At 43.8% G+C, this 72,089-nt stretch overlaps 1 long non-coding RNA gene across 1 annotated transcript; it reads right to left on the minus strand.

Moving 5' to 3' along the window:
- Positions 1 to 13,344: 13,344 nt before the first annotated feature.
- LOC309360472 lies at positions 13,345 to 30,067 on the minus strand. The gene is made up of 3 exons (XR_014164182.1): positions 29,831 to 30,067; positions 27,444 to 27,511; positions 13,345 to 14,757 (listed from the first exon to the last, which is right to left on the minus strand). It is a non-coding gene; the product is annotated as an uncharacterized lncRNA (long non-coding RNA).
- Positions 30,068 to 72,089: the final 42,022 nt, after the last annotated feature.

A 72,089-nucleotide genomic window follows, 5' to 3' on the forward strand; every position in this document is an offset into this window, starting at 1 on the left:
GTACAGTGAGGGATAGACCAAGAGAACAAAGGGGTATTTTAAGAAAGGAGGTTAAAAATAATGGCTTCATCTCTTCTTTGAGGGTAACTTCATCTTTCACCCACATGGTTACAAAGACATTTGGTGCAGGTATCACACCGTGTAGCTAAAAAGAATGATGTAAAAAATAGCAAAGAGTTCCACGAGGTCATCAGACAAGTGTAGGGAATGGAGGATTCTAGCATGAGGAGACAATGGAGAGTTACAGAAGGGGGTGGGAAGTGACAAGACACAGAATAAAATCGACTCCAGTTCCGTCAACTGAAGAGGAGTTTTTCAAGAACTTCTCCCTCGACGACAGACTTCAGAATGATCAACCTGCTCTATGGCGAAGCTTTGTCCTGGACTGACCAAAAAAGATTCAAGACTCACTTTTGCCTGAATCTTTGCTGAAAGAGTAATTTTGGTTTCAGTAAGCCACCTTTCATCAGTAATTATACCCCTGTTGATGCATGCTAGGATTGTGGACATGTGCATGGCTTTGTACTCAATAAAACTGAGTTGTAGCTTTCCCTCTTTTTCGGTCTGGATTACTGTTCCTGATTACAAGGCCTGTAGAACCCTGTAAATGAGGATTCATCAGTTTGGTACCTGCAGGTACATATGTGCCCACAGAGGCCTTCTTTGGCATCCCAGGGTCCCCTCGCCATGCTGAAATTCAGCCTGATGAAAGCATTGTACTGCAGCCAATAATATAGGCAGAATAATATAGACTGCAGCTTTCATGCTTAAAAATGGAAAGCGTAATGCTGGTGGTCAACAAAAGAGGTTCAAAGACTCTCTCAAGGCAAATCTAAAAAAATGTAGTATAAACATTGAGAACTGGGAAACACTGGCCTGCAAGCGCTATGATTGGAGAACAGCCTTTACCAAAGGTGTCATGGGTTTTGAAGACACTCAAACTCAGGACAAAAGGGAGAAACGTGCTAAGAGGAAAACACACTTGGCAAACCCTCACCATGATCTACGTGCATACAGCTTGCACACATAGAGACTCATTCAGACATTATGCTGCGAACATACAATGCAGCGGGAATAATTTCACTCCCCTGTATATGCATCTCTGAAAAGTTCTGTTGTGGCATCCATATGTCAACATCTTCAAAAAAGGTCACCAATTTAGGAAAAGCAATAATTCTTTGTGAGTATAAATCTCCCCTGTCCTGTCAAAGATAATTTCCTTGGGCTGTTTTAGACAGCAGAAAAGCACCTTCCATTTCAAGTGCACACACATTAATATATGTACATTTAAAAAGTAGCTTGACTATTTATACAAGTAAATCCATCTCACGCGATGCTTTGAGCAATTTAGATTGAAAGATTTGTCTGAAAAAGGTCTTGTGTATTTGAATGCTAATTAGTAACTAGTCAGAGAGGAAAAATTGCTTCTCTGGCTGTCAGAAGAGTTCTCTAAAGTCAGCATTTTTAAGGACATAGCCTCTGCTTCTTCTATGCCTTCAGCACGTGTTTGGCCCAGTTAGTGAAGCCTTTCTCCTCCAGGCGAAACTGTTTGCTGCATGTTTCACTTAAGTGATGCTGATATCACACCCTGTTCCTTCTCAATTTGGGCCTTAATTGGAAAGGTAATAATAATAACCTACGCTCCAAGGGGGAGGGGGGGCAACGTGAGAGATCTATCTATAAATAATTCCTCTGGGAAGTTTTATGTGTAACTTTCCACTCCTTAAAGGCAAGCACTACGGTTCAAACACATGAGAAAGATGAGCTTCAAACACCCGCAATATGTAACGTATTCAAAACATCTAGCGCATATGGCTTGCGAAGCGATAACAAGTGCTATGACCCCAGATATCCATGGCAATTATTTGAAGGGTGCATCACCACATCAACCCCATTCATTCATTCTGTTTCCTTTACCTGTAGTCTCAGGATATCTTCAAAAAGTGGTTGCACACGCAAGTCTATGGCTCCATTTGTAGAAATCATGGCACACAATTTCATGGCACAGTCAAAAGGCTGATGCAGCCAGAAGGAACTAGGCATTTTTGGCTGTGTTGCTGCCCTGGAAAACAGCCTGCACTCCTCATTTCTCTCTAGGAACACACCACAAAGCAACGAACAGCCATTATATCCTGAATTTCCCAGGCTTCCACTTCACATCATTGCTTGTAGCTTACAAGTGTAGAAAAACTTAGACAAAGAAGATAAAGTTCCTACCAGAGAAGAATGGCAGATGAAGTTAATGAACTATGCTGAAATGGCTAAAATGATCGGAAGAGTCAGAAATCAGGAAGACACAAATTTTAACAAGAAATGGGGAAAATTTATAAGTTACCTTAAAAGACCATTCTAAACAGTTAAAATTGTTAGTAGGGTAGATTAAGAGTGAATTTTGGACACAATGGAGATGTAAAAGATTTGGATCATCATAAAAGATGCGGGAGGAAATGATTAATAATAGGACCCACAAAGGAGAGGATGTAAATCCAGGAGATTCCTTGGAATCTTGTTTTTTACGATTTATGTTTGATATAACTCTGTAAAAATCTAAACTGAAAAACCAAATAGATAAATTTAAAAAAGAAAAAGAGAAACTTAGACACTATTATGACACACATAACTTGTTTTATACTACATATTATTTTTTAAAATTTTTATTTTCTTACCTTTATTTCCCATCATAAAACCCAGGGGAGTGTAGAGTTTCAGCAAGGTAGATGCAAGGTCATTTTTGCTCAGTTATCATTCAAATAACTGGATCAATTGTATCCGTTTTATTGCTAAACATTGAATGAGTATGCAGAATGCAGCAAATCAGCAGGATCGCTCCTAACATGCAACCTTCCGTTCCGGGGTAGGGAGAATCCCAAAGCTGTGCAAATGGGCAAGTCAACTTTAGATTATTAGCCTTAGCCTCAACAAACACTTCATAGCCAATCTATTATCTCCACTGAGTCTCCCTCTACTCACCCCCCACTTGTTTTAGCAGTATTTAAAGTTAATGAGCTTTTTCAATTTAAGCATCAGATAGTTAGCCTTTGGATAACATTTAGAGGAGCCTGGGTGTATCTAATTATGTTGGGTGAATTCTTAAGAGGCTCGGCGTCTATTTCATTCAAGAGGCACATTTTAAGTCGCAGGCACGTACTGGACGCCATTCCAGAATGAATGCAAATCACCCTTGTGAAAACAACATTGCTGGTAGGTCTGAGAGTTCAAGGAATGACTGCACTAACAAACACCTTTGAGAGTATGTCTAACTCCAGCTATTCAAGCTGGCAGGAAAGCTGATGTTGCCATTAAGTCTAAACAGAGGGAAGGAAAAGCTGACAGGACAAACTTAAAGGACACCACCTAAGCAGGGCAAAACATGCCTGAATAGAATATTGAAAAAAGTCTCACTTGCTTTAGTTATAAAGCAAGGCACAGATACTGAAACCAATTAGAGGATTAAAACGGAAAGACGTGCGAGTGTTTTTTTTTTATAAGAGTGCTGGATGAAGAATCAAAAGATCGGCTTTCAATCTCTTGGCTTTGCCACAAACTACTTGAGTGAGTCAAACTAGTGTCACTGTTTTCTCTGTGTGTCTCATATCCCCTTTGCAAAAGATGATATTTCGCTTTTCCACAGTGATGGTGTTAGCAGAGTTGCATTAATTCTTGGGCTATAAAGCAGGTTGACAAATAAACCCATAGTTCAAATCCAAATATTTTGGACCAGATAAAAAGGAAAACTTGGGATGTGTGTCATATAGGAACCAGTATAACGAGAAGGCTTTCAGATGATCCTTCAAGTAATTGCGATCACATTATTAAGTACCAACTTCCATAGAGAAGGCACTAAAACATTTCTATCAATCAGAATCATAGCCCTTGACTGCTATACCTTTGATGAAGTGCTCCCTTTCCCTTCCAAAGCAGTCATTTCTGCTTGGAAAGTCATTACAAAATACGCTGCAACACTTCCTCTTATGAGTTAGCCTCTTCTCATATCCCGAATTTTCAGAAAACTAGCCACTGGAGCAGCCTTTCTCAACCTGTGGGTCCCCAGATGTTGTTGTACTACAACTCCCATCACCCCTAGCTAGGAAAGCCAGAGCTCAGGGATGATGGGAGTTGTAGTCCAACAACATCTGGGGACCCACAGGTTGAGAACCACTGTGACTGGAGCTATTGTGTGTTTGCTGGTGTGCTGCAGTGGCAGTGAATGTGGTCTTTTCCAGATGTTGTGGACCACAACTCCCATCATTCCTGACTACTAGCAATGCTGGCTCCACATCTGGAGGTCACCACATTGGCTAGTCCTGCAGTAGAAACTTCACATTACATCAAGAAAGAAGGTGTGGTAAAAATAGTTTTGGTTTGCTTTGTGTTGTTGTTTACAACATGGTCAGTTCTTAACTCTCCCAAGCTCCCATTGGGGAAAGCTTATACAAATAAATAAGAAATAAATAGTTTATCAAGGTGCTGGATAGACAAGTTGACTGCAGAGAAAACAAAACATTTGAGAGATGTATAGAAGACTCTGAGACCTTTGTGAATATTCGTAAAAGGTATATCCTATTATGGGACCAGCTTGGAGGGTTAAATGGAAAATGTCTGTGATCTTTTACAATGACTAGCATTCGGCATTTGGGAAGTTTTTGCTCCTGATTTCCGAGTTCAGAGGTTGGAAGATGCTCAGCACATTCTCAGTCATAGAACAATTTTGCAAACCATATCATAGTACAACATCATAACACAACAGCACAATCTTCACAACAATTAACAGTGCATTTAATCACGCCACCACAAATTTACAGTTTTCACAGGAAGCATATGATACCCAGAACAAAATGTTCCCGTTTCCATTCAAGAACATGACTTTCCTTGGAAAAGGAGGCAAATTATTATGCTGTAGACCAAACAACAAGCGTGTTTTTCTTAGGAAGTAATACACTATTTTCTCAGGAACATAAAATAATTCCTGAGTCAGAGTGGGAGTTTTCCTCCTGTAAAATGTGCCTTGGATTTGAAATGAAGCGTTTTGTAAAAAAAAAAAATATTTAAAAAAATCTTATGGAAGCCACAAAAATGTTGAGCAAATGTTTTCCACGCATCTCCAACCAGCATGTAGACCGAATTCCCCTTTTCACTTTAACGTTGCCCTACCAACCCCCATTTATATAACCCACACGTCTGCATGTTTTCATGCAGCGAGTAGCTGGAAATTTTATTTCCCCATCATTCCCCTAGTTTGCACAAGGCATGTTTTAGATAGCAACGAATGGAAGGGATTGTTCCTGTGACTGAACATTAGCATAAAGTAATTCAGTTATGCACTGTATTTGTACTGAGTTTATTAATATACATCATTGCAATGGGATGCAGTGAGGCAGATCAACAGTTTAAGGCTGGTAAGATGTATCCAGGCCACCAAGTCTGTCTTCCCAGGCCAAAGGCTATTACAGCAACCAAGTCCTATAGCTGTACAACGAGATAATGGGGAAAGGTTTTTTCCCGGGGGGAGCATCTTGGCGAGATGAATTTGGCCCATGGACCTTTCATTGTCAACACTTGATGCAGAAGGAGCACAAGATATTTAAAGGGGATAAGGGAAGTTTCAGCTAATAAAAACATTACAGATACTATTTGAGCAGCAACAGACTTCCATTCATAAATGAAGACTGACTTTCTTTTCTTTCTTTTTTTAAAAAAGTAGGATTTGATTGCTTTTAGTGAGTTTCTTGGCTTCTGCAGAGCAGGAAGCAGAAATAAACAAGCTAAACTGTAAAGAGCCATTGGGAGGCGTGGGGCTTTTTTTGTTTTGTTTTTGACTTTTAAAAAAAACTTGGAAAGAACTTACCTTTGTCATTGTTTTTTGGGCTTCCATCCCAATGACTTCAGCTTGAAAGAATTAAAATTAGTTCCTTATACATGCTCTGCAGGTGAGGGTGGTTTTTGTGTGTGTGTATGTGTGTATATGTGTTTTTTTAAAGAAAGATTTAATTTGCTGTTTGATTCGCCCCGGGATTTTCAGGTGTTGCACGAGGGAGTAAAGAACAGAAAGTACCTTCGTTCTTGGTTGTCAGCCATTGGATGGTGGCCATCGCATTATTAAACCAGCCAAGCATGCTGGGTCTCAACCACAGAATTTAATTTTCCCTACTGCAGGGACTAATCAACTACCACAGGGCTCTAAGTCCTGAGGAGACTGTTTTTATCTGTGTGCTTAAAAAGAATAAGGAAAAAAACATGTTCAAAGACTAGAGTGAAGTTCATTTCATAGTTTTGTCTATCCTCAGGGTTACAGTGACAGAAATTTAATTCGATGAAAAACAGATAAGGTTGGAATTTATGCTTATGCTATGATATAAATTAAAGGAAGATGAAGGTTCCAGGTAGTTAACAGCCCTTCTGAAAGCAGTGTGGGGTTGACCCCATATTCTCCTCAGTCAAGCAACAAAGGTGAGGTATGCCTAATGCAATTACCCGGCTCACCTAGGCTGCTGTTACTATCTATAAACCTGGGCAAGGTTTTCTCTAAACAATAGTACATTTCTATAAAACCGCCCTCTCTGATAAAAGCCAAATTTAGCTACAGTACTAAGCTCTGGGTTACTGAACCCTTCTTCTTCTTAGGTGATCACTCGTAGTCCAGTAAGATTGCCTTCCATAAACATGGTTTTAACAATGAGTCCGTAAGTGACTGTGGAGGCCAATTCTGGATCCACACATCCTTCCACAGTGGGGACATAGATTTCCAGGCGGGAGTTGATCACAATAAGGGTTTGCAAAGCATGCCTTCCTCTTAGCACGTTTCGCCCTTGTGTCCTGAGTTTGAATGTCTTCAAAGTCCATGACACCTTTGATAAAGGCTGTTCTCCAATTGGAGTGCTCGCAGGCCAATGTTTCCCAATTATTGGTACTTATAATACATTTTTTAAGATTTGCCTTGTGACAGTCTTAAAACCTCTTTTGTTGACCCACCAGTGTTACACTTTTCATTTTTAAGTTGGGACTAGAGTAGTTGCTTTGGAAGATGATAACCAGGCATCCGCACAACATGACCAGTCCAACGAAGTTGATGTTGAAGAATCATTGCTTCGACACTGGTGATCTTTGCTTCTTCCAGTACACTGGTATCAGTTTGCCTGTCTTCCCAAGTGATGTGTAAAAATTTCAGGAGACACCATTGATGGCATCTTTCAAGGAGTTGGAGATGGCGTATATATAAGTGTTCCATGTTTCACAAGCATCCAGTAAAGTTGATAGTACAATAGCTTTGTAAACAAGCATTTTGGAACCCAACTCTCCACAAAGTGTGCATTGTTCACACACTGTCATGTTTTTAAACAGTGAAGTGACTATTCGGAAATGGGAGAAACCAAAGGGGTTCGTTCATTTGAGGGCAACCATGGGGGTGGAATGAAGGCACGGACCACAGCCCCCTTGTGCTAAAATTATGGTTTTAATAAGGTTTTTAACTTGGGTGGGTGTTGGGTTTTTTTTGGGGGGGGTTGTTTCACCTTGTTCTTAAGTGTTATACGTTAATTTGTATTTTGTGTTAGCATTTTTGGTTTTATAAGGCTGATTAATTTTCTACAGCCTTTTAAATGGGCTGGTAGGAGCAAAAGGGCTAGTTGTTTTGTTGTTTCTGTTTTTAACTATTTACTTGTGGTCTTGCCTTGTATTTTTTTTTATCCTGTGAACCGCCCTGAGATCTTGTGATGAAGGGTGGTAAATAACTCTAATAAATAAAATAATAAAAAAGCAAATTATAGCTTAGGTTTAAGTGAAGAATATAAGCTATCTAATGATCCAGGCTCCAAACTGGTCATTGCCAAATATTCTCCTTCAAGAAACCTTCTGTTTTTTTGCGTTCTCCATCTTAGAGGCTCAAGTACAAAACCAAACCAAGCATATTTATTTGCAGAAAGGAATGGATTTGGGAGAGAGGGGAGGGAGAGGGAGGAAGGGGGCAAAACAGAAAGGATACCATCGCTCAACACTACTGCAGTATTAATCTACATTGTTTTTAATCATAGGAGCTGTTTCTTGGAGTTCTCCCAAGAAAGACTGAGCAGGGAGGGAGGCAGCCACAATGAAATAATGATACCTTAAAATGTACCAGTTCTGGTGATAAAGGCTGCACTACGGACATGTTAAATTTATCAAAAAAAAAGGTGGTTGCAGCCGTGGTTCACATAACTTTTTTTAAAAAAGAAAATCCTTTCAAAATGAATGTTGCACAGGCTTTATAGGAAACATCAGCTTGAAAAGAAAATTTGGAAATGGAAGAAAGCATCTAGCAAAGAAAACAATTATAAATATTCCTAATTGCCTGGAAATAATTTGTCATACAGAACTGCACCAAGACAGATTTATTCTGAAGAAAGACTTCAGAACCCCTGACGATGAAATGGCTGTTAAGAAACAGACCGATATGTATTTCCCTTGAAAGTTGAACTAAAGGATATGATTTTCCTTTTTATCTTTGCCCCCTTCCTTCCCCCCTCCCTCCCTGCTTCTTCCATTTTCTATTCTTCTGCTGGGGGAGGAGGATGTGGAACAGGGAGGGAAATATAAAATATTCTGGAAGATTCAGTCATTGCTCCTCGGTATATTTTATGATTTCGGGAACCCATTCCAAGCTGTGCTGCAATTACATTTAAAACTGGAGAATAATGGCCCATTGACATGTATATGGTTTTAGAAATACGAGGCCTCATTTTCTCAGCTGGAATTTCCCTGCAATCTGCATTTGCATTGCATTAGGGGTGCTCTCCCCCCCTTTTTAACAAGAGCATTGCATGCGTTCAGACGTTTTTGACACTCTCTGGGTCAGAGGGAACATTTGAAAGCAATAGGCCCTTACGTCTCCTGAGAATCTCTTGCAGGCAGGCACAAAGCATTAATGGAAAATGAGGAAAACACTGAGAGGGTTTCTTTGCATTATCAAGCCATGCTTTATGACATACCTGCCTGCTCCCGACATTAATCTACAGGAGATAGATTGTCACGGTCATGCTCCCCTGCTCTATTCCTGCTGCATATACATTACCACAATTGAAATCTGCGCTCCTCTTTCCACAATGTCATGTGCAGTTTGACGTGACTGCACTAGGAATGGCAGGGGCACATGAACGAGCACTTTTTTTTCCACGACGCATACAATCTCCCTTGCGTTTACCAAGCAGCTGCGGGCTTCTTCTCTGTGGCTTTACAAGGGAGACATTATTCTTGGCTGCTTAGCTGAAGCCCTAAACTAGCTTGTCAAGGTTCAAAATTGCACGGCGTTGGCCAGGTATGTAAGCAACTCAGCACCTTTCCTGTTCCCAGCAGTGGCTTAAGACATAATGGGAAAGGAATGCAGAAGTATTTCACCTGTTGGGATGGCTAAATAAAGAGCTCTTTGTCATCTTCCAAGAATAGGTCAGTTGTAAATGGCAGTGGGCTGCAAGAATGTGAACGCTTGAGATGAATAGTAGGGCCTATAAAACTGCTGCAGGCCAGGGTCACAAATCAAGGGTGCAGTCTTAATATAATATAATAATAATTTATTATTTATACCCCACCCATCTGGCTGGGTTTCCCCAGCCACTCTGGGCAGCTCCCAACCAAATGTTAAAAACACAATACAGCATTAAACATTAAAAACTTCCCTAAACAGGGCTGCCTTCAGATGTCTTCTAAAAGTCAGATAGTTGTTTATTTCCTTGACATCTGATGGGAGAGTGTTCCACAGGGTGGGGGCCACTACCGAGAAGGCCCTCTGCCTATTTCCTGGTAAACTCACTTCTTGCTGGTAAACTCATTTCTTAGAACATTTGTTGTTGTTGTTGTTTAGTCATTTAGTTGTGTCCGACTCTCCGTGACTCCATGGACCAGAGCACGCCAGGCACTCCTGCCTTCCACTGCCTCCCGCAGTTTGGTCAGACTCATGTTTGTAACTTCGAGAACACTGTCCAACCATCTCGTCCTCTGTCGTCCCCTTCTTCTTGTGCCCTCAATCTTTCCCAACATCAGGGTCTTTTCCAGGGAGTCTTCTCTTCTCATGAGGTGACCAAAGTATTGGAGTCTCAGCTTCACGATCTGTCCTTCCAGTGAGCACTCAGGCTGATTTCCTTAAGAATGGATGTGTTTGATCTTCTTGCAGTCCATGGGACTCTCAAGAGTCTCCTCCAGCACCATAATTCAAAAGCATCAATTCTTTGGCTATCAGCCTTCTTGATGGTCCAGCTCTCACTTCCATACATCACTACTGGAAAAACCATGGCTTTAACTATGCGGACCTTTGTTGGCAAGGTGATGTCTCTGCTTTTTAAGATGCCGTCAAGATTTGACATTGCCTTTCTCCCAAAGGAACAGGCGTCTTTTAATTTCGTGACTGCTGTCACCATCTGCAGTGATCATGGAGCCCAAGAAAGTAAAATCTCTCACTGCCTCCATTTCTTCCGGTTAGAACATTAGGCACACAAAATGAAGGATCACATAGAATGGATAATTGTACCTAAAGTATTTGCACTATGAGGCGTTTCTTCTGAGCAGAACAACACAGACCAACAATCCAGTTTCCACAGGTCTATATTCTCAGTGTCCCTTCAGACAGTATATCTATGTAGAAAAATTATATGCAGATCATAATGTGAGAGAGGTACCAATTTTCCTTCAATGGGTATCTGTCTACACATTCCATTATAATACAATGGTACCTCGGGTTACAGATGCTTCAGGTTACAGACTCTGCTAACCCAGAAATAGTACCTTGGCTTAAGAACTTTGCTTCAGGATGAGAACAGAAATTGTGTTCTGCCGGCGTGGCGGCAGCGGGAGGCCCCATTAGCTAAAGTGGTACCTCAGGTTAAGAACAGTTTCAGGTTAAGAACGGACCTCCAGAATGAATTAAGTTCTTAACCCGAGGTACCACTGTACACCCGGTTCTCTTGCATGTAACCTTCTTAATCATTCTCATGGAAATGATATTGTCTAGTGTCACAGTATTGTCAGAGTAACATCAGCACAGCATTACTCCTAAATATATAGTGTTAAAGGTGTAAGGCATTGACGTAAATTGCCACCATAGAAGCAAGGAATCGACAGGGTACAAAAAGGTGAATATTTTCAGGGTCTTCTGAATTCTAGAAGGGTCTGCCACTGGCCCCATTCCTGGGGTCCCTGAAAGTGTGCCTGGGTCTGTAAGCTGACCCCCATTTAAATTACACAGAATGTCCTTGGCTTTGCACTACTCCAGGGAATTGCGGTAAATTTAAATGGCAGGTGGGTCCTAGCCATGATAGGTAAATAGCATGTCAGTCTATCTTACATACCTGGAGCCAGCTCTGCTTTCAAGAAGCACAGTTTTACTTAGTGGGCAGTAAAACATTTACACCCAATTCTTAGCATTCCACAGTTACACTGCAAAAAAAGAGGAATCTTTAACTTGCTCTGATGAGTCAGCACTCAGAGGAGTAATATAATAAAAGCCTAAATATAGTTGACAAGGAAGATAATCTTTGCACCGTTCAGGTGCTCGTCATCTGGGTATCAAGTCATTAAGTGGTCTCTTTTGTACATCGCATGAATATTCAGTGAATTAATATCCATTTTTGAAGATCCTCAGCATATTCTCCTCCTTAAAGTTGTATGTCTTAACCATGATATAATCTGTATTTTTACCGAAACAGTGACTGCAGTAATTTTCTGAATTGTTAGTCTTAAACAAGACCTGTCAGAAACCTGTTATGTTTACAATGAATTTGTCAGGATTGCTCTAGCCAGAATTACTTTAGTGTGCAAAATGCCTGCCTTGTAAAAAAATATATATATTTTTTAAATACAGCATTTTCAAGTCAAATGTGTAACGGGGGAAATACAAATGTACCTGTCAAGTTAACATAACCAGAGCATAGTACTTTCCACCTTTCAAATTATTTGTTCCTCTTCTGTTTTCCTTTTCACATTCACGTGGATATGCACATAGAAATGGATGGCAAGTACAAGTTATCCCTATGGATATGCCTGTGGTTTCTTTCCAAGGCTGCCATAAGTCCAGGTTTTCCAGGACATATCTGGGATTTGTCCATCGGAAATAACGTCCAGGCAGAATTTCCAAAAATCATGAAGATGTCCATATGGCAACTCATATCAGAAGTGTTGAACCTAATGCGGAGAAGCCAATGGGTGGCAGAATTCCCATGGAGAAGAGAGGAGGAAGGGCAATGGAAAGTGAGAGCACAAACCTGTAGCCCACTCCAAATCAATTAACCATGATTAAGAAATGGGCAGCAGAATTTAATTCAATCTATTTTGTGCATGTGGCACTTCACAAAATATTGGATTGCCTTGTTGGCTGGAAGTAGATTGCTTTTGGTGTTGATGCAAGTTTCATTTGAAAAAAGCAATATAAATTCAAGACCAATTTACAGATGTAGTATTAGCAACAATACTCCTCATTTCATTCAACAATGAATCGCACCAATAAGGGGGGGAAAGATCACTGTGAAATGTCATCTTAAAGTGCTCTTTATGGCAACAAATACACAATAGTTTTCACCCATAATCCAGAATTAGCCTTTATCTTCTCTTCCAATTACTAATGCCACTCCTGATTAAGTTTCCCCATTTTAATTGGGTACATTTCTAGCCTATGTTAGGGAGATTTAATTACATGACCTCTATTAATATATACATTTATCCCAGTAGGATTCTTATTGTGTGTGGTCTATGTATAATTAGTATTATTGATTGTCTCATAGAGGCAGTTTTCCAAGGAAGGTTAAATTCATCAGTGCAACTCAATGGTGTCATGCAGAACTGGGAAATATACGGCAGGGCAGCGACCTTGAAGAAATGCCTGAAAGCTTAATTCTAATCACTGGTATTAAAATGGAAACACAAATCTGCTACGATGTACAAACCTTTCTTGTATCTGCAAAAATAATTCACCGACATAAATTTATCTTATCATTGGTTGAAATTACAGTGGTACCTCGGGTTACATACACTTCAGGTTACATACGTTTCAGGTTGCAGACTCTGCTAACCCAAAAATAGTGCTTCAGGTTAAGAACGTTGCTTCAGGATGAGAACAGAAATCGTGCTCTGGCAGCGCGGTGGAAGCAGGAGGCCCCATTAGCTAAAGTGGCGCTTCAGGTTAAGAATGGACCTCTGGAACGAATTAAGTACTTAACCTGAGGTACCACTGTAATATATTTTTATTATGTATATGTATTTGTGCACTAACCAGAGATTTAACCCCCAGCCCCGTGCAATATTCCCAATGCCTCTTGTTCCTGAGGATAATTCTCAGGAAGACTGAAGATTTGGAGGCTACAGGAAAAGAACCTGTATCCTTGAGTCACTCTCAACATTACAAAATGCGGGGAAACAGTTGCAAGGGCTTTGTGCTTCCTGTTCCCATCCCATGCTTCCATTTCATCCTCAAAATAGAACTTTGGTGTCTATGCTTAAACTGGGCCAATTCATCCCCTGTGAATGTGGGGGCTTTCAGTGACATTTGAAGAGTGGCAAATTCTAAGAATCATCAGGGAGAGAGTATTTGTACCCTTAAATATAAAGCCGATCAGGGTCTTTTCTATTTAAAACAAATGGGCATAAACAGACTCTGCCTCTCACCCCAGTCAATTTGTAACCTATGGGGCCACACTGAAGGACAGGAAAAAAAACAGCACACTCAGTTCTTCCTTTATTCCTTTTCTGAGCAGGGGATATGTGAACCACAAGCAGAAGAAAACCCGAGGGATTTGGTTCCTTCTCAGCAACACCAAAAAGCAGGCCATTACAGTGGAACCTCGGTTCTTGAACCCAATCTGCTCCAGAAGATCATTCAACTTTCGAAACATTCAAAAACCAAGGCACAAAGGGCTGTCAGCAAGTTCAATGGAGAAAAGTGAAAAATGTGCCTCAGAAGCTGTTTGATTTCCGAGGTGCGTTCAAAAACGGAAGCAATTACTTCCAGGTTTTAGGTGTTCGAAAACTGAAACGTTTGGCTTCCGAGATGCCCGGAAACCGAGGTTCCACTGTATTAGGGTATGCTGCCTCATTAGATACAAGTTAAGCTCAGGCCTACTGAGTTTAAATAAAATTTAGGCCTTTGCCCACAGTCAGCTGCAAGGAAGTAGAAACATAGTGAATGGGAACAAGCTCCAAAAGGAATACATAACAAAGCCAACTCTTATTCTGTTGCTTTCAAAGCAGTATTTCCCATTCTGAAACTCCCAGTTGGGGATAGCAATAAACCAGGCATTTTCAATCATCTTCAGGTTAGATATTTGCCCACAAGTTGTGAGCCTCAGAGGGACTTTCTTGTTGTTGTTTGGGTCTTATTAAAATAAAATGTGAATGAAATTGGTTTGGCCAGCCTTTTTGTGGCTAGAGAAGAGCCAAAAACAATTTTGTACTGGACAGCTCTTGGAATCCTTTTTTAAAAAACTCCCTTTCAGTGCAAAGACAGCGTGGAGATCCATTTCTCTCTTGCTATGAGAAATATTGACAGTGTCCAAGAAAATTGAATTAAGTCACCAGTGTTGAAATCCCTTGCTTGTTTTTAACAATATTTTTTTTTATCTTATCACCACATGTAAATACAACTCCAAAATAAAACTTAAGCCCGGCTGGATTTCAGCCCTTCCTGCCCATCAGCTTTTCAGCTAGGAAGGAAAGTGCTTTGATATCGTTCAGAGTGTGCAACTGCAGCATCTTCCTCTGCAAGAAAGTCAAAGTGGAAGGGAAAACGTCTCGGCAGACTTGCGTTCCCTGCAAATGAATGAAAAAGTAGTTTGCAATGGCTTGTGTTCAATATTTGGGATGCAATTGCATTTTGAAGTTTGAGGCACTCAAAAAGGTGGAGTTAAGTTCTGCATATTGCACAGTCAAGAAAGATAAAATGTATTTAAGAGTTCGTTAAACACACACACACACACACACATGTTTTGGTTGTATCAAGCATTAGTCCTACTTCAATTTATCCCATTGGGTGAAATTCAGCTAGCTAGTCCTGCTAGTGAAAGTCCACACAAGGATGTCCCCTTAGTGCAATGAGTCTCCCTCCACCACTTCTCCTTTTGTTGCTCCATGCCCTCCCCCCAAATTAGCTGGCAGGTTGAGAGAACCCCTTGAATAGTGAATGGGAGGCTAAGTTCAAGGTGCTGGTTAGGGGGAACAAAGTTCTATACAGCTCGGGACCAGGATACCTGAAAGATTGTCTCTTCACTGTGCTCTGTTGGTGAAGTCCTTCTGCAGATACCTTCTTTCAGAAGGTCCATTCTGCACAATGTAGCAACTGGGTGTTCAGTGTTGTGGCGCCTTTGGAATTTACTGTATTTTTCGCTCTATAAGATGCACCAGACCACAAGACGCACCTAGTTTTTGGAGGAGGAAAACAAGAAAAAAAATATTCTGAATCTCAGAAGCCAGAACAGCAAGAGGGATAGCTGCACAGTGAAAGCAGCGATCCCTCTTGCTGTTCTGGCTTCTGTGATAGCTGCACCGTCTGCATTCACTCCATAAGACGTACAAACATTTCCCCTTACTTTTTAGGAGGGAAAAAGTGATTCTTATAGAGCAAAAAATACGGTAATTCCTTTGAATATTAGGCGGGCAATATTCTGCCGCCTTCTGGGCTCCTACTGAAGACCTTTCTCTTCCAGCAAGCCTCTTAAGCTGAGATCTTTCCCAGTCTGTATCTGTGACTGTTACTTGTTGTTAGCCACCCTGAGCTCCTTTGGGAGCGTTCAAATTTTATGTAACAACAACAGCAGCTTTTCTCAGCATATCTGACCATTGCCAAGATGGCTGGTGCTGGTGGGAACTGGAATGTGTAAGATTAAATCTCCTTTATGACCTGGGCTAGAAGAAACATGGAGTGAAGGGGGTGCAGCCAGACAAAGTCGAACAACAACTGAAGGACACCATGTTAGGTATAGACATCCATATGGAAATATGAACCAAATTCCCCTGAAACAAACTAGCATATTTTTTTCACTCTCCCTCAGAATTGGATCAAACTGTGTTAAAAATAATAATCTATTTGTTGGAACCCTCTGCAGATGTGGTAAAGGCCTTGGTACTGGTTCAAAATTTCTGACATATTTTCATCTGTATTGAATCTGTGGTTGCCTTGCTAATTAGTCTGGGTCGGATACTGTGAATACCGTATCTCACCAATTCCTTCCCCTATTTTCTCATTTACTAGGAAGTGAGGAAGGAAAGCATTGCAAGACTATTAATCATTGGAGTGAAAGAAGTTTGAAACAGAGAAGAAACAGTTTATGGAAGACGTGGACAAGACTGAATATCTGAAATGGTTGATATCAGCAGTGGGGCGTCTAACAAAGAAAAGACTAAGAAGAAGAAGAATATAATCATATATATTCTCAGAACTACAGGCCAGAAGCTCTCAGAGGGCCTAAGCAAATGTAGAATGTGTGATCTGTGTGTGATATTGTGAAGGATCTGCTACAACTATTATTTACTAATTTCTGTTCTGCTTTAATCAGTTTGGAAAGTCAACCATATGGATAGGGGCGCTAGTTTCAAGAATCAGTGTGAAGAAGCTGGGGAAGGATTTGCATTGTGTTCAGGTGGATTTTCATCGCTATCAGGAGGAACCCAGCAGTAAATCACACAGAGCAGGTGAAGTTAACTCTTTATTTTGGGGGGGGGGGGACCAGGATCTGTACAGGGTATGAGCACAGCAACTCTTCTTTGGTAGGTCTTGCCTCTATGAGGCAGTTGCAAGACTCAGGGTCCTTGCCTTCCCACAACTGCCCAAGAGTGGATCTAGACACAGGAAAAACCCCGCTATAAATAAGTCAGAAATTAGATTGTTATAACAAAAGAAAAAAAAATCTCTATGAAAAACCGCATTTTAAAATTTCCTGCTCTCTGGCACCATCTAGTGTTGCATATTTATAGCACATTCAAATCTTTACAATTGTAGCTGAGTCCTAAGTCTCCTCCTTTCCCAGGTTTTCCCCCTAAGCAGTCTGAGACTGTGCCTGCATGTCTGCCTTTGCTCTTAATCAATTTGACTTTGGGGGCAGGATGTTTGGATCTCAGGAAGCAGCCTGGTTCAGGCCAGTGATTTAGGCATGCCTCAGAAATAAGCATTACTGTGTATAAGGTGTAAGGGCTAACATAATGTGGTTGAAGCTATAGCCTTATAGCCTTAGACTCAAACTGCCAAACTGAGGACAATAAGTCATGGGAGAGAAATTCAGATCAGTTCACCTTTTAATGCACTCCCTACTCTCCACAATTCCAAACCCTCCAACATTTCACTGATGAAAATAAGAACATCCTCATCCATTATGATAATAATAATTTTACTATTTACTATTTATACCCAACCCATCTGACTGAGTTGTCCCAACCACTCTGGGCGGCTTCCAACATATAAAAAATTATAATAAAACTATACAGGGCTGCCTTCAGATGTCTTCTAAAGGTTTCTAGTTACTTATCTCTTGGACTCGAGGGTCCATAACCTCCAACATTTTGCCAATGAAGGTAGGGACATCCTAACATACCGGCCAATATTTCTCTGATGAAAATAGGGACAGTCTAAGGAAAAGCGGGACGCGGATGGCGCTGTGGGTAAAACCTCAGTGCCTAGGATTTGCCGATCGTATGGTCGGCAGTTCGAATCCCCATGGCGGGGTGAGCTCCCGTCTTTCGGTCCCAGCTCCTGTCCACCTAGCAGTTCGAAAGCACCCCTAAGTGCAAGTAGATAAATAGGTACCGCTTTATAGCGGGAAGGTAAACGGCGTTTCCGTCTGCTGTGCTGGTGCTGGCTCGCCAGAGCAGCTTCATCACGCTGGTCACGTGACCCGGAAGTGTCTCCGGACAGCGCTGGCTCCCGGCCTCTTAAGTGAGATGAGCACACAACCCCAGAGTCGGACACGACTGGCCCGTACGGGCAGGGGTACCTTTACCTTTAAGGAAAAGCAGGACATTCTGGGATCATAAAGAAAACTGGGAAAGACTCTGAAAATCCGGGACTGTTCCTGGAAAATAGGGAAAACTGGAGAGTCTGCAATTCACACATATCAAAACCCTTCTCAGATATGTGAACCATCCTTCAAAATGCACACTTCTCGAAATTTTGCAGTGCAATTTTCCAGCCAAATAATGTTTACAGAAATATGTGTATAGGGGAATGGGTGCACAAAAATGCATATATTCATGAAAACGACATACAAAATACATTGTTGTTGTTTAGTCATATAGTCGTGTCCGACTCTTTGTGACCCCATGGACCAGATCACGCCAGGCACTCCTGTCTTCCACTGCCTCCCACAGTTTGGTCAAACTCATGTTCGTAGCTTCGAGAACACTGTCCAACCATCTCGTCCTCTGTCGTCCCCTTCTTCTTGTGCCCTCAATCTTTCCCAACATCAGGGTCTTTTCCAGGGAGTCTTCTCTTCTCATGAGATGGCCAAAGTATTGGAGCCTCAGCTTCACGATCTGTCCTTCCAGTGAGCACTCAGGGCTGATTTCCTTAAGAATGGATAGGTTTGTTCTTCTTGCAGTCCATGGGACTCTCAAGAGTCTCCTCCAGCACCATAATTCAAAAGCATCAATTCTTCGGCGATCAGCCTTCTTTATGGTCCAAAATGCATTACAGTAGTGAAAATAGCATACAGAAATGCATCAGGATATGGGGAAACGATTGCAAAAATGTATTATATTTGGGGGTAACTGCAATATTAGGGGATATTCACATTCAAAATTTCATGGGGGCTTAAAAAAAAAAAAAGATGCCGAAATGTGGAAAATGGAACTTAAGCTTGGAAACAGAGAAACATAACATTGACCAATTTTTAAGAGTAAAAAAACCCCTAACCCCTTTCTGCATTTTGGGAACAGTTGGCACCGTACAATGTGGAAACTGAACAAGGGCCTGCCACTTATTGTCACGTACTTCTTTTAAATGTACAGTCTTAAATTTTAAATGCCAGAGTCCTTTGAGAACATCTAAACGAGAGGACTCTTTGTGAATCCACATTACCTTGAAGCTCTTATTTATGTTCCAGCAAAGAGTTATGTAACCTTACTGATTTCGGCTGCCACTTTCATTAATGCACTAATCTGAAATGCCATTATTTATTTCCTTTTGGCTTCTTCCCAGTTGAAACTATGACTCTAGTTCTATATATCTTCGCTAACAGGAAATTCTGGCTTTAGAATTTATACATCCTGTTTGCATTCCTTTACTTTGTCCATATCTCTTCTGTTTGCTTATAGAATATACCTTGTTTCTCGCCGCTGCCTCCCCCCTCCAATCATTCTACAAAATGTGATGAACAAACACCAGGCGTTGATGGAATTCCATGGACTGTGGAAGGACAAAAGTAAAGTCTTAATGATGTAAAAGTAACACAAAGCATTTTTGCAGGAAACATGACGTGCAATGCTAGCAAGGCCCATTGTACAAAATGTACAGAATTAAAGCCACATTTTCCTTTGGTTAGGAGCCAAGAAGAAATGTTCAGTACTGTAAAAACTTTAATATTGCCTTCCATTGTCTCAATAAATATGAAGTCAGACCCTGTTAGAGAAGGAGAGTTTCTCTCTTTCGTATAATATTTCTGAATAACTCATAGTTGGAGGCTTATCCGGACTATAAAAAGGAAGAAAAGAGTTCAGAAGATTTATATATACTGATATCTACTTTCACATTTTTTCCCCCAGAAAAGAGTAGGAAACCCATTTTATTTTGAATGAAAGTATGTAAATGAAAATATCAAATGCTATGGAACAGTGCTCATGTAATAATGTAGTCATTATTATAAGATTGGTTTATGAAGCAATTCTATATCCTCCCACCACACTGACGAAGAATTCTACGAAACAGTAGTCAATATCCAGAATCACTGTTCCGTGTTGGATATCATATTGCTGAATACACAAAGCTTCACAGCTTGTCTTTCATCGTATAAAGTTTGGTACCTCGCTTCATTTAAAGATTTTCAGTGACTTTGAGACTAAAGATTTCATTTTGAACTTGTTATGGTTTGAAGGAATTCTATAAAGATTGTCTATTACATATGTATATGGTCATCGTGTTGCCTAGACATTGTTGACACTTCTTTCAGTGGCCTGCCCTGTTCTTGCAGACCCTGAAAGTAAGCAATCATAGCATGTTACAACTAAAGGTCATATATTGTCAAGTATGGGAGTTCCCCTCTCCCTTCCGGTGGCTCACCAATAAGAATTAACGAGCATTGGGTAGAGTTATAGTCCTTTTATTACAGCATTCTGTTACAAGCACAAAAGGCAACCCTCTGTAAGGATATCAGTTGCCTACTCTGACTCTTCCCCACTTCCGCAGCAAGAAGCATGCCAACAGGAAGTTCTTTTCCCCTCCCCGCCTATCCTTTGTTCTCTGACATGCTTAGACCTCCGAGTTCGGGGGAAGGGAGGGGATCCCCCCCACTCCCGATTGATGTATCGCTCAGCTGCTCCCTCCCTTCTGATTGCTTAGCTACTATCTCATAGCTGGGTAGCTCCTCTCTCAACTGTGCAGCTTCTGTGTCTGCCTGTTTATCTGTTTCTGGAAATGCTGGAAGCAGGGGGGCGTGAATATTCTGTTAGGAACTGATCTTTCTGTGATTACATTCCCCAATCTTCTGATCTAGCCCATCCCCTGACATATATGATCCCTTCAACCCACCCAAGGCAAAGCAGTATTATCTCCTGCAACCTGCACCATTGATCAGAGTCAGGGCAGATACTGCACTGCACATGAATGACAAGGATGCAAGACTCCATGTAGTGAAATCCCCCTCCAACTACAGAGTCTCAAGTCATGGAGCGTTGCTTTCAGGTGCTATTTCCAGAGCCCATTGCATGACGCTGACATAGCACGATGACAAAAAGAAGCACGACTCCTTAGAAATCTTCAAAAGGTGTGGGTTGTTCAAATGATGAAATACCTCTGCTGCAGTGTGTTTGGAAGATATTGGTTGTATACTAAAGAGCTCAGGGTAGAAACTCATACACACATACAAGGGAGAAAGTCCTGTTGAACACAATCAGGACGTTAGTGTGGAATAATGCACATTGAAGGAAAGATCAAACGGAGACTTCCTTTGCCCAGACACTAACCTTTTAGCAAGAGACCCTTTAAAACCAAAAAGAACTAGGGGGAGGGGAATTAAAAGGTTCTTCATAAGGAACATGATATATTTACAGTAGGATGTGAATGTTTGAGGCCATAAGGTTGTAATAGGGCCAAGCGGGGGAGACCACTTCTCCCTCGTCACTGCTATAATATTTCAAACGGTGGATTATAATTTTTGGATGATGTTCAAAATGTACAAAATTCAAAGACTGATGACATAAGTCCTCTTCATCTACAGTTTCACTTAATAGGCCCTGGCTGCATTACCTCTCTCTCCCTCTCTTTTATAACTATATTATTAGCCTTCTTATTACTGTGTTTGGTAGTCAGTTCATTTGTAGAAAACCTATCCCATTAGCAGTTTCATGACTTTATTACCAAGCTATTGTACTTTGCTGAGGTTTTAAATTTTATATATGAAAAAATATATTGGAACACTCATTGTTCGAAGCTTTTAATCAACCTCATTCATGTGCACGGGGGGGGGGGGGCGACACCCTTGCAAAGTGCTCAGTGTTCCGAATGCTTCCTTGAGTGCCGTAAAATAAAAGACTAGCATTTAAAGGCACATGGTCGCATTTGCAGACATTGTACAGGTTAACCCTTTTGCACGGTGGTTCGTAGGCTCCATCACTCAGCCAAAAACCCTTGCCCATGAAAGAATATTAAAAGAACGATATTAGAATATGGAATCCGGCTCCTGTTATCACAAGTGATTCAAGAGCTACTCCTGCTTGTAATTGGCTAAGAGCAGCTTGGGTTCAGGATAGCGTTAAGGACAACCTGAAGCCTTATATCCCAGCTCAATCACTAAGAGCAGCCAGAGAAGGTCTGTTACTTGTCCCCCCCCCCATATTGGAGAAGCCCAACCTCTGAATAGCTCAGTTGATAAGAGAATGGTGTTGATGATGCCAAGGTTGCAGGTTCAATCCCCACATGCATTGCGAGCGCTCCAGTTGGAGAACAGCCTTTACCAAATGTGTCATGGGCTATGAAGACGCATCGAACTCGGGATGAAAGGAAGAAAAGTGCAAAGAGGAAGGCACACGTGGCAAACCCTCACCATCATCAACTCCCACCCGGAAACCTATGTCCCCACTGTGGAAGGATGTGTGGATCCAGAATTGTCCTCCACAGTCACTTACGGATTCACTGCTAAAACTGTGTTTATGGAAGACAATCTGACTTGGCTACGAGTGATCACCAAAGAAGAAGCAGCAGCATTGCAGGGGATTGGATTAGATGATCCTCAGGGTCCCTTCAGTTCTACAGTTCCATGACTCGATGATTCTATAACTAGCCTCAACCAGAAGCCAGACCTTTAGAGTTGCCAGTGCCATCTTGCGGAGCACTCTTCCCACAGAGATTTGGCAGGCATGATCTCATGTGACTTTGTGTCAACTCTTGAAGACATTTTTTATGCCAACAGGCCTCTGCAGTTGTTTGATACTTCTATGAGTGGTCCATCATTTTAATGATTGTTTTGTACGATTTTTTAATTTATACCCCACCCTCCCCGGCCAAGACTGGGCTCAGGGCAGCTAACATCAAATATCAAATACATTAAAACACAATCAAACAATTGACTAAAATACAGCTTAAAAATTAGAATCAGGATAAAATTAAATGACTGCCCACAAATTAAAACCATAGGGGCCGGGAACCTCAAGTATTCATCAGGGCCAGCTATAGATATTGGTCCCACATGAGCCAATAAAAGGGCCAAAGAGGTAACTGACAGGGTCCCATGGGGGAGGGGGGTCAAACAGGACCCAGACTGAAGGCCATGCAGAAAAGCCAGTGTGGTGTAGTGGTTAAGAGTGGTAGTCACATAATTTGGTGAACCGGGTTCGCTTCCCCGCTCCTCCACATGCAGCTGCTGGGTGACCTTGGGCTAGTCACACTTCTCTGAAATCTCTCAGCCTCACTCACCTCACAGAGTGTTTGTTGTGGGGGAGGAAGAGAAAGGAGATTGTTAGACGCTTTGAGAACTCCTTAGGGTAGTAATAAAGCGGAATATCAAATCCAAATTCTTCTTCTTCTTCTTGCAGGCCCTGCGGAAGTATGTCAAGTCCTGCAGGGCCCTGGTCTCCTGCAATAATGCATTCCACCAGGCATAGCAAATGCCATTTGAATACCTCGATTTTCATGGAAGGCATCATGTTCCAACTAACAGAATGCTGAACAGGCAACTTAAAGAAGGGCCTTGTTTTATTTGGCCAACAAAATGAAAACTGGAAGTCCCCAAGAAGTGATGGGCATGAAGCTTAGGAAATACACTGGCCGCTTGCAGTGATAGATTCCCTACTAATATTCGTCATGCATTCCTGTCAGTATGGATCCTTACCTAACCAAAATGGCAGCACCCATGCACACAGGAGAAGCATTAGCAAGTTCGGGAGAAACTGGAGGTTTGCAGAAGCACACACTCACAAACACACAAAATCATTAAAATCAAAATTCAGGTGGGGAAATAGCTCAGTGAGGACTGGGCACCCCGAGTGGTCATAGGATGCTGATTGTTCAGAAGTGGGTGTGAAAAGGGGGCAAAGGGTAGAATGGAATGTCCTAGGAGGCTGGCTGCAATGCTGAACACAAGCCCTCTGTACTGCAACATTCTGCTGCAGGTACTACTTGTCTAGTACAATTGCTATAATTACACATATATACCTGCCCTTTCCCCTCGCCTTTCCGCCCCCCCACTCCACCCGCCGTGTGAGTGCCATTGAGCCGAGCGTAAGGGAGAATGGAGAATCTCTCTGGCTGCAAACATGAGTGGCACATCTTGTTTCTGCCTCTGAAAGGAATGCAAATTCTTGGCATTGCTGGTGCCTGCCTTCTTTCTTATCAGGAGGTGGTATGCTACGATGGCTGAACTGGTGACATGGCACGGTGAAGACCGAGACTTGAGTTGGGAAGAGGCTCTTTTCCCAGGCCCTGGGCTAAGGGAGGTGGAAGTTCCCAAAGAGCAGTTTGGTGGGGGGGCTGGGGGGGACGATGGGGGCACATTAAGAAGCAGATGCTCTCCGTCTCCTGAGCAAAGCTGCTATAATCAGCATACAACATTCTGCTAGACAATCCGCGGCTCTGCTGGAGGAGTGGGGGGCGGAGGGGAGCCTTTTAGTTCAGTGCATAAATGTAAGAGGATTGTCAGACTGGGTTTGCAGTAGTCTATCAGGCTAAAAATATCCTCCAAGTTTAAAGCAAAGCATTGTTTAGGCCTTAATGAAGGCAACAGAATTTTAACAACAGAAGTTCTGTTCATCCGTTCCACACACCCCTCCCGGCCGCCACCTCCCCCCCCCCCCGGTGCTCTCCCAACCACCACATTCAGTTCCTCTACCCCCGCACCTGCTTCCAGTTTTGGCTTCTTGGCAATGATGCTTAGATAGACATCAGCTGGCAGCTTTGAACAGCTAAAAGCTCCCCTGCAATGCAGCGTCGCAAGCGCCAGCCTTTAATTCACTGGCACATGCCAGCTTAACCCAAGGACTTTCTCCCTATCTCTTAGCATCGCTCAGGTTCGCCTTCAGAAACGGCAGCAAATGATTCAAGCGGTGGCTTATCTTAAGACCTGGCCATATCTGTTCACCGGTGGCGGTGGCAGTACGGCGGCTGCTGCCGCTGCTGTTGCCTCATCCCGATGACATTACAGGGTACATAAAACCAGAATGCCGTTTCTTCTTGATTGCTATTGGATGGCAAAGGGGTTTGCTCTTTCGCTCAGCAGATGGTGGGATAAGTGACGCTTTCTGCATTCAAGGCACTTCTTTTCTATCTCGGCTCTTTGGGAGCTGGGCAGCACTCACAATGCTAAAGGGGAATACTTAGGGAACAGATTTGTTGTTGTGCCCGGAAGCATTCAAGCGGGGTTTTCAGACATGCTATGTAGTCGTTCTTAAAATGGAATTTTCACATTGGGAGCTCTTTCAAACATCAGGTGTGAGGTCACAGTGCTGGTGTACTGTGCACCCTAGGATAATTATTATTATTATTAATAATAATAATAATAATAATAATAATAAATTATTTATACCCCACCCACCTGGCTGGGTTTCCCCAGCCAGATGGGTGGCTTCCAGCAAAATATTAAAATACAATAATTCATAAAATATTAAAAGCTGCCCTAAATAGGGCTGCCTTCAGATATCTTCTAAAAGTCAGATAGTTGTTTATTTCTTTGACCTGACAGGAGGGTGTTCCACAGGGCAGGCGCCACTACCGAGAAGGCCCTCTGCCTGGTTCCCTGTAACTTCACTTCTCGCAGTGAGGGAACCGCCAGAAGGCCCTCAGAGCTGGATCTCAGTGTCTGAGCAGAACGATGGGGGTGGAGACGCTCCTTCAGGTATACTGGGCCAAGGCCATTTAGGGCTTTAAAGGTCAGCACCAACACTTTGAATTGTGCCCGGAAACGTACTGTGATAACCAGAGCATGCACCACTCTGGCAAACTCTACACTTTGCACATTCTCAAAGGAATGTTCTCAGAGGAATTCTCAGAGGAAGCATACTTTCTGCTCCCCCAGGGGAGCTGAGGCGCAGCTCAGATTAAGGTGGAGAGGGGGAGGCGAGGTCCAGGCAGCAGGGATCTGCACATCACAGACTCAGAAGACAGCAGCTCCATGGTGTGTCCATTGCTCTGTTTTCCAGAAGCCGTTTGAAAACAAGTGATGGGAGTCTAAAAGGGGCCAGTTTACCTGGAAGGAATAGTGGGAGGTGTTGGTGAGGCTCGAATCTCCAACGTCCACACTCTCCCTTCTCCTTTGGCTCCTCCTTCTCCACTTGGCCAGCCACTTGGAAACAGCACCTACAGATCTGACTTTTAAGGCTCTCCGGGTTCTAGGAGATGGAGGGTCTGGAATGATTTCTTGTGACAATGTGTCAGCCAGCTGCTGCTCCACCTCTGCCTGCTCCTCCTCTTCCATTGTTTCCCAACTTTACCCCTCATCTGCCTCTCAGCTGTGCCCTCTGACAAACCCCTGTTGTAAATCTTTACTCTCTTTCTTTTCCTCCACCCTGGAAGTGTCAGGATGGTGAGGCCATCTCCACCATTCATCCTCTCCCCAGCCCCTAACATTACCTCCACCCTCCACCACTCCTCCTCCTCTGCCCAGTTCCTGACACCAGGTTGGAATTTTCCCAGTTGGCAAATTGGCTCCGTCTGGCTCTGTCTGGTTTTCGCCATCCTCATAGCAATTGTCACAACTTTGGTGGTTTGGGCATTGGATAGGTGTAGTCTTGATCGGAGGGGAGTTAGTAGCCTCTGCCTGGTCCCTCTGAAATGGGGTATCCCATTAAAAAGAACCATGGGAGATGCTTCTGTCCGGACAAGGGCCACAGCACTCCCAAGGTGCAATCCATTGGGGCAGTTACCCCTTGATTTAGCTCAGGGAATCTTTCATTTCCGGTTGACCCCAAAACGCAAGTTCTTCTGGCATGTGGGCCGTAAGGGGTGGGGTCTACCCAATGCCTATGCCAAACCTCTAACATCTGTTGTCAATAAAGTCACGCTGTCAGTAAAGATTAGGGGGGAATGCCTTGCCACACAGTGCTTCATGAATTTGGGCTGCCAGGTAGAGCTTTAAAATGGAGCCCATCCAAGCAATCGAGACTGTGGCATTCATTGCCAGTATGTACTGCAAGTGTGCGCCTTCCATACTACTGTTGGCAACTTTGGTTCTCACCTCTCGTACATTAAGGTAATTCTTCGGGGGTCTTTCAATGGACACATGATGAAGTGCAAATGGTGCCACAAACGAATAAATGGGTGGCAGCAGGCTGTAGGTTCACAAGACAGAGGAAAAGCTATTTGCATCTCCCTCTCAGACACTGGAGTTTATATCCATGGTATTACACACCAGTGGGCATGCATCCTGTCCTCCTGCGTTGTTAATGACCTACCATCTGGGGAGCTGATTTAGATTGCAATTTTCACAAGCTCCGCCAGGAGAGCAGCTCCGTAAATCTCAAGACTTTGACCCAGCCTACAGATACTGGCTCGGAGTAAAAGACTCAGGACTCTGAGCATGGCTGAGAGCATTCAGACATTTTAGGAATTCAGAAAGTTTGTAAAAACAAAATGAACACAGGCCTGAAATCTGCCTACACTTCAGAATAGCAGGCGGCTTGCTGAGCACAATTCCAGCTATCTCAATGCACTGAGCAGCCAATTCATTCCGTCATTCCTATACAACCACATTTCAGCTCTTGTTCTGCAGCCTCTCTCGTCATGCTAGTCGAATAAAACCAGTGCAAGGATGACATCATCAGGCTTCACAGCCAATCCCCACCCTCATCAAGCAAACACAGATCCTTACCTATTTTGCTTATGCATCTCTCCTGCAGCTCTTTCGGTGGAATATCTTAGTGTTAATTGTTTTGTTATCTGTAAGGGGGGAAATATATTAAAATCTGGCAGAAGAAGATTCCCACCCTCATCTCAGATCAATCTGCATGCACAGAGGCCAAAAACAACGAAGGACGCCGTGCCTTTCTTTTGTAGCCCACCTTCTTTAAAAGTTCGTGTGGTATTAAAATGTGTAAGAGGCAGAAATCTGACAACCACAACATTTTGAAATTTACAAGGCTAGCTCAGCTTGTCAGTTGCTTGCTGACAGGTACTTTGTTGGGTTTTGTTTTTTGAGTCACTGGTCTTCTGTCAGACAAAAAGCCCATCATTCTTTTCAGTGTGTGTTAATTATACCTGCATTTATTCATTTATTTTAGTGAGAATTTTCCTTTTAGTGAGAGACACCACACCCCTATTTTCATTGAAGAAATGTTGGAGGGTATGATACAGATGAGCAGGGAGTGGAAACATTCTGGGATGAAATCAGAAACTAGGACGCCATCTGTAAATCCAGGACTGTCCCTGGAAAATAGGGATGCTTGGAGGGTCTGCTACATGCTATTTGAGAAATATGTCGGTGAAAATAGTCATGGTGAAAACTATGCACCATCTATCACCAAGAGATAGTAATAATCATAATAATTTATTATTTGTACCCCGCCCATCTGGCTGGGTTTCCCCAGCCACTCTGGGCGGCTTCCAACAGAAATGAAAAATACACTAAAATGTCACATATTAAAAACTTCCCTGAACAGGGCTGCCTTCAGATGTCTTCTGAATGTCAGGTAGTTGTCCATCGCCTTGACATCCGGTGGGAGGGCATTCCACAGGGCGGGCGCCACCACCGAGAAGGCCCTCTGCCTGGTTCCCTGCAACTTGGCCTCTCGCAGGGAGGGAACCGCCAGAAGGCCCTCGGAGCTGGACCTCAGTGTCCGGGCAGAACGATGGGGGAGGAGACGCTCCTTCAGATATACTGGACCGAGGCCATTTAGGGCTTTAAAGGTCAGCACCAACACTTTGAATTGTGCTCGGAAACGTACTGGGAGCCAATGTAGGTCTTTCAAGACCGGTGTTATATGGTCTTGGCGGCCGCTCCCAGTCACCAGTCTAGCTGCCGCATTCTGGATTAGTTGTAGTTTCCGGGTCACCTTCAAAGGTAGCCCCACGTAGAGCGCATTGCAGTAGTCCAAGCGGGAGATAACCAGAGCATGTACCACTCTGGCAAGACAGTCCGCAGGCAGATAGGGTCTCAGCCTACGTACCAGATAGAGCTGGTAAACAGCTGCCCTGGATACAGATTTGACCTGTGCCTCCATGGACAGCTGTGAGTCCAAAATGACTCCCAGGCTGCGCACCTGGTCCTTCAGGGGCACAGTTACCCCATTCAGGACCAGGGAATCCTCCACACCTGCCCGCCTCCTGTCCCCCAAAAACAGTACTTCTGTCTTGTCAGGATTCAACCTCAATCTGTTAGCCGCCATCCATCCTCCAACCGCTTCCAGACACTCACACAGGACCTTTACCGCCTTCACTGGTTCTGATTTAAAAGAGAGGTAGAGCTGGGTATCATCTGCATACTGATGAACACCCAGCCCAAACCTCCTGATGATCTCTCCCAGCGGCTGCATGTAGATGTTGAAAAGCATGGGGGAGAGGACAGAACCCTGAGGCACCCCACAAGTGAGCGGCCAGGGGTCTGAACACTCATCCCCCCCCACCACTTTCTGAACACGGCCCAGGAGGAAGGAGCGGAACCACTGTATGACAGTGCCCCCAGCTCCCAGCCCCTCAAGACGGTCCAGAAGGATGTCATGGTCGATGGTATCAAACGCCGCTGAGAGATCCAGCAGAACTAGGAAACAGCTCTCACCTTTGTCCCTAGCCCGCCGGAGATCATCAACCAGTGCGACCAAGGCAGTTTCAGTCCCATGATGAGGCCTGAATCCCGACTGGAAGGGATAGCTCATATATAACCAGATTGCAGAACCCATTTCCCATGTTGTTGGTTGTCCCCTAGAGATAAATCGTGGCTGATGTTTTACTGTTTTATTTTTTGCATAATTTCAGATGATGGTATGCTCTCTTTTTTGAAAAAAAGTAAATGAACGGATAGGCAGCCCTTAATTATGCTCTTGAGCTAACCCAGAAAATATAAATATATATATATATATATTAGACCTATTTGCCATTTGTATTATCTGGAAAGTCAGGATGGTATGGCAAGCCCTTAGTCCTATATCATTCAGCTGTAAGAGAGAGCAGATCTGCCCGAGACAATGCAGTCTTTCTGAGTAACATATTGATTTCCCAAAGTGCTTTGGAGAAAGAGGGAATCCATAATAACTTAGCACTTACCGCACACAGCATTTTACATCTTCAAGGCACGGCACACATAGATGGCATTTAAAGATATAAAAATGAGCAGAGCTGCTCTCAGTATATAAATGTGTGCTTAAAGTGAGCTTGCATTACTATATAGCCTTGCGTCAAGAAGTCGGGAGGTTATTGAGGAAGGACGGTAATGAATGTCGGGGTTTTCAAACATGCAGGAAACAAGTGCAGTTCACAATATCCACACAAATCAGAAGTTATACAGCCATTGTTCTGGAAACCAAACAGCAGTAAACCTCTTTAACCTGTAGTAAAGCATAGCAAAAGAAAGAAAAATAATCTGTAAAACCGTGATGTAGGACCATGCACTAGGCTTTGGCCAAAATCCTATTAGACTTTATATATTTCAGATTCCAAGCATTCCACCATGGTGTCAGACAGTATATATATTTTAATTTCCTTCCATAAAACCTGGTACAAGAGTAAAGGCAGAGTTTCCCCTGACTCAGTGAACTATCTCTGAACTCCCCCTGCAAGGCAGGGTATTTCTGTAGACTCTCATTCTCACACCTCCTTGGGAGAGCAGCTCTTTCTTAGAAGGGAGAAGAAAGGCAGAATGTTGCTGTGCTCTTTGTCAGCCCAGAGAAAACCATATGGCTTGTGCTGTGTACACTGTCTTCAACACCTATCCCAAAGGATCCACATTTCTCCCTGCAGTGGAGCCTTGGGTATTTCTTGGAGGAAATGTGCACTCATAAACACATCCTTGATTGGACAGCAACATCTGCATCGGCTGCCCGTTTGCTTCAAGGCGCAATTCAAAGTGTTGGTGATCGCCTTTAAAGTCTTTGGGGCCAATGGTATCTAACACCGAGTAGACTGGTTAAGATGTATAAGACTGAATCAGATAAGTGTTGGAGATGCAATGAGACTGAGGGTATGTTCTATCATATGTGGCAGACCTGTAAAATGGTAAAAGAGTATTGGAAAATAATTCATAATGAATTGAAAAAAAGTACTTTTCAAAAAAAACAACAACCAGAATCCATTTTGTTGGGGATAATCAGACAGAAATTCCCAGTTGTCAGAAAAGGTAATTTACATATGCCACTACGGTGGCTCGTGTTTTGTTAGCCCAAAAATGGAAAACAAGCGAAGTCGCAACCAAAGAAGAATGACAACTTAAACTGATGGAATATGCGCAGCTTGTAGACCTAACATATAGAACAGGGATCGGCAACCTAAGGCCCACTAGCAGGCCAATGGGGTTATTTAACCAACACACAAGCTGCCCCTGAACTGAGCTGCCTGCTCGGTGAGTCCCCGCGAGAAAGGGAACGCCTTATATTCATGTATTTTTTCTTTTTTTCTCCCCCCCTCCAATTTTAAAGGTGCAGCTTATATTCGGGTGCAGCTTATATTTGGGACAATATGGTAGTTATTTTATATCTTGATTTTATTCTGTGAAACGCCCTGAGACCCCCAGGTATAGGGTGGTATATAAATTCAATAAATAATAATAATTTCCTTACATCGGAAGGGAGGGCATTCCACAGGGCAGGCGCCACCACCGAGAAGGCCCTCTGCCTGGTTCCTTGTAACTCCACTTCTCGCAGTGAGGGAACTGCCAGAAGGCCCTCGGAGCTGGACCTCAGTGTCTGGGCAGAACGATGGGGGTGGAGACGCTCCTTCAGGTATACAGGGCAGAGGCCGTTTACCACTTTCTCATGGATTATGTTATTGCTTCTGAAGACCAAATGCAGATACTGTCAGAGAAGAGACAGGTACAGTGGAAGGAGAGAGAGAATTCCTAAGGGAGGGGGGAGAAGCAGTTAGCCACAGGAATTCAACCTTTGTACACAGAAAAACGGAGAAACACAGAGAGTAGGAATTCAGTTGCAAAGCTCAGATAGTGACACAGACACAGAAATATGGGGGGGGTGCAATACCCCTGATCTCGTAGACTCACAAGATTAGCCAAGAAGCGCGAAACGGACAGGAAGAGAAGGTGGCGTTTTTCCTGTTGGGGGGAAAGGGGGCGGAGCTTAGTTCCGGCAACTGTGTCATTAGCGGAGTTCCAGCCGGGGCTTTTTGTTGAACCAATAAATCTTAGATAATTAACTGCTGGCAGCATCTCGTGTGTGTGGGAGAGACCCAAGCCTTACAGATAGCATGCCTGGAGCTTTTAAAACGATCTGATACTAGATTGCAATATTCTGCAGTGGCCTCCCTGAAAACTCACTTTAGCACATGGTTAGAATCTCAATCTCAAGGCACCAATCGTCCTTTACTGCCTCCTCCTTCCTGCTGCAACTTCAGTTCCTTCAAGGGCACATGGGATGGGGGAAAGTTAAACCTTTTAAAAATAATTACAGTGGTACCTCAGGTTACATACGCTTCAGGTTACAGACGCTGCTAACCCAGAAATCGTGCTTCTGGTTAAGAACTTTGCTTCAGGATGAGAACAGAAATCGTGCTCCGGCGGTGCGGTGGCAGCCGGAGGCCCCATTACCTAAAGTGGTGCTTCAGGTTAAGAACAGTTTCAGGTTAAGTATGGACCTCCGGAACGAATTAAGTACTTAACCTGAGGTACCACTGTATCTCATTTACTGGTCTTTAAGACCACAATAACTATACTTCATGAAGTATAGTGAAGTGTTGGATTTCTACCTCTAATTCTTTGGCAACAGTCATCTTCTCTCTCTCTCTTTTTAAAAAGCCACATTTCAAATATTTCAATGTCAGTCATTTAAGAAGGAAAAAGAAAACACTTTGTAATAACTCTAGCCTTGTGCTGCAGAACATGACCCAGCGTTCTTTATTGAATATGCTGCACATTTAGAATAAGGTTCCACACATATCTAATGCCACAATCCCTCTTTACAGAGTTGAACCTCCTGTACAAAACATTCATAACTCTTTGCCGCTCTTCATTTTTTTGTCAGCTACACAGGGATGTGTGCCTAATTTCCTCACCTAGATCACATTTCCAAATTTTCATCCCAGAAAAGAAGTAAGACCTGCCAAAATGCGGAGCCTCGTTGTCAGACTAACCTTTGGGAAAGTCATGGTGCAAGTTCAGAGTCTGACTAAGCATCCATTAAGCTAAACTTTGGAAGCCTTAGAAAGCTCATTGACCAAAATCCAGCTAAATTTAGTTGTGACTAAGTTCTGTGCAAGCAAAAAGGGACTTCAGGTTAATCATGACTAACTTGTTCCATGGGTTTTGGTGAGTATTAGTCATTAATAACTCCGGACGTCTTCTGGAGTTGGGGTTTTGCTTATGATAAACCTATCTCCACTTGGGCACACCTCCCCCAGTGATTTTGCTTCAGTCAAATTTGGAAACACAAACAGCTGTTGTAAGCAAAAAATTCAAAAAGATGGGACATCTGATCTCGCCTTGCATATAGTTTGGCCCTTCATGATAGAATTTGGTACGGAATATTATTTAAACGTCAGCACAATAGAAGACATTCATTGAACTAGTGTCCCCCTGCTGTGGAAATATAGCCTATGTAAATGGCCCGTATTGTTCCAGATTCACCGAGAAAGGGAAACATTAGGAATTGCTATAAAGTAGGATGAAACATATGCAGTCACTTAGCCTTGTCATCCTCCTGGAAATGTTAAATGGGCGTTGCTAGCGGGAGCTGCAAATGTATATTGATTTTGTATAAGCACCTTGGACAGACCAGGATCAGTAAATGATGATTTGTGGCAAAATTATCCTTTCTTTTTTCCCTGAAGGAGCACAAAAAATTAGGTTATCAAACAGTGACATGATATAGCTGAAATTTCAGTTGCTGACAGTCATCTCTAGCCCAGGGGTCGGCATGGGCTGGATCACTCCCCGCAGAGATCCTGTGTGGGCCGGGCTGGCACAGCACGACACCAGAAATCGCTTCTGCACATGTCCGCATTGCCGGAAATTGCTTCTGCGTATGCCCAGACACCCAAAATCGTGCCTGTGCAGACACGATTTCCAGCATCTGGGCCTGCGCAGAAGTGATTTCCGGAGCCGCGGAAGATAGTCCCCGTGTTGCGCTGTGCCGGTTTAGCACAGCGTGCAGGGACTTGCCAAGCGAGCGGCTCAGTTTGGGGGCGGCTCATGGGCCAGTTAAGCAACCCTCATGGGCTGCTTCTGGCCCATGGGCCTTAGGTTGCCAACCTCTGCTCTAGCTTTACCAGAAACCCATACATTCCATCACCTTTAACAGAGTGACATAGTGGTTTGGTTTGTGGGTGACAAAATTAGTTTGAATCTAGTCAATGATGGTTTGGTAGCCAGGCTGCCTAAACACACCTGTACAGGAGGAAGGCATTTGCCAATGTTCTGTTATGTACTGAGTTGAATAGGATCCAAAATGCAGCAGTCTGATTGGTCCTAGAACAATAGGATTCAGAATGCAGCAGTCTGGTTGGTCCTAGAACAATGCAGTATGATTGGTCTGCAGGAGCCACCCAATCCAGCTCCAGATGGAAGTGAATCCTCAACCTGATTGGTCTACAGGAGAATTCCAGAGTTAGCCAATCACATGCAGCCCATTGTGTAAATGATGTATATAAAGCAGATACTTTGGGGGAACATTTATTCCTCCTCACCACTATGAGCTGAATAAAGAGCATGAAATCCACACTCAACTCCGAGTATATTTCAGTCCATTTCTCTCTCACTCTTTTTTCTAGCTTTGAGCTCAGTTTGCTGCATTTCCAAATCAGTTTGAGCATTTGGTATCCATTGCTTCAAATATACATATTTTTATATGAAAATTTTACCTTATATATATATTTCTGCACAAGCACCACATGTGTTGTTTTCATGCACACAAGCACACTTGACTAAATACATTTTTGTGACCACATTTGCTTGGAGAACTGCATCTCAAAATTCAGAGAAGTGCAGGTTTTGAAGGGCAAATGAGGTGGGCTCGCATTCACAGGCAAAGTGAACCAAATTTCTTCCCCACTCTTAATTCATAGTGATTAATAGGAAACCACAGGCTCTTTCAGTGCTATTTTTCTAGAAAAACAGAGGTGCCGGAGCCCACCATGAATGGCAATGGCACCCAACTGAGAGGTGCTGGACTTGAGCTCCAGTGAGCTCTGGCTAGAAAAAGAAAAAAGCCCTGGCTCTTATCTGGGGGCATCAGTTTCACTGATGCAGTTTGCTAGCTATGGTCATTGCAGAAATAGTGGCTGCTTCTGCAGAATCCATGTTTTACATTGTGCCCTTGAGTTGCTGCTAAGTGGCGACAACCCACCGGCTGCCTTGCACCCATGTGAGCGACAACAGCTATCTTAGCAGAAGCATCGCGTTGGACTATGCAGAGCTTGTGCTCCCATCTAATACTCCTAAGGGTGGGAAACTTAGAGAGCCACATAAATGATTAAATGGGAAGAGGCGACAAACCCTTGTCTTATGCAAAAGACATTGTTGTGTAAGCTCCTGGCAGTAATAGAATGGTCTATGAATGCCTCCAAGTTGTTGTGCCTGAACCTGGGCTTCCTTTAAAGTAATTTCAGCTCGCAGTGAAACACGATCACAATGAATGCCATCAGGAGAGGGCGGGGGAAGGAAGGTGATGGGTGAGGGGGAGCCCTGGAAGGCGGGGGGGGGGGTTGCTGTCCAGGAGAGGTGAGGCAAGGACACTGTACAGGGCTGGCTGGTTCATTAGCAACATTTGGAGGGGAGCCAGAGCATTCCAGAGTGGCATGTTTGCCTTTAGGTGCTCACTGGTTTTAACGTTTTTCCTGTTCTCTCTCTCTCTCCAAGCTTTCTTTGCTTTTAGCTCAAAAGACTTATAAACCCCCACCTCACCTTTCCCCACCACAATGTAATTAACTTTCTTAAGGATGTGAGTTAAGTTCAGAAACAGCATTTGTGTGTGTGTGTGTGCAGCCCCCTCCACTTTCATTTTTAATCCTCCTGCACTTTTCTGGTGTCCAGTTTGCTGTCTGCACGCTCATTGTACTTCTTCCTTCCTTCCTTCTTTAAAAGAATAAAATGAAAGCACCACATTGTGGGAAGCATTGGCCCAAGCAGATGCTCATTTGCTGCTCTGACCTATGATTTGTTTGGGGCAGTAGCTTTGGGATGGTCATGTGCAAAGTCTGTGTGCAAAAGGCAGTGCTGTAAACAAGGAGTACGTTGTAGACCTCAGCAGACAGTGCCCCGGTTTCCCTTTTCTTGTCTGTGTACCTCTCCTTCTTCTCCTTCCTCCTCCCACTTCTTTCCTGTCTGTGTTTCCCACAGCTAAAAAATTGCCTCCAGGACTCTGTAAGTCCCATGTTGGCGGGACTCCTTGTTTGTGGTGCAGGTGTGCCGGAGACCTCCTCCGTGTCGTCGCCACAGCAACCCGCCTGTCTAATCTGTTGAATATAAAGAAGAAGAAACAGATAGACAAAAGCCATCCACCCCCTTCTGCTCCTATCCATGAGCCCCAAAGAAGGCCATCGTCTCCAAGCATTCCTCATAATCCCCCAGTCATTGCCCAGGCAACAGGCACAAGGAACTGGCGGGCCCCGTGGCACGAAAGCTGCCCCCATCTCAAGTTTGTCTCGCTGGCAAAACACCTCACTGTGCTTGCCCAGACGCACATCACCTTCCTTTGCCTCCGCCGCTCCTTGCCACTTAGCGGATCATGATCACAGGCACCGAGCAAAACGAACGCCATCACATTTCGTCTCTGAGCAAACCACCACATGCCTTCCTGGGAAGGAACACTAGGACGGGCCAACCTAACTTTGCAAAAACTTCCATTGCTTTTTCTTTCATTCATTCGTTTTGCTGATTCCATTGTCGTCTGTTCAATGAGTCACTGCCTTTAATAACAAAAGCCATGGTAGGTCATTTAACACATTTAAGGACGGGCTGCACGGGGTAGCGTTGATGCCAGAGAGAAATTGACGCTATCGGGATCTTAGGAGGTATACACACCATACATTTAAAGGACATATCTTCCCACAAAGAACCCTGGGAATGGTAGTTAGTTAAAGGTGCTAGAAATGGCAGGCTACATGTGATGGGTAAACTACAGTTCCCAGAGGGGGGACATGGGTGGCGTTGTGGTCTAAGACAGTGAGCCTCTTGGGCTTGCCAATCAGATGGTCGGTGGTTCAAATCCGCACGATGGAGTGAGCTCCCGTTTCTCTGTCCCATTTCCTGCCAAACATAGCAGTTCAAAAGCACGCCAGCGCAAGTAGATAAATAGGTACAGCTGCAGCGGGAAGGTAAACAGGATTTCTGGTTGCACCAGAAGCAGTTTAGCCCTGCTGGTCACATGACCTGGAAAGCTGTCTGTGAACAAACACTGGCACCCTCAGTCTGAAAGCGAGATGAGAACCGCAACCCCATAGTTGCCTTTGACTGGGCTTAACCATCCAGGGGTCCTTTACCTTTACCTTTTACAGTTTCCAGAATTGGGGGGGGGTTAAAATGTATCGCAGGAGAGCACAGTTTTCATGCAAGCAGGGGAGTGTCACCAGAGCTAAGCCTTAAAAGTTTCAAGGTCACAGCTCAGCCCTGGCCCATGTGAAGTAGTAAGAAAGGCTAACCAGCTCCTACATCTCTGAGATGCAACAGACAGGCCTTAAGGATAAGGGTGATGGATTTCCAAGAAAGCTTGGTTTCTAGGACATCTGATTTTAGACCTTAAGCCCCAAAGATGACTGCCCTGGGAAATGAAGGCGGGAGCCGCCGTTGTAGTAGGCAGTGATAATTGTGGCTCAGGATGAGAGGAGAAAGAGAGGAGCCAAGTGCGATTCAAGTCTCCAGCTACCTCTCCGATGAGCTACGTGTTGCTGCAAGTGTGTTTATAAGCTGAAAGAAAGGGCTGGTGAGAGAATTCTTATCAAAGGGAGTCATTTAAAAAGCAGTCCCTGGCAGTTTCAGTTATGACAGCTGTTTCAGGAATATGAAGAAGGTTTTCAGAGCTGTGGGCTCTCTATCCCCCATATCCAGCAGTGAAAGCTCTCATTTGTCTTCCCACCATCATGTTGATGCAGCTGGGGTTGACACTGCTTACCTCAGCACTTTCCCCCCTCCTGTTCTTTTTTTCTTTTTTTGTGAAAAGACAGAAGGCTTCCTTGTGATCCCAGCCTTTTCCTATCAAATGACACTCAGCCAGGGGGTTGGTGGCTTATTTACTGGCACCAGACCAGTAAAAACAAAACACACACACACAAAATGTATATTCACATCTAATAAATCCTCAAGCTTTAGATATCTTCAGCTACCCTGGTAGGGTTACATCAAAATGTAGAGGCTGCAATCTAAAGAGCTGTAATGGGAACTGGGATCTCAGTAATTCTGGCTGGAGCAGAAGAGATACCGTTTGTGATCACCGTATCTTCGGGTCCATTAAAACCGTGCTTTCTACTTTAAACCTGCAATGTGTTGCAAGATACTTTGACACTCACACCTCTGTTGGGATAGGAGGGTACCCCAAAACTCCTTTCTTGTTTTCATTAAATGTTGGCATGTGGATTGTGTGTGTGTGTGTGTGCGTGCGCACAGCTGACAGGCATATTCAGGAGAGGGGCAAGAGGCACTGAAATCACAGCTTGTTTCACTCCACTAGCAGACACTGTTTTATAGAGGATATCACACCAAGTAAGTTTGCCTAACTGTACTGTAAGCTGCATAGGACACAGTGCTGGATATTGTCACCGGCCACTTCTCACCCTGGGAGAATTCCCTGGTACGCTGATAACTCGGTTTACTGTTGCATCACTTCCTGCTGGTCACGTAATATGTTTACAGAACAGAATAACAATAATTTCATTAAAGTTAGGGGGTTGTTGTTTTTCTTTTAGCTTATTTGGTTCTGCATTCTGTAAAATTCCGGTGTGGTTTTCTTCACAGTAAATTAATGCAGAGCTGTTCTGTGAAGTCTTAGAATCATAGAATCTTAAGAGATAGAAGGGGGGGGGTTCCAAGGGTCATCCAGTCCAACCCAGTGCAATACAGCAATCTCTGCTAAAGCACCCATAACAGATGGCCATCCAGCCTCTGCTTGAAAACCTCCAAGGAAGGAAAGTCCACAACCTCCCAAGGGAGACTGTTCCGCTGTCTAACAGCTCTTACTGTCAGAATGTTTTTCCATATATCTAGTCGGAATTTCCTTTCCTGCAGCTTGAAGTCCTTGGTTTGAGTCCTACCTTCCAGAGCAGGAGAAAACAAACTTGCTTATTCTTATTCAGCTAGTTGGTCCACTGGTGACTTATACACACATGTGCATGCACACACCCTGTGTTATATTTTATACTAATGATACAGCTACCAATTCTTCATTATAAGCCAAGGGATGTTTTCTGAGGTTCCTAGCTCTGTTCAAACAAAAATACACTGGTGGTTACCACAAGCTTCCTTCATTTCAGAAGAATTATGTAGGATAATGGTGGCGATGGGTAGCCATTTTGTTGCTTCTCTTGTTTAAAACACACACACACGTGCGAGATATATTTGCAGATGTACTGCTCATCACACAGGGATATACAAGTACTTCCAGTTCCGAGTTCTGCCTACCCCTGCCACACACAGTTTACAGTTTGAATGCAGCTACAAAATGCATCTAAGTCCCACCTGCCATAAATGACACACATGTTTTGAAATAATGTGACATCTCTTAAAATACAGGGAAGCAGGTCCCTACCTACACATATCCATTCCCTTTTGCTGCTTCCTGTAGAACAGAGAGGTCATTTCACCATGACTATACCATTCACAACTGACAACACTGTGTCAGGCTGATGGTTGCAAGGCAGCCGTATATGCATTCATCACACTTTGAAATGTACAGATGGGATGCAGGCCACAGCCTACAACAGGGATGGGGAACCTGAGGCCTAGGAGCTAAATGTTGCCTTCCAGGCCTCTCTGATAGGAGCTCAGGGGTCTCCTTGGGCCAGACCCCACCCTCACCAGTCCTGTTCTGCACCCTCCTTGAGTGAGTTTGCCAACTGGAATGTGTCCATGAACTACGGCAATGCATCATGCTTGCCTGGATGAAAGATGGAGAGGTGTGTATGCAGAAACTTGCCAGTTTTGAGTGGCTGAAAGTTAGCCCTTTATGCCAAGGCTCTGCCAAGGCTTTGGGAATGCTGTTCCTTCCCCCAGTTGCAGCAAGAGCAGAGAAAACAAGGAGAGTCCTTTTTAATGAGTTTTATTCAATCCTAATAGCGAGAGACAAAAGAACGCAACAAGCCTTAACATGGCGTTGCTCCAAACTGGGTTCCTCCCCGCTCTTTCCTAGCAGCAGCATCTCCCTTTACGGTGGCTGCTTGTGGCCAAATGTCTCTGATTCTGTTGTTCCTGTGCCCTTAATGAACGCCGAGTTCTAGGAGAAGGTGGATCAGAAATGCTCTCCAGTGACAACGTGTCAGCTGACTAGGTAAAGGTAAAGGGATCCCTGACCATTAGGTCCGGTCGTGGCTGACTCTGGGGTTGCGGCGCTCATCTTGCTTTATTGGCCAAGGGAGCAGGCATACAGCTTCCGGGTCATGTGGCCAGCATGACAAAGCCACTTCTGGCGAACCAGAGCAGCACACGGAAACACCGTTTACCTTCCCACCAGAGCAGTACCTATTTATCTACTTGCACTTTGACATGCTTTCGAACTGCTAGGCTGGCAGGAGCAGGGACCGAGCAACGGGAGCTCACCCCGTCGTGGAGATTTGAACTGCCAACCTTCTGATCGGCAAGTCCTAGGCTCTGTGGTTTAACCCACAGCGCCACCCACGTCAGCTGACTACTCTGTCGCAATTCCCCTCCCTTTCTTCTAACACTTCCCAACTATTTTCTTTGTCTCTCTCTGAGATGTGTCCTTCCTCAGCCCCCTGCCGTAAATCAATGCTGCATTCTTCTTCTCCTGCAGCATCAGGAGAAGGGCGGTGGGTGATCTCCACTACTCCTCATCCATCTCACCCTCTTTAGTCCAATCCCAGACACTTTACAACAGTAAGAGTCCCACCCATTGCATTGCGCACTTGTGCCTCTGGTTCCGCCCTATGGCTGGACGATATATCAATATATCATCCCAAACTGGTTTAAAGTCCATATTGTGATATAGGTTTCATAATTTTGACCTGGCAATTTATTTATTTATGTATTCAATTTCTATACCACTTTACATTTTTAATAAAAAAACACACCCTCAAAGCGGTGTACAGTATATTAAATCAATAAAACAAAAGCCGGGCAATGTTCCTCAGGCCTCATGAGGAACCTCTTCAGTAGGGCTGGTGAGTCTGGCTAGATGGAAAAGGCCTTGCAGAGAGCGGCCTCCACGCCTCACAGCTGGGCGATGTTCCTCTGGCCTCATGAGGAGCCTCTTTTGTAGGCCTGGTGAGTGTGGGCCCTGCCCCCTAGGCTAGGTGAAAAGGGCATTGTGGGGAATGGCCTCCACGCCTCACAGCTGCTCACAGAAACATATCGTGAATCATAATGGGGGCGGACCTATGCAAAAATCACCAAGTGGGAAAAACCATGAAGCCAGCCAATGCTTCTCTCGATTCCTGCGACCTCTGTTAACTCTGCCGGCTCAGCTCTCCCCTGCCTCCTGCAGGGGGGGCAGCAAATCACAAGAGCAGTTGCCAGCAAAAAATCACAGTGTGGGGAAAACTGGGAAGCCAGCCAATCCTTCTACATAGCACCATCCTTATTTCAGACATTGTGATGTATCGATATATCACAATGTTTAGCTGGTGGTATATCATGATGTTGTGAAAACCAGATATTGCCCAGCCCTACTCCAGCCATCAGTGGCATGCAGCCCCTGGAAAGCTGCCCATGAGGGAATGTCATCCTAGGGATGAAAAGGGTTCCCCAATGCCATCCTGCATGGCAGAAATGTTGGTGTAGGAATATCTCTTTCCTGAGTCCACACAATGGCCTTAAAGGAGGCGGACAAGCACTCAGGGCACACCCGGTTTCTGCAGTGCACACATGACAAAATCCTGTCGCTGCCAAAGAACAGCAAGTAAATTAAATGTCCCTGGCTTATAGGTAGCACACCAGTCTTCACTCTGTGTGCGTATACTGTGCCTGCATTTGTACATCCCAGCTCATCTACATGAGGGTACCTTAAATGCAGGCGGCAGCAACCGCAGTTACATAATTCAAGGCTCTGAAATGCTTGCTCCTGCAGGACGTGACTTAGAATTCAAATCCAGTACCTAAAGTTAGCAGAGGTCAATGAAAAGTCCGCATCGCCTGGAAGTCGTGCTTGCTATCAATCACCGAGTGACAGAAAAACTGCTGCCGTCTATCCAGACTTGCTTATTCAGCATGAATGAGAGTACACCGTGAGCTTAGCATAAAAGGAATAATTCAGAGAATTCACTGAAAGGAAACAAATTTCCTAAATGGACTTGAGCATGGCATCAATTTTAAATAAAATCAATTGCTAAAGCAGCAAGAGCAATTCTCCCCTACACCAGTCCCCCTATTTTTAGAAGAGGCAAAGGAAACCAAGTTGTACCGGCAGAAATGGCCAAAAATTGTTGTGACAGTAGAGATACTTGTGGGTAAGAAACGACTCCAGAGCACCCCAGCAAATATACTGGTATCTTGCTGGAGTAATTAAGGCAGAACCAGGTCATCAATCTTGGAAGTGACTTTGGGTACATGGACCATGAGACGGGAAGTGGAGAAAGTGACCCTTCAAAGTAGAGATATTTCTGATCTTATAATTCCAAGCTTGGGTGCCAAGGTGCTGGTAATAGTCAATATAACTGTAAGAAGAGCATTACAGGTCCCAAATTCTTCTCCAGCTTGGATTTTAATTTGGAGAATTCCCCTCTAACACACACAACCCCACACACCTGAATGAAGGGATGTAGAAGAAATTTTATTCAATTCACATTTGAAGGTGAACTTTCACCCTTTCCAAAACAATACAAGAACTGAAACACAGTCACCCCACAAAATTTACAGCTTTCCGAATTTTGCAATGCAGTTTTGTCATCAAGTACTGTGCATATACTGCTGTGAAAGTGTGCAGAAAAACTCATGTCTTAGTGACCATGGTATTGATATTTTACATGAGGGGTGGTCTATAAATATTTTTAAAAATAAATATACCATACTAAATGTATTAGGGGTTATTGCTTTGCAAAAATAGATGTTTGGGGCAAAATTACATGCAAACGTGTGTAGGGGAAGAAATCTGCATGAAAATGCGGGTGAACTTACATGAGGACTTCTTTTGCAAATTTATGAAGTGATGTGAAAATGTGGCAAACTATCCTCAAGTGTGGGAAAATGAGTAACTGAAAGAAACACAAATTGACAAATTCATCCATCCCTACTAGAACCAGGCCCCAGAGTCCCTCATTACTACCATTCTCCAGCTTCCCATCTGCTACATGAGAAATGTAGTTTGCCCGGGGGATTTGCAAAAACTACATTTCCCCAGGCTGCATTCTCTCTCTCCCCCCCCCTCTCTCTCTCTCTCTCTCTGCTATGTCTTACTTCTGCCAGTGTTCTGCCATTGCTGTTGCTAGGTCATGTTGAAGTGAGAATAGCGAGAAAGAATTTGGCTGCTTTTCTGACCGGAGAGAAATTGGGATTGCGTGTTCACAGCTGCTGGGTACCTTATTTCTGAAGTTAGATTAACTCATAAATAAACAGAACAGTTTACCTATATTTTGGCGGATAGCCTAACATGCTTATGATCCAATCAGACATGGCCTGGGGGGGGGGCGGATAACCAATATCTTCTTGAAATGATTTTTCTTTAAGTTATTTCCAGAAACGTTTGTGGGGCTCTATCCTTTTCCCTTTAACTAATGATCCTTGTGGTGTTCATACAGAGCCCCCAGTCATTTCACGGACTATTGACCTGTACACCACTGCTTTATTCTTCCACTGCCACCAACCAGGTTTCTTCTGGTGACACACTGAGTCTCAGTCAGGTTGTAAAGTTAACAACGAAGATTAAAGTTTATTGAAGTACAAACAAGTTTTAAATATATTCAGAACGGTTTCTCAAATGCACGCCCTTAACTAGATGTGGCACTATTTCACACTGTCACATCCTTCTCTCTCAGTTCTATCCCTGTCTCTCACTCTACTGTCACAACCACTATGTTCGACTTTTACTGCCTCTGTCTGACCCTCACTCCACTATCTCCCCCTGGTAAACCCCTGGGCTGAGCCTCAAAACCAGAGCTTTCTCATTGGTCAATCTACATTAACCATTTCCATCCCCCTGTACAAACATAAGCACAAGGAATGGGCAAACACCACATCCCCTAACATGGAATTCCCTTTTTTTTTTCTTAGCTACTGAGCACTGGGTTGACATCTTCATTGAATTACCTGCTATGTCTTTCTCTCATGCATTCACCAACAGACTATGTGAGTACATGTGCTAAATTAGTATTTTTTTGCCCCAACGTGCATCACTTTACACTTGCATGCACTGAATTGCATTTACCATTTTATTGCCTATTCACCCAAGGTGGAGAGAGCCAGTGTGGTATAGTGGTTAAGAGTAGTAGACTTGTAATCTGGGGAACCGGGTTCGCGTCTCCGCTCCTCCACATGCAGCTGCTGGGTGACCTTGGGCTAGTCACACTTCTTTGAAGTCTCTCAGCCCCACTCAGCTCACAGAGTGTTTGTTGTGGGGGAGGAAGGGAAAGGAGAATGTTAGCCGCATTGAGACTCCTTAAAGGGAGTGAAAGGCGGGATATCAAATCCAAATTCCTCCTCCTCCTCCTCTTCTTCTTCTTCTCCTCTTCTTTTAGAGCTCCTTGCAATTCCCCTTTTTTGTTTTAACCACCTAGAACAGGGGTCTGCAACCTTTAAGACAAAAAGAGCCACTTGGACCTGTTTCCGAAGAAAAAAAACTGGGAGCCGCAAAACCATTGCGACATTTAAAGCATGCACACCACTGCCCTCCGATCTGACAGCGGGCGGGAAGGTGATGTCGGGACGGTGCGTGACTAACGCACGCACTGCCCCCATGTGACCTCATGGCCAGTACAGCACCCGCCACAGTGGGGAGTGTCGGGGTGCACAATGCACCTCCTCCCCTCACTAGTATCTGTCCCGGAGCTGCGGCAAAGGTGTAAAAGAGCCACATGCGGCTTTGGAGCCGCGGGTTGCAGACCCCTGACCTAGAACAATTGATTATCATCAGCAAACTTGGCCACCTCACTGCTCTGCCCTAATTCCAGGTAATGAATGAACAAGTGAAGAAGCAAATGTCCCAATACAGCTCATAGGAGGATTATACTAAGATCCCTCTGCGTTCAGTATTTGGAGAGCAGTCCATCTATTCCAACTTCTTTCCAAAGTCCCCTTCCATGCTAAAAAAGTTCACACAATAACATCTCAAACAACCCAATGAATAGAGACAGATGACAAATATTTCAGTTTCAGTATATCTCGGTTTCTCATTTTTTCACCACATTTCGCCAACAGTTAGTGAGTTTTTCAACAACAATCAAAGGCCTCATGAAAATTCGTAAGATATTATGACATATTTCTCTTAATATAAGCTTGGATGGTGACTTGTACGCCTCCTTCTGACAACTCCTGCAGCCATGCTAGTGCCAAATGTATTGTTCTGGTTTCTTTTGGATCACATCAGCGAGGCCAAGGTGGGGGTGGGGGGAACCCAGGACCTCCATACATACTGTCCAGGCTTCCACCCCAGAGAGGTCACTGCAAATTCAGCAAAAGCAACAGGTGTGGTAGCAGCTACAAGTTACTGCTCTCTCCAGCCACAGCAGGCGCTGTGATTCTCCAGCAGTTTGACTTCACCACCAGACGGACACTCCATTCATTGTCTTTAGAAACAGATGGATACCAAGAAGAAGAAGACATTTCAGCTACCTAATGCCTAATGTAACACATGGGTTTTTGTTTTGTTTACTAATATTTGTATTTTCAAGCAAATTCCCCCCAATATATGAATCTGAGGGCTGCAGAAATCCACAGCAGCATTCAGACTGGTGGAAATTTCGAAGAACGGCTGCATTTTGGTTCACATATTGTTTTGGGAAGTCTAGACTAGGTTTGTATTAAGAGGTGATCTCAAATGAATTTCTTCTCCACCTCTACCTATTAAAACCAAAGGATGAAAACAAAAAAGTAAAAGAAAATTATTATATATGCTTCCCTATCCTGAAATGGCTCCACTCCTCATGAAGCCTCAGGTGCATGAGGAAACGACTGTTTGACACAAGTGATCTTGCATTATGATTTTGAAGAGTGGAAAGGTGCAGACACAGATGGAGGTTATTTGCAGAAGCATCTCTGGAAGGGAGAGAGAAGAATGCAAGGGTTCTCTGAACATATATATTGCCCTGTGGGAAGAGAAGGATCCTAGACTGGCGATGCCGTAAAAGATTGATAACTCCTGAGCTCTTTGACAATCAAATTCAGCTGGGAGAGGAAAAATAAAACCAGTTACATATATGAAAAGAAACTCCAGGCAAGTTTGGACCCTGGGATTCAAATTCAGCCCCCCTCAGAAGTTCAAAGGAGTCTGAAATTCAAAGTTCTGGTGGGAGTCCAACTCACGTTTAAGCAAAGTTTTTGCAAGCATGATTTCAACCCTAATGGGGATGGGGGGGGGGCTTTCATTCCAGCCTTAAAGTTTCTAATTTCATTTTATGCTTTGCCCCTGGCTTCGCCTCTGCTCCCTTTTGCACTGAGTTATGCTTCCTCTTGATCACCAGAAACGAGGCTGAAATAATAAATCTACATTAAGGAATCAGATGAAACAGAAACGAAAAAACAAAATAATAAAAAAGAGGTACAGTGACTAATAAAAGAACCAAGAGCACAGTGTTCATTAATTAGAAGTCAGCATGGACACCAGTAAATCAGACTGGAGAGAGAGAGAGGCCTGGATAAATGGAATGAACCTCACCTGTCCTTTGTAACGCAATATGCTATTAACAAAAGAACGTATATATCACAGGCATGTTTGCGCATTTCTCATACCTTTGATAGAACATCTTGAATTAGTAGCAGGCATGCACATCTGCTAAGTGGTATATTGTTACTGAAATGAACATTTTCAGGCTTCCTTGCCTTTCTCTATTTTAAATGCATTTCGCAGTCAGACTACAGGTCAGCCTCCAAAAGTTGGTCCCAAATTGTCCGAGCCTGATTGAAATACTGACATAGAAACTGCGGAAAGGTTATCATAGCTGTGCAAGTTGATAATGCTTTGGACGTGGGGCGTTCAGAACTTGCTTCCCCCCACCCGCCCAGGAGAGCATGACAACATTTGGAAACGGGCTGGGCATACTAGATTTAAAGTTCACATTTGGCAGGTTCTGCCGGAGTCAACTTTGGCAAGCGCAGCATAATAAACAAAAGGGGCATTTGCTTTAATTATATTTTTTTTTAAAAAAAAATATAGCTCCCTGCAGCTTATAGGGCTCGGTGTGGAGAGAAAAGCCTAATGTTTGTTTGCCCACTTTCATTTGGGGGTGTGAGGAGGGAGGGAGGGGGCCTGGTTTATACAAACGAGCTTTGTTTTAATTAGTGTGCAGGCAGCCCCTTCTTTTTGACTCTGGGTGTTTCAATTGTCTAGGACTCCCTCTGCTAAAACTGCTCCTTGGAAGAGAAACTCCATGCACAGATGCAAAGAAAAGGACTAGCCGGTGACTCTGCTCTGAATAGGGATGGGTGTTTTTTAAAATAAAATAGGGGAAGAAGAAAAAAATCCAGACAGCCTCTGCAGAGCTGTCCACAGGGAGTGAGTTGTCGAGCTATTATTACTTGAATGGTGTTCAGCTCCAGAGCAATGTCCCTCCCAAGGTTAACAAGATAGGTCAGTTAAAAATAACATTAAATAAGGGGGTGGAGGGCGAGGAGAAGCCCGGCATTTAAATAACGCCAACAGTCTGGCTTAAACATGACAAAAGCCAGGAAATTCAAAGGTAAGGCTAAAGCTTCATCCCCATATCATGGCCATTGTTGAGAGGAAAGGAAAGCACAAAGGGGTGAGCAGAGAATGAAGTGCCAGCCAGAACTGCAAATTTCCTGGTTTTTGTCTGGCTGAGCCAGACCCTTCACATTATTTAAGCGGGGGGGGGGGGCTTAATAATGTCTTTCATGCATGCACACCACACACACACACACAGTATTAAGTGCACACCATTCTGAAGCCCTCTCTAGGTGCAATGTAAATAAGTGTGACTTTACATTTCTACACCTTAAAGGGATTCCATTGTAAAGGGCAATGAAAAAAAGAAAATCCCAAAATATTTTATATCCGCTGCTCCAAATAATTGTGAGCTGTCTCGTTCTAAAGCTTTCACAATCCTTGGGAACCTGTTTGTTACTTAGGGAAACCAGACGCAAGTGAGACCAATGGCTTCTCTAGCCCAGAATTTCGGCAAAATGTCCTGAATTTTACTTCTAGAAATATAGCAACCCTAGACTGGAACCAGCTTTTGGGGGTTTCAGACGGGGATTCCTACCCACCCCCAGCCACCCTTGGAGATGCCAGCAAATGACCTACAACTGAGCCATGGCCCTTCCTCTAGTGCTGAGCTCCATAGCTCAGTGGTGTGCCAATGTGTGAATGGAGCTGCATGCAAGCAGTGAGAGATGATGATGATGATGATGAAGAAGAAGAAGAAGAATTCTTTATATGTCACCACAGTGACTAGATTGCCCCAGTCACTCTGGACAGCTTCCAGCAAATCAAAACACCATTAACACTACAAACGTGACAGTCCTAGGTGTGTAGGGACTTCACATCATAGTAGGGGGGTATATAAAATTACTTCCTGTATCTGTTCGTGACTTGCATCCAAGGTACTTTTGGTCTTCGTGATGGCAGACTGTGCTCAAAACGTGGATACTTACTGTCCAGAAGAGCATGAGGGCATGTAGGCAGTGTGAATAGAGCCACTGAACTTTTCTCCATTTGGGCTCAACCTGCCATTATTGTGGAAAGGAGAACCCTGCACCCACTCTCTACTAACAGCAACTTGTGACCAAAACCATCCTATCAAACAGCACCTATACCTCAAGAAATGATAGGTGCCGAAAGGTCTATATACTCCCAAGTAACATATAGACCAAACACATCAGTATGTAGTGGTGGAACTACTGGCCGATAAGAATTTTTACACTGCTTGTACGGTAGATCCACCTGCTGTGGCATCTAGGAAGCTACCTTCTTGTTTTATTAAAAACATTGGTAGGTCTAACATAGAAACTATGGCAGGGGTAGTCAACATAGGTTCCTCCAACTTCCTGTGGATTGTAACTCCCCTCATCCCTGGCCATTGGCCATGTTGGCCAAGGCCAATGGGAACTGTAGTCCACAGCAATTGGAAAGCACCATGTTGGTTACCCTGGACTATGGCATTCCAGCTGGTGCTTTATGTAATTTTGTTTCTGTTGAAGTGTTTATCCCATGACAATGGCTTTCAAAACTGCGACTGAATGACGTGCCCAAATCCAGCCAATTCTCAGGCATGTTCTGAAAGATGCACTCATTTCAACAGAGTATGGTTCCAAAGGATTGTGCTAAGGACTACAAGCATGCAACCAGATCTTATGTGTGAGCGCTAGAAGAAAGGCTCTCGTGATTCAATGGAACTTGCTCCCAATTAAGGGTGCCTAGGATTGCATCCAAGAACCCCAGACCACACTTGTTCTTGGAAATGCTAATCCTTGCATGCAAGTCTAAATATAGTATTTGACAAATGCAGTTTTTATAATAAAAATGTTTAAAAGAGAGGGATATATATATATATATATATATGCTTTCGTAGATTTTCACGGGTACAGGAATGCAGGTTTTGGTGTCCTCGGGTGTCTTCCCGTGTAAAAGTTGGGGTGTCTAGGCGACGTTTCGACGTTTCGGCTTCTTGTTACTGGAACAGAGCCTCCAATGTTCTGGGCAGAGTAATTAAGGAACAAAAGAAGAAAAGGCACACTAGCCTGGGAACTTCCTCTCTGCCCAGAACATTGGAGGCTATACACCACACCCCCTCAACAGTATTTATAGGAACTCAAACACTGAGATCCTGCTCTGTTCCAGTAACAAGAAGCCGAAAGCACCAGCCTGAAGATGACGAGTGAGACCTCGTCGAAACGTCGCCTAGACACCCCAACTTTTACACGGGAAGACACCCGAGGACACCAAAACCTGCGCATATATATATATATATATATATATATATATATATATATATATATATATAATTTGCCTTTGCCTAAAATCAGTTCCCTATGGCTAAAGCAAAATCCCTAGATATAAGGCTTTTATAACCCAAATAGCTACCTTGTAGAAAGGCAAAGAACTGGGACTGATTTTTAAAAACCCATAACCTAGCAAGATTGCAGTTTCTTTCCAATCCCGTTTTAAGTTTACGTATCTGATATAAAAGGGACGCAGGTGGCTCTGTGGGTTAAACCACAGAGCCTAGGACTTGCCGATCAGAAGGTCGGTGGTTCGAATCCCTGCAACGAGGTGAGCTCCTGTTGCTTAGTCCCTGCTCCTGCCAACCTAGCAGTTCGAAAGGACGTCAAAGTGCAAGTAGATAAAAAGGTACCGCTCTGGCGGGAAGGTAAACGGTGTTTCCGTATGCTGCTCTGGTTCGCTAGAAGCAGCTTCGTCATGCTGGCCACATGACCCGGAAGCTGTACGCTGGCTCCCTCGGCCAATAAAGCAAGATGAGCGCAAAAACCCCAGAGTCGGCCATGACTGGACCTAATGGTCAGAAGTCCCTTTACCTATCTGATATAAAAGACCCTGAAGGATTGCAAGCCAGATCTGCCATGGAGTCCTGGCCAGTATGAGAACCGTGCATTAGCAGCATCTCACTTCCCTTTTAGAACAGCATTGCTAGCATTCTAAAGAGATATCTGTTTTATAAATGAGCCTGGCTGGACCAAGACAGTTTGCTGCCTGAGAAATCAAGGTGCAAAATTCTCAATACCAACCAAGTTCTTTGGGCAACTGAGGCAGAAAAACCCACAAGTACCTCTCCCACCCCCTGGAAGCAAAAAACCACAGTAAACGCGAATTAAATAACAAATTATTGTCCTTCCAAGACAGGCAAATTCTGCTGCCTCAGGCAAATGCCTCACTCTGCCCCATAATGGGATGAATGAACAAGCGCCTGTACATTGCCTTTTGTGCTAAAGGCAATTTTAGAAGGACTGCATGTTCACTTTTAGATGGATCGATTGGCATATTCCTGTAATCCAGCTAGAAAATTAATGCTTGTCCTATAAGAAGCAGTAAGGATGTGCAGTTGTGCCAAAATGCAGTTAGGCAAAATTAAAATTGGCTGAACAACTCTGCCAAAGGAAAATTCCATGAGAGCTTATGGCTATAGCAAAATCACTGGCTTCTAAGGAGAAATCACTGGCCTCAGGACCTACTCCTTCCCCTTGAAATATGTGAATATTGAGTTATCCTATATGTATGATGGAACCTCCCTAATACCATACAATGTTTTAATAAGTGCTGTAAATGTCTACATGTATGACAAAGGACGCGGGTGGCACTGTGCTCTAAACCACTGAGCCTCTTGGGCTTTCAGATCAGAAGGTCAGAGGTTAGAATACGTGCAATGGGGTGAGCTCCCGTTGCTCAGTCCCAGCTCCTGCCAACCTAGCAGTTTGAAAGCATGCCAGTGGAAGTAGATAAATAGGTACCGCTGTGGCGGGAAGGTAAACAGCATTTCCTTGTGCTCTGGCACTTATCACAATGTCCTGTTATGCCAGAAGTGGTGTACTCATGCTGGCCATGTGACCTGGAAAGCTGTCTGTGGCAGCTTTCTCCCTCGGCCATGTGACCTGGAAAGCTGTCTGTGGCAGTGGCTCCATCAGCCTGAAGCAAGGTGAGTGCCACACCCCATAGCTGCCTTTGACTTGACTTAACCATCCAGGGGTCCTTTACCTTTTTACCTTACTTGTACAGTGGTTAAGAACTTAATTTGTTCTGGAAGTCTGTTCTTAACCTGAAACCCTTCTTCATCTGAGGTACCACTTTAGCTAATGGGGCCTCCCATTGCCGTCGTACTGCCAGCACATGATTTCTGTTCTCATCCTGAGATAAAGTTCTTAACCCGAGTTATTACTTTCAGGTTAGCAGGGTCTGTAACCCAAAGTGTTTGTAACCTGAGGTGTTTGTAACCCAAGCTACCACTGTATTACAGACATCAGCGCTGCATCCAGCTAGAACCATCCTTCCAATGACTCTAGCATGAAACCAGAAAGGGTGGAGAGGAGAGACCATTTGTGTGGATTTAGATTGTGTCATCCACATTGATCCTACTTGTTCCTTAACTAATGTTCATCCACAAATTCACATGTACTTGCCCATGCTCAATATATGTGTTATTATGCAGGCATGAATGTTTATGTCCATAGAACGAAATTTTAATCCACCATAATTCAAAAGTTGTCATCATGTTGGCCAACATATTGCAATATTCTTAAATATCTCCACATTTTAATTTGGCGCACATTGGGTTGAATGGAGCCATTGCAGTCTTTGCTGCTATTGTTTGAGATGAAGGGCTCTGCTGTGACGTCCCTAAGTGGCACTGGTCTCAATCATTTGATGATGTTGAAAGTTTAGATTCTTTCATTGTTAATTCCTTCTCCCTGCCTCTGGAAATATACACTTAAGCACCATACAGTATGTTTTCATGAACTGACATTACACCTCCCTTGCTTGCACACACACAACCATAATTGATAATATCGGCCTCTTCTGGTTTTTGTTTCATCCAGTCCAATTTACAATATGCCTTCACAAAACTACTGGCAGAAATCAATGTGAGTGCAAAAATATTAAAAGCTTACTACACTGACTAGGGCTGTATTTCTTTGGTATACAGACTGGGGGTGGGTGGTCATGTGATTAAATGATTCCCCCTTGTCTCAAATTTCCTCTTTGTGCAGGCCAGGAAAAACCTAGTGGCATTGCCTTCTCTTTGGTATGCTAACTATAGCCAACTCGCTACAAGTATATCATGCTGCCTGCTCATTCATTACTCCTTTGTATTGTAAGGAGCTTTGAAGTTCAACCTGATTTTCAAGCAGCCAGGCTTTTGCCCAGATCTCATGTTACTTATTGAAATAGTTCCTTTTCCACTTTTTCGGCTTCGATTTTCACATGGTGAACATCTCGTTTTAGGATTGGAAAACCTGCTCTTTCCTATAAGAGAAAAAAATCCACTGAAATCCACAACTCATCTGAACATGACAAACACCAAATGCCAGCAAGTGAGAGCACAGCTGAACTGAAATATTCACCATACAAAACTGACGCACACTAAAATTGTCCCAGGAAAAAGTAAGCACATCAAAAAGTAACATGAGAATCAGGCCAATGAGTGGCTTAGGGGTGTAATTAAAATCCTGCAGGTGGGGATATTATGAACCAGAGTCATGACAGCTCTTTTTGAGGGTCTTGAAGCAAATTAGCTTTGAATGATTGCAAACAAACATCTTTGAATATGCTGCTGAGTAGCCCATGAGTGATGTTAGTGCAAGTTGAGCTATTACTCATACCTTCATCACAAAGGTGTAATTCGAACTTTTGATAAATAGCCCGGTATCATTTGATTTCACACGTGCATTTGCTTTAAAAGTAACTAAAATGAACATTCCTCTAAAATAATACAACCTTTTGGTTGAAATCCAATGCTGTGCCATCTGGCTAAAATGGGATCCCACACCCATATCAGCTAACCCAAAGTAACTCAGGCTGTAACAGAAGCTGAAATATCTCCAACAACAGAGAACCACGCAAAAGTAGTTCCTACAGTGTCATATTAAGAGCAATCATAGTCACAGGAGCCAATAAATGTTTTTAGCTCCTTTATCATCACATGCTATACCAAGCCCATTCACACACTCAACAAACAGGTGAAACTCAGGAATGGGCAGAGCAGTGGGATTGCTCCCTGTTACTCTCTATATTTTACATAACATCTAAAGAGCTTGCAGATAAATATATTTCAACATTACAACACTAGATAATGTGTACTCCTAACCCCCCTCCCCCCCAAAAAAAATCAAGGGGCAAGCTGCAGTGCTTTGATCATCAGGATGAGAATGGGGGCAGTACAATGTGGTGGCAATGAGATCAAGGAAACTCTGGGTTGAAGCCACCCTACAGATCTCCAGTCTGGCCCTGCCCCATTTCTGTCCCTATGAGCTCAGCGCCACTGCTGCCAGGAAGGATCCATTAACATGCCTGTCAGGCATGGAGAGGCCTCCCCTCCCTTCAGTAACTTCACAGATAAGAATGAACAAGCAGTTGATATATTTATAGTCCTTTTATTACAGCATCATGTTGTGAGCACAAATACACAGCTCTCTGCAAGGGGTGCAGTTGGCTAGTTAATCCTCCTTCCAAATTCTGCTGCATTTTGGGCACAAACGGAAAGTTCCTCCCTCCCTCTGACTCCTTTGCTCTCTGATACGTTTGGACCTCCGAGTCCGTGGTGAGGGGGGTCTCTCCACACTCTCCAGAGACATCTCAACTAGCTGCCCCCTCCATTCTGGTTCTGTTGTCATTATATTATAATTGGGTAACTCCTCCCTAAGCTGTTCAGCTTTTCTCTCTCTGCTACTGAAAACGCTGTGGGCAAGGGGGGGGCGACTCTTCCCCCTCTAGCTCTCCATCGGAGAGAAGCTGCTCTGTCATAGAATGCATTCCTCCAGTTCTCATCTTCAGACCATTCCCTGACAATGCCTGATCCAGCACTGAAAACCCACAATGCAACTGGATAAGAGATGCATTGTGGTTGCAGCCCTTTGGGCCATGGAGCAATTGGTATGCAATTGGCCTTTCTCATTCAATCAGTCCATTTTGACATGAATCTAGATTTCCCACCCTCTCTAGAATTCTACCAGAAAGTGCTTGCATGCCATTCCTCAGGGAGAGCCAAATCAAACATGACTCCACCTGTCCCAAATCAAAAGAAAAGTCACGGGGACAGAATACCTTTCCATCTTAAGGGTTATGTGAATGAGACGTTATTTAGTTACGGTGAATACAGTTCCATTCACTTCTTCGTGAAGAGGCATGGAATAACCTTTGAAGAGGACACTAAGGAGATGTGTGCTGCATTGCTGCAAACCAAGAGCCAGAAGGGATATGAATTACTAGACATATCATCTAATGACACACCACTTAATTCTTCATGCTTGGAACTGCAGAACTGAAGGTGTCCAAGTATAAAGGGAAATAATATATGCATAAGGTGCTGTCAGCTGTGAAAAATAGCCCTGATCTGTTTTTCTCAAAAGAAAATGTTGAGATTTTTATTTTATTTTTATTTTTCTAAAAAACACACAAAAAACCACAACACGTTATTGTACAGTATAAGGCAGATAAGAATCAGGACTGCTTTATATTTTTGGACAAATAGGTGTGCACAAGAACCAGGAGATGCCTTCACTTCCCTAGAATGGCAACTGAAGGTGCTGTGGACCTCCCTAACCAGGGGCAGAGAGTGAGGTCCAGCACTGGGGGGCTCTCCAGGGCAGCAGGAGAAAGCCACCATCACTATTCCTCTGTCACACTGGGATCAGAAATGGGGCATGTTCGGTGTTCCACAAAAACACAATCTCCACCCAGAACCAATGCAGCCATTAAGCACAATGAGGCTCCCACCTCAGGCAGTAGAAGCCCCTAAGGCAGAGCCCCCCTGTCCTGTAACTTCCACTGCTGGAACAGAAGCAGAAGCAGCTCTGGTTTTGGGCAAGCTCTTGCCAATTTCGGGCAAGGTCTCTTGTGCAGCATGAGAGCTCTCGCCCCAAATCAGTGAGATCTCACCTGAAATCAGCACCAATGCTGGCATTGCTTCTCTGCCAGTCACAGAGGCGGCACATCAAGGCGGCTGTGGCAGGGCAAGCAGCGAAATGGAATTCACCACCCCACCAGGTCACATGATTCAATTGAACAAATTCTGAAATAGTGGCAATTCTCCTCACCCTCCAAAACCCCCTTTGGGATGGAGGACATACCTCTGACTGAGCTGGGATGAGGGACTTCAGCTGGTTTAACCCTTGTTGAGCTGGCAGAGCTGGAGATTCTCCAATTCCAGTCTCCGCTCATGCTGGGGAATCTTGGGTTTGGATTGCTCCCGAAATTAAGTTGGATCAAAGCCATGATGCAGACATTCTCAGACTTTATGAGGCAGGACCCTCCAGAGATAGCTTGCAACAGCAGGGTCAGATGACAAAATAAAGGTCAACAGTTCACCGCCTGCCCCAAACTAGGAAATGGCAGCTTAGTAATCAATGCTACTTCGAGATACAGTAAGAATCTATCATATTACAGTGTACCGGTATATCCTAGCTCCTTGTTTCCTTTTTGCTTGACATGTTTGAAAACGTTTAGTTAGAAAATGTAGTTAAAAATAGATGTTATAAGCACCTTTGGTGGAGAAACCAGCTCTGTGGTTGTACCAAGCATTTGTGCACAGTAACAAATGATACACAACCCTGATGACATGATAAGGCCGGATCAACTCTCTTTTCTGGACCTTAGTTCTGGATAATTCATAGCATTGTTTTTGTTGGCGATGGCACTATTCATTTCTAGTTACTTTCTTGAAATCCTCTTAAACATTCATAAGACTGGCTGGGTGGGCCTTGTATATCACTAGTATCATGCATTGGCTACATTAGAAAGTTTGAATACGTGATTGTACAAAGGGGTTCAAGTGCCAAACAACAACTGATTATTTGTTTTAGAGAGGCTTGGCTCCCTGATTGGCAGCCTTAACTAGTGAGAATCTTATTGAGAATCTCAGATTAGAAAAGCGATGCACGGTATATTCGCCAACAGTCATCCCAGGGCACTAAGTATCACTACTTGAGAACAATGGCTGTAGGTAGTATAGTTTAGAAGAGCTTTCTCATTTTTCTTAAGCCTGATGTAGGAGAGGCCGAAAAGTCTTCAGCTTTGCTTTTGAACACTGGGGGGAGCCATGTTCAGCTCTGAAGAAACTCCTACTTCTTGTTCAGTGGCCAAAGAGAGAGAGAGAAAGAAACCTGTCACCTTAGCTGAAGAATGGACATCTTGAGATGAAAAATACACAAAGTAGAACCTAATTGATAGGAGCCACACAGGCAGTTTCTAGAACTACCAGCTCATCTAGACGAAGAGAGATAGACTGTAGCTTCCCTGCACACATGAATTCATTTAAATGTGTGCTGATATAAAAAATCCCATTGGCTAGTGCTAAGGCGGAAAAAAAGAACTTCAAAGTGACAAATCTAAAATAGGTGTGAAGATTAATAATGTCAAGGGGGAGGGGGGGAATGACAACTTAATGAAAGCCAGAGACAAAAATAGGGTGAAACAATGAATGCAAATTTTACCTTTGTACAGGATTTTACCTTCTACACAAATTTTGCCTTCTATACTCTTTCTACTCCCAGCTCAGTCCACACAAACAACACACATAGAGTTCAAGGGCACAATCTACTCATGCAGTAGTACCTGAGGTGCAAAGCAGGTCTGGCAAAAGATGCAGAGCTGTCTTAAGCATATGTGGCACTGGGGCGCAAAGATTCGCCTGGCACCTCCCCTCCCGGTTGCCCAGTCCAGGTGCGCAGGAGGGCAGAGCCAGCCAACCACCTCAGCGTCTCGCTGGCTTGGTTGCCCCCAAACTCACAGCGCAGAGCTGCCCGCAGCAGAAGAGCCCACTATGGCACTCTGACCAACTGATGGGAGGGCGGGCTCTTCCCCAGACTCAACTCTTGGGCCCCGGACTCTCGGTCGGTTGCCCCTGAGAGCCCGGCGCCCGGGTGCCCTGCACCCCTAGCACCTATGGGTAAGACAGCCCTGAAAAGGTGCATCCTGGCAGAGACTACATTTGGCACATGGAAGACTACAATTGGCACCCAGTTCGCCATAGCCTGCTCTGTAACATGCCAAATGGGGCACGGGGCTGGTTTTCCTTCTATGACTGCTCCAACAACATCCAAAGTTGGGCCACGTACACAGTATACCTCTTTGAAGCATTTTCAAAGGACATTTTTCACTTCAAAGAATTGTAAACTAGGAACTGCAACCGTGTGAGGGATGAACTACGGTGCCTAAAACTCCAGCACAGGGTAGGGTGAAATCGGCACCAATGCTGGCACTGATTCTCTGCCAGTGGCGGAGGCGGCAGGATGGGCAGCACAGATGGCAGTGGCAGGGCAACCGCCCCAGACCTTGAGATTATCAACTGAGGCCCTTTTTCATGTGCCCCCCCCTTTATGAGAGGTCCTGAGGGTGGCAACATGAGAATGGGCCTTTTCTGCTGTGGCTTCCCATCTGTGAACTGCTCACCTGAGGGAAGATTACCTGGAGCCTTCGTAACTCATCTTTAGGCACCAGGCAAAACTATTCCTCTATAACCAGGCCTTTGGGCTGATTCCCGTTCAGTGGCCTTTTAAATGTGCTTGTGGGAGGGAGATTATTGGTTTTGTTATGTGTTTTGCATTTTCATTTTGTATTTTTATGCTGTGGACTTCCCTGCGATGTTCAAATGAAGGGTAGTATACAAATTTAATAAATAAGAACACTAATAGAGTGAATGCCGCCTTAGAAAGCTTGACTGAGGAATTGCTATCAATTGTCCCGCTCTGAAATGAAGCAAAATCAACACCGGAAGGTGTGCAACATTTGTGACTGATCCATTCCTTGATCTAGACCAGGATTTCGGAATGACCTGAGCTATAACACAGACCATTCCAGCCCAGAACTTACAGCAGACTGACAGGACAAAGAGAATGTTGGAAGGAAAAAACGCAACTCTGCATACAGCTGTGTGCAAGGAATGGTCTGCTAACCATAGTCTGGATTCAGATTCTTATTCCAAAGAGCAACAGACCTCTGAGCACAACAGAAAGCTCACTGTGTATTCTCTGGCCCACCTTTGGAGGGCAATGGTCCCTGGAGGGCAAGCACATGATCCTGCCCTTCTGAGCCTAAATGGTCTCTAGCCTGCCACGACCCACTTCTATCTGAAAAGCAAAATTGTTTCCGGTGATTTTTAATATTGCATGAATTAAGCACACAGGACAACCATTTTTCTCTGCAATGCTATGCCATTCTCCAGCTTTTCCAGGACAATCTTAATCATCTAGCAGTGATAATTGTGAGTTACCTAACTATCTTGCAGCTCTAACTTATTCCCTGCTGCCCCCAGGACATCATAATGTTTCTGCGCTTCTTGCTGGAGCCTCCTTCATTACTGTGACAACAATCTTACAGAAATTATATGCCTGGGTTGCCGTTAGTCCAGCTTCTCCAAAACCGAGGGATTTCTGAACAAAATGTATTCTATTGATGGGGGCTGGGGGAACGGACAGACCTGTACTGACCTCATCTCCATTCAGATATCCCACATTTGACGTGGAGGGAGGCATCTGCTGCAGATTTAACATTCAACAGCGATTCTGGCATAACCGCTGCTTCCAATTTCCCCCCCTTTCCTCCTCAGTGCAAATAAAGTTTTATGGCTACAGGCAGAAAGAATTCCCACACCATTGCTACCACTGTTTGACTTGCAAGCTAAATGAATCCACACAGGCAGAGAGGCACCAAAATGGGGGTTATTTTTTTCCTCCAGCAAAAACTCGTTTGCTGTATCAAGAGTGTGCAAAGCACAGAAAGACCAGAGAGAGAGAGAGAGAGAGAGAGAGAGAGAGAGAGAGAGAGAGAGAGAGAGGAGAGAAAACAGATGTGTTTCTAAGCTTCCAAACAGGAAAACTATGGATCGTCTTTTCTTTCTTACTTTTTTCACCGCATGTTAACTGTTTATGATCACCGTGTGGTAGCTCCACAGGGAATCGGTTCATGAACAATGGCCCTACCGTTCGGCAGGGTGAGGCAGCCACCTCGGGCAGCTGGTTTTAGAAGTTGCATGCTTATCTAATTTATCATTGCTGTAGTTTTATTGTGATGGAGGAGAAGAGGGACCTATAAGGTTATATGCCACAGGTGTCAAAAGAGCTGGAAAAGGCTTGGGTGCCATGCACCTTGACTTGAAGGAGTGTGTGGGGGGGTGTCATTTGTGACCCACCCCAGGCAGCAAAGTGTCTTCATCCAACTGTGCAATAAAGAATTTGCACATGCAGTTGGCTCAGGCTTTTGGCAGCAACATTTCTGAAGCTTGCTGGAAAGCCTCAGGTAACAACAACAACAATTCTTGGCCTAATTTCATATAGGCCCTGTCGTGGCACTGAAACCTCCCTGGTTGCCTTGACTGATGGCATTTGTGAGGAGAGCGATGGTGGGCGATTCCACCAAAATAAATTATCCTAAAGTGAAAGCAAAATTGAATTGTTCTCTTAAGGAGGAAAAAAAACCCCATGAGTAATTTTGAGGGAAGGCAAAAGAATTCATGGGAATTGTCTTGTGGTATCCCATAGTGATGTATGGAAGTGAGAGCTGGACCATAAAGAAGGCTGATCACTGAAGAATTGATGCTTTTGAATTATGGTGCTGGAGGAGACTCTTGAGAGTCCCATGGACTGCAAGAAGATCAAACCTCTCCTTTCTTAAGGAAATCAGCCCTGAGTGCTCACTGGAAGGACAGGTCGTGAAGCTGAGGCTCCAATACTTTGGCCACCTCATGAGAAGAGAAGACTCCCTGCAAAAGACCCTGATGCTGGGAAAGATGGGGGGCACAAGGAGAAGTGGACGACAGAGGATGAGATGGTTGGATAGTGTTCTCGAAGCTACCAGCATGAGTTTGACCAAACTGCGGGAGGCAGTGGAAAACAGGAGTGTCTGGCGTGCTCTGGTCCATGGGGTCACGAAGAGTCGGACACGACAAAACGACTAAACAACAACAACAATCCCATAGTGTTCCATCTTATCCCCCATGGCATTTAACATCTGTCTGAAACTGCTGGGAGTTCTACAGAGATACGGAGTGAGGTGCGACCAATACACGGATGACAATCAGCTCTAGCTTTCTGTTTCATCTGACTCAGGTGAGAAGGCTGAGGTGCCAGACTAGTGCTTGAAACTGGCACTGTGCTGGTTGTTGGCCAATGAACTGCAACTGAGTTGTAAAACGACAGAAGTGTTATGTGTTCTTTAATCTGGGAGATGGGGAGACAACCTCATCTGGATGGGATCTCTTCCAACTCTACAATTCTATGATTCCATGATTCTGTGGTGCTCCTGATATAACACTGTCATTGGAAGCTAGGTAGCAATATTCCCTTGTTGTAATCTACCCCAAGACCTAATGGTGAAGGGCAAGTAAAATATATTAGAAATAATCTTTAAAATTCTAGTTTTCAAAAGGAATAATATAACTATGCAGTTTATTTCCAAGGCAATATGCTGTGCTCAAAGACAATAAAATCAGAAGTCCTAGAGCAGGGAATATGAACCCCAATGAAATAAAAGAAGTTTCTTGAAAAGGAAGAGTTCCAAAATAATTTTCCACCGCCTCTCACTTCATTACCCATATAAAACTTAAAATTAACTTCTGAATTAACTTTTTTTGCCATTTTGTGCCCATTCATTTCTAGCTGTAAACTGGACAGATATTGGCTGCAATCCTGCACACCGTTAAGTTATGTAAATGAAATCCCACTTCCCTCAGTAGGATTTAAGCAGGCAAATTATGCCCAGAATAACAGTCATTCAAACATATTAATAAATTCATTTTCCCCCCAGAAAACGTGAACCCAAGCCAGTTAATGCAGAAAATGAGAGGCCATTACATTTTAAAGCCTTGTTATTCTAACCTGCCTCAGCCCTCTAATTTTGGTGCCATTTATTAAGGACAGGTTTCTAAAGGTATGATGTAGCTAGAATTGTGGCTTTGTTACTGCCCTCCTCCGTTCGCATCTGGAGAACAGAGCTGTGCTGGGGAATACACATCTCTTGCAGCTGTCAACTGGTGCTGAATGCTCACCTCATCCTTGAACTATTTTTTTTCTAAATAAAGATGGAAATTGCTTCTTTTTCGTTTAAACAAACAGCATGCATATTTCCCAAGTGTAATAAGTATTCCTTTGCACGGGAATTATAAAGCGGTTTTATGGTTCCAAAAACTGTCATCATGTAAACTTCCCAGTTGGCAGGATCATTTCAGATTTTTAAAATGGGGCGGGCAGGCACCAGCTCTCGGTACAGTCCACCCACAGGACAGTCCCAAGCCTTCCATGGAAGTTAGGCTTCCTTGGAGGTGAATACTGCTTACTAGAAGCACTTACTGCTTAACTACTCACTCCCTACTCTTGGCTAGCACTGAAAAGCAAAGCAGACTTCTTTAGATTGCCCCTATTATGAGGAATCTATAAGAAAAGCTCCATACTGTTCATTGCTGAGCACCACCTGTGTGTTGTCAGCCTCCCAGTACTTGTTGTCTTCAAGGTGATATCCCCCTCCCCACATTCATATTTCAAGATTTTTGGGTTTACAAAGTATTTCTGTTCCACATTAAGTTTTTTAAAGTACAGTGGTACCTCAGTTATTGAATGTAATCCATTTCGGAAGACCGTTCAACTTCCAAAATGTTCGAAAACCGAGGCGCAAAGGGCGGTCTGCAAATTTAATTGAGAAAATTGAGAAACACTCAGCGGAAGTCATTTGACTTCTGAAGCGCGTTCGAAAATGGAAACATTTCAGCGTTTGAAAACCGAAATGTTTGCCTTCCGAGACATTCGAAAACCGAGGTACCACTGTATTCTTTAGAGAAAGAGGTTGAGCTGTAATTATGGATATAATGGAGAATACTCCATTCCAAAAGTATTTAATGTAAGGGCATTCCCACCAAACATGAATAAATGAACCAAGCTTTCCATAGCCCTTCCAACAGAGAGAGAAAAGGGAGGGTTTAATTTTTGCCAGCCTGACCAGCTTCCAGTGCCATTGGAAGAGGACCTTGAGAGAGGCCTTCTGTAAGCGAGCAGAGATGGTTTTGAGTGGGGAAGTGGTCCAGATACCCTCCCATTTGTGATCATCAATTGGGTGGCCAATTTGAAGGCCTCCAGCACTCCCCGCTTCATGATCTAACAGATTGCTGTATATTTGGGAAGCAGCCTTAGCCATACTAACTTTGGACATACTTAGGCTCCACCCTGTGCCACAGCAAACTAGTAAGCTTCTTACTGACTGCAGCACAATTAGCATTAGCTCACCAATGGAAGAACCAGACAGAAATACCCCTGAACATATGGGAAAATAATATTTGGGATACAGCAGTGTTTGAGCATCTCACCAGACACAAGAGGGCAATTAAAGGCATAATGAATAGAGACACCTTCCAAGAAACATGAACCCCTTTCTTTAACTATGCTAATGACCAAAATCAATACTTTCTTATTCCAACAGTTCAATATTTGAATGTGTCATAATTCACCAAAACAACCACTATTCTTGCATGCTCCATATGTAGTGTGCTGTTTGAAAATCAAGTGTTAAAGTAGATCCTTGCAATTCTAAAAACAAATGTGGTCAAATGAAACACAATCAGTTTCCTCTCTGTGTTGATTCTAGCATAGATGTGTGCATGCGCGCACACACACACACATTTCAGCTCTTAGTTCTGAGGTACAAAGCTCTAAAAATGACTTCCTCTGTTTAGTCTCTGCTGCCTCAGGTATGGTGCAGACAGCCATAATGTAAGTTTTGTCACTTGGTCTTGTCAGTGACTCTCAGCTGACGGTAGATCATTACCACATGGCCACAGCATTCTCTATGGGAATGAGAGACGTTAACTGTGTCAACTGGGTTGTGATATATTAAATATGGCAGTTTTATAAAGTGGGCCTCAGCCTACCAGAGAGCTCGGCTAAACCAGAAACTCTGTACTGCATTGGCTTTGAACAACGCCTCTCCAGGGGTGAAGCTCGCCCCCATTCTACCCCACACATACACAACCATAAACAAATGTTAGAGAAAAGAGGCATTTCTGCCACACTGTGTAGCAGTAGGCACAATGGTTTTATCATGTGGAATCGCATTGGGGTTGGGATTTTGATATGGTATGTTATGAGGAAAATCATACATTAGTCACAGTCAAATATGTCAAAAGCATTAAAATATGCAAGAAAATAAAATCAGATTCACTATAGGACGCCAAACTACTATGATAGACCACCTACTGCGTGATTAGTACTAATTACTAAATGCAATATTTATGGTCTGCCTAGAAAATATAATATCTTGCCTTGGGAAGTTATTGTGCAAATGCACCAGTGTTTCAATTATGTAGCATGTGGGCATAAGGGATGAGGCAGAGAATCTTTACATCTACTCAGAAGTTAAGTTCCACTAAGCTCTGTCTTAAAAGGTAAAGGTACCCCTGCCCGTAAGGGCCAGTCTTGCCAGACTCTCCCCTGCCCGTAAGGGCCAGTCTTGCCAGACTCTAGGGTTGTGCGCTCATCTCACTCTATAGGCCAGGAGCCAGCGCTGTCTGCAGACACTTCCGGGTCACGTGGCCAGCGTGACAAGCTGCATCTGGCGAGCCAGCACAGCACACGGAACGCCGTTTACCTTCCCACTGGTAAGCGGTCCCTATTTATCTACTTGCACCCGGAGCTGCTTTCGAACTGCTAGGTTGGCAGGCGCTGGGACCAAACGACGGGAGCGCACCCCGCCACGGGGATTTGAACCGCCGACCATGCGATCGGCAAGTCCTAGGCGCTGAGGTTTTACCCACAGCGCCACCCGCGTCCCTAAGCTCTGTCTTAGACACCTGGAAACCCATCTGGGAGCCGTCTTGGCCAAAGTAGCTTTTTACCCATTTATGGTATCTTTCTAGTCTACTAGTTACATATATTCAACCAAGTGTATTTATTGCAAGGAGGTTGGGGCAGAGTTTGACCAAAAGGAAAAAAAGCACACTGCTTTTAGAATGGCAATGCGAAGTTCTACAGCCACTTGTACCAAGGGGAAAAATGCCTGTCACTCTTATGCCTCCTTCAATTCCCTGGCTTTTGCAGGGAGTGTGCTGAGTATTTTAGAGATCACAGAACTCTGTTTCCAAGGTTTTTCCTGTGGAGTGGGAATAACTCTTAAAACAATTTGAAGTATGTGATAGAATTATGTCCATAGCTTTCCCATAAGGGACTTCCAAGAGTGTTTTGGTTTTTTTTCTGGTTTTTTTCTGGTTGATTGGTTGGGGTTACTATGCTAGTCTTACACAGTAGAGCATTAAACTAAGGATGGTCAGACCCATTAATGTTCAGTGCATCCAAGTTCCCAGAAGGGATGTGTGCGTGCATGCGGTTTCCCGCCCCACACCCCCATTTCTGTATTTTACATTTATAAGATTCCAGAGCAATGTATGGCAGATATTTAATAATAATAATAATAATAATAATAATAATAATAATAATAATAATAATAATAAATAATCCACCCATCTGGCTGGGTTTCCCCAGCCACTCTGGTGGCTCCCAACAGAATATTAAAAACAAAATAAAACATCAAACATTAAAAACTTCTGTAAACAGAGTTGCCTCAGATGTCATCTAAAAATCAGATAGTTGTTTATTTCCTTGACATCTGATGGGAGGGTGTTCCACAGGGTGGGTGCCACTACCGAGAAGGCCCTCTGCCTGGTTCCTTGTAACCTCATTTCTCGCAGTGAGGGAACCGCCAGAAGGCCCTCGGAGCTGGACCTCAGTATCCGGGCAGAATGATGGGGGTAGAGACACTCCTTCTGGTATAGTGGAAAGTATCTTCTCATGGCAACAGTAGAGGGGTTTTTTAGGATGCTATTGTCCACAGTCCACCCAAGAATTGTGCAGATCCCCCTGAGACCTGCAGTTGCCTTCCACTTCTGCAATTTCCATCGACATGATGTGGCTAAACCTACGAAGCCAGACAGGCCTACCCATCAAATGTCAACAAGAGGATACCTGAAGGGCACATGCCACCTCATGTAGAGTGCATCTCGTTCATTCTTTGGTTTGCTATGTTTGCAAAGCTGTCAATGCTTAACAGCAATATTTATTCATTTAATCTTGTTAAAGCTCTGATTATTTGTTTAAAAGCTTCTTCTTCCTGACTGTATTGCAGCAGTCCCAGGCATCTGTACGCAAACTCTCCCACTCCGTTCTTTGCTCTGACCTGGAGGCAAGTTCAGGCAAGGCCATCAAGTTTTCTTCGCACATGTTCCTCTAAAAGGCCACAATCACCCTTCCTTTACCCTCAAATGCCCTTGCCTCTGGCAGGTGGCAAAAGCATGCTGCAGGAGGGAGAATAGGCCACTGTCAAAATACCAAGAAAGACATGGTCCATAATCATGACCATTATAGTCATAAGATCAGCAACGAATAACCTCAAAGGATGGAGAGAGGCATAAGACACAGAGTCTGAGTAAGTATGTTGAAAAGAAGCCTTTCTTATTTCCTTTTCTGTGGTACTTGTAAGAAACAGGAAGCTTATATAGAGTCAGACCAGTGAGACATCTACCTAGGAATTGACAGATCCAATAAGGTCCACTCCCAAGAAAGGACAGGGAGAAGTGTGTCTCGTCTGATTCCAAGGCAGATTTTTAGTGGGAAACACATTCTAAAAACAAGGTATGAGGTGGTTCAAGAGTTGAATGCTGCTTCCATTTCCCTTTCCAGCTACCCACAGCCTCAGCAGGGGCTCCTTCCTCCCATGTTCTTTCAATGCGCAAAGGCCAACTACCCCTGGGAGTGATGTGAATGGATGATGTTCTGTTTTTTCCTGGGGGTGGAGGGGATGTACGGGGGGGGGGGACATGGCTGCTCCATAGCATGCAGTCCCACCTTCCTCAGATGAAAATAGGGACATTTCTCACTTGCCCCCCAATGGACCCTCCTTGAATCCCCATTTTTGTCCCACCTACCTCATGAGAACTTCCTACCAGAAGAAGGGCAAGTGTTGCCACCACTATACCAATGTGACACAGCATACATGCCCTCCACCGTCTTCAGAAAACCCCTTAATCCTGATCTTGTTGTATTTTATTCTTTGGTACATTTACAAAAAGAAAAATGCACACCAAATTAATAATAATAATAATAATAATAATAATTATTATTATTATTATTATTATTATTATTATTATTATTTATACCCCGCCCATCTGGCTGGGTTTCTCCAGCCACTCTGGGTGGCTTCCAACCGAATATTAAAAACAGTACAGCATCAGACATTAAAAACTTCCCTAAAAAGGGCCATCTTCAGTTGTCTTTTAAAAGTAAATTAGTTATTTCCTTGATATCTGCTGGGAGGGCGTTCCACAGGGCAGTCGCCACTATCGAGAAGGCCCTCTGCCTGGTTCCCTGTAACCTCACTTCTCACAGCAAAGGAACCACCAGAAGGCCCTTGGATGAGGACCTCAGCGTCCAGGCTGAATGATAGGGGTGGAAACGCTCCTTCAGGTATACAGGACCAAGGCCGTTTAGGGCTTTAAAGGTCAGCACCAAGGCTTTGAATTCAGCTCGGAAACGTACTGGGAGTCATTGAAGATCTTTAGAAGCCAATGAAGCTTTAGAAAGGGGCAAGATTAGATGCAGAGGCATAAAGCAATAATAATAATAATAATCAAGACTCCTTGCTCTCTGCTCCCGCGATCTTCTTGCCCTTTGACTGCCCCTCAGAGCTGGCATATCACACGGGGCTGGGCCTTGGCAGAGGCAGACTCTTCTCCTCCTCACTGCTCTCCAGCAGCAGCTACAGAACAAACACAGGCTCTTCCTCCTCCCAAGCTCGGCAGCACTGGTGGGGGATACAGGGATATTTCAGAATCAAATCAGAAGCTGGGATGGCTTTCATAATTCCAGCACTGTCCCTGGAAAATCAGGACACTTGGGATCGGTGCTTGCTATAAGCACAAATATTCCTTTGCACCGCCATTTTGAATTCAAACTGGCAATGCAAATTATCTTCCTCTGCAACCATGGTTTGATGTACAGTGGTATCTCAGAACTTAATTCGTTCTGGAGGTCTGTTCTTGAAACTGTTCTTAACCAGAGGTACCACTTTAGCTAATGGAGCCTCCTGCTGCCGCTGCTCTGCTGCTGCACAATTTCTGTTCTCATTCTGAAGCAAAGTCCTTAACCCAAGGTAATATTTCTGGGTTGGCGGAATCTGTAACCTGAAGCGTATGTAACCTGAAGCGTATGTAATCCGAGGTACCACTGTACAAGAATCATGTCTGAGGTCCATCTTGGTGAATGTTCATTTCATTACTGTCTTCTAATCTGGTTGTCCAACAAGCACACTATACTAAGAACTGTACTCAGTTTCTTGCCAACCTGGCGCCCCCTAGGTTTCTTGGACTCCAGTTCCCATCAGCCTCAGTCAGCACAGCCTTATTTACATGGAAATTGCCCTAATGAAATAGCCTCTGTTTATCTGTCATGGAATAAACTGGAATAGAGCCTTGGCCCAAGAAAGAACTTGAGTGGCTTGGAATTACAGTCCCATTTTTTTAAAAGCCCATTAAAAAGGCACATCTATATTTATTACTAGTATCTCCACTGGTGGATATAACATGGTTCTTGAGTAATATAGGTCATATTCTTTCAAGAATGTGCCTGAAAAATGCAAAACTTTAGGGGGAACTCCGTGGCACTAAAACATGTAAGAACAAGAAATAAGAGGAATGTTGCATTTGTATGCTGAGGAAACAAATCTTTTAAAGATAGATTACTCCATTTCTAAATATAGGCTTTTAAGATTCCATAAAATGGGGGAGAAAAGGCTAAAGTATCAAGCTCTTAGGAGATTAAAAAAAAAATGTGAGTGCTATATTTTATGCCATTTTTGCTGGGGGGGAAATATTGCAGCTGTGTTTTTTCTGAACGTTGAAGACTTTACTAATTCCACAATGTATTTATAAAACACATATATCCCTTCCCAAAGGTTCGGTTTTACTCAAATTAAACATATTAAAGTAGCTGGATTTTGTGGGGGCAATTTAGGAGGTTCAGAACAGCGCTTGCATTTATGTAGGTGTTTTACTCTGAGAACAAAGATGCCAAACCCAACCGTAAACATGTTATTTATCTACTGAGTGCAAAATCAAAATCTGGCAGTGTGGATTAAGGACCATCATTTCCTATCATTTCTTTGTAAGCAGTAAGTATGCAGCCTAATCTAGTGGAGCTGTTATGTGAGGGTGCAACGGGGAACTGTTTTAAAGTGTGGTGCATGTGGTCCCTTTAAGCTTATAAATTATTGTGAAACAGAACATGGAATAAAAAGACACCAGTCAGTGCAGAACAGGCATTGAACCTGACGCACTACAAACTCAGGTACAGCACAGTGGACCAACCTTTAGCTGCTATGCAAACTGCACATACCACTTGCACCAGATGCACAACTAATTCTTGGCACTTATTACTCCATTTCTAAATGCACAGATGTGTCTGATGAGAACTGAGCTGCAAATTCATGTTAGCACATACACTTGCTGGGCAAAATAAATAAATAAATCTAGCACTCCCCTTTGTTAGATTCTGGATGAGTCGTAACAGAACTGTACAGGTTTTCATTCTTTATAGCACACATCCTCTGTTTAGCATGTACAGTATTTATTATTCTGCCCTCCCCCCGAGGGAACTCAGATCATATTGTTTCGTGGTGACTTCTTATATAAGATATGCATCCACATGGGAGGCCTTAGGAAAGAGAGAGTGGAATCAACTGCAAATTGCTTTTGTATGATTCTTTCTCTTCCCAATCCTGGTAGGCCCTTAATAACCAAAGGATCTCCACCGTCTCACAATGGTGGCCTAATCAAAAGTTTAATATGGCTGAGAGATTATCCCCTCCTTGACCTCTTGAGTGTGCAACGGTGAAATGGAAATCTCCTAATAATCATTCCTTAAAATGTGAGATTCCTGTTCTTTCCTTTCTGATCCATCTGCAAACACTGCTAAGAACATGTTTTCTGGGTTCCTTTCACCTCCCATCTCTTCCTGAGAAGAGCAGCCATGGAGACTAATGTAGGTGAAGCTGTTCAAGTGCTATTTTGGTTAGAGTTTGGCACCTATCCAAGCCACGTCCCCTCAGAAGGAATCATTGCAACTTCAAACTTTTTCAAAAGTTCAACTTTGAAACAGAAAAAAATGATGCACCTCCCTCAAGTTCCACAAAGCCTGAGCACCAGAGAACAGAATTAAAAGTTACACCCCCTCCCTACTCACTACGTCAGTGCAAAATATATCTTTTCTGAAACGCTCATAAAATGCACTCCTATAACCTCATAAATCTTTTTCATTTTAAATCTTGCTCTTTCCACTCATGAAAGACACATTTTGTCCCCTACTTAATCCATATTTACCTTTACAGAAGTGGTATTTACATTCTCTGTACTTTTTCCACAGAATGTGCTTCATCCCTTTGATGTGTGACTACATTGGCTTGGCACCTGGGAGTGGAAGGAGCCTGTAAAAGAAAAGAAAAGAAAATATGATTGAGCTGTTTAAAAATGTTAATAGTTGAAGTGCACAATTCAACTTTAAGGCGAAAGAACACATAAATATCTACAACAATTATGGGCCTCCTTGCCATTTTACTTACACACATACCATCCCAAAGTTGGACTAGAGTAACTCTGTGCCTAATTATCCTTATTAAGAAACTGTTCTCAAGCTACAAGACCTAGCTTTCTACCTACATATGACTTAGGTCTACACACATACCCTCCAACTTTTCTCTGATGAAAATAGGGATGTCCTATTCCATAACCTCCAACATTTCTCCAATGGAAATAGAGACATTCCAAAATTTCTCCAATGGAAATAGTGATGTCCTGTTCCATAATTTCCAACATTTATCCAATGAAACTAGGGATGCCCTACCATAACCTCCAACATTTATCCAATGAAAATAGGGATGTCCTATGGAAAAGCGGGACATTCCAGGATCAAATCGGAAACCGGGACTGCTTCTGTAAATCCAGGACTGTCCCTGGCAAACCATAGGGGCACTTGGAGGGTCTGTATACATTACACACTTACACATGCAATACTTCCCCAACACCATTTAAAAACAAAATAAAACACAGATTTGGTTTCAGAGTGGTGACCATATTTATAATGGAGAAGTGGTGCTGAATGCTGTCTCCATCTCACTTGCTCCACACGCTAATTTATCCACTCCTAACAAGGCTACTTTCCATGGCTTCATGGTGCCCAGGTTCAAAGCATGTGTGAACAAGCAGTTGAAATTCCGGGGAGGGGAAAAGCCATGGGGAGGAGACTTGGAGCAAAGAAACAGTCGGGGAGGAAATGGTCCTTTGGCTACACATAGACTTTATGTAGACCAGGCTCTTCAACTTCAGCCCTCAAGATGTTTTTGGCCTACAACTCCCATGATCCCTAGCTAGCAGGACCAGTGGTCAGGGATGATGGGAATTCTAGTCTCAAAACATCTGGAGGGCCGAGGTTGAGGAAGCCTGATGTAGACCTTAGAGTAGTTTGAGTGGAAGTCTATAAATTTATTTGTATGTTGTCAGACAGCAGGTGAAAAGCAGGGGACACGGGTGGTGCTGTGGTCTAAACCACTGAGCCTCTTGGACTTGCCAATTGGAAGGTCAGCAGTGTGAATCTGTGCGATTGGGTGAGCTCCCCTTGCTCTGTCCCAGCTCCTGCCAACCTAGCACTTTGAAAGCATACCAGTGCAAGTAGATAAATAGGTACCACTGTGGCAAGAATGACCGCTCCCCACATTAAACAGGGGGTACCCTTTGCGTGGTCGTGCCCAGCCCCTGGACACTGTGTGGCTCCATTAGCCCAGGCTTGGCTTCGCTTTCCCCCAGGTGGGATTCCTGGAGGTCTCCACCTACCTCAGTCAATTGTCCAATTCCGCCTGGGGAAGCATTGTCAAGTTGACCAGGCCAGGTAGGGGAGAGACTACCTGCCCACACAACAGAGGTAGGATCTTACCTGGGAATTGTGATGGCCTGGGAATCCGATTCAGAGGCTGAACCGGAGGAATCCCAGCCTGCACAGGAGTCCCCACCTCCAGGGCCTGCTGAACTGGGGCAGGGCCTTGGATCTGAAGAGCCTGCACCTGTGCCGGAGCCTCAGGAGCAGGCACCAGTTGATTCCACTCTAGCTCCAGAGGTGATTAAGTACACAGTGCCTACAGGTGCGCCTCTCCCGGCCCTGCCAGAGGAAGAAGAGTCTCCCCCTGGGTCCAGTAACTCCCCAGCCTCTCCTGGATAAACGTCCAATGCCTGAGCCAAGGTCTACCCACATCTGAAATATAATAAAGTTGTGGCCAATTTTAATCCCATAGCACGTTGTCTTGAGTCGTTATTCCACATTAGGGAAGCCCAGGGTTTGGGGGACTCCGCCTGTTCA

Source organism: Podarcis melisellensis (genome assembly GCF_964234715.1).
Source record: "Podarcis melisellensis genome assembly, chromosome: 17".
Taxonomy (NCBI): domain Eukaryota; kingdom Metazoa; phylum Chordata; class Lepidosauria; order Squamata; family Lacertidae; genus Podarcis; species Podarcis melisellensis.